The following is a 60,948-nucleotide window of genomic DNA, read 5'->3' as shown; positions in this document are numbered from 1 at the left end:
CCAAGGTCCCTTCCAGCTCTAGGAAACATGTTTTTAAAGCGACAGTCCTTGAACAAAGGCTAATTTCTTCCACCCTTGCTGCCGCGAAGAGAAAACCCTGCTCCCGGTAGTCTTTTTAAATGGCCCTGGTTTCTAGAGGACAGCTCCTGTCATGTGATCAGCATCACATGAGCTCAAGCACATCACTCATCCCAGACTTTACCGCGCACAGTCTTGGAACACCTTCCATGAGACCTCAGGACAAAAGGAATCTCTCCCAGGTGGGCAGGACCAAGCGTCAAGCTACAAACTGTTTTAGATTTCAGTCACTAAAGTAACACCTAGCCAATGCCCTGCCTCACCATTAACCACATCATTAAATATCCCCTGCAGATATTACGATCTACCGGCAACCGACCAAGACTCTTCCCCACCTCGGCATTGGAAGCAAATCTTAAAGGCTCTTTCCGAAAGCTGTGATTGAGTTTCTGAAACTTACACAGCTGGAGTTTCCTGATGGGACTGATGGGGGAACTCCAGGAAAGTTGTGTCAAAGAGACGAAGGAGACTTATCCCTTAGACCATCAGGGTTCATGAACATTGGATAGCGAAGATGACCTCTGCCGGCTGTTTGTGCAGAGGAGGGAAACAGACAGAGGATCGCTTCGTCGGCTCATTTTGGTCGTGTTACAGCTGCCATGGCAGGCAAGGTCTAATGCAAGACCTAAGGTTGCATTGTGCTGAGAGCCATCACCTCCCCTGGAGTCAATCGGAGCAGGACCGGCCCAGGAGAGCTAAATTCAGAGGTGAGGCTAAGGGCTACCTGACTCGACTGACATCTTCTTCAGGCACCCTTCACAAAGATGTGACCCTGACGGGCCCCTCCGAGCTCACTAGCACTTAGCCACAGGGAACATGGCCCCTCCATGATACAACATATTGGAATCTGGCCTGCCAAGTGCACAGGACTCTGAGCTGGGGTGTTGTGCAGGCTGAGGGAGCAAGGGAGAGAAAAGAAGCCAGAAAACAGCTAATTATTAATGCAGCCCCGCCCCACGATTCCCTACAGTAATGTGCATGTCTTTCCAGCTGCGTAATGTGTCAGTTACACCAACTGACTCCCTTGCACTCAGGAAGGAATCAGGGGGCAAGTTACACAGCACCTCGAGCTCTGGCCTTGAGTGAAGCTTTGGCCACTCACTGGAGTCCTGGAAAACTGGTCTGCATGTCTGGAACGGAACATCACAGAATCACAGGTCTGGAAGGGACCTCAGGAGGTCATCTAGTCCAGCCCTCTGCTTCAAGCAGGATCAACCCCCCACTAAGTCATCCCAGTCAGGACCTTATCCAGCTGGGACTTGAAAACCTCAAGGGATGGAGAATCCACCACCTCTCTAGGCAGCACATTCCAGTGCTTCACCACCCTCCTGGGAAAGTAGTTTTTTCTAATACCTAACCTACCCCGCTCCCTCTTCTACTTCTGACCATTGCTCCTTGTTCTACCATCTGACACCACTGAGAACAGTTTCTCACCCTCCCCTTTAGAGCTCCCCTTCAGGAAGTTGAAGGCTGCTATTAAATCACCCCTCAGTCTTCTCTTCTGTAAACTAAACAAGCCCAAATCCCTCAGCCTCTCCTCATAGATCTTGTGCTCCAGCCCCTTAACCATTTTCGTTGCCCTCCGCTGAACCTGCTCCACCACATCCCCATCCTTTTTATACTGGGGGGCCCAAAACTGGACACAATATTCCAGATGCGGCCTCACCAGTGCCGAGTAAAGGGGAACACCCACTTCTCTAGATCCGCTCGAAATGCTCCTCCTAAGGCACCCTAATACACCGTTAGCCTTCTTGGCTACAAGGGCCCACTGTTGGCTAATATCCAGCCTTTCATCCACATAACCCCCGGCTAAGAGCCTCCACGAGTATTGTACTGTTTATTTGCAGCCATGCAATGCAAACAGCAGCCACCAAGGCCGGGAATCAGCCAGGCATCTTGTACAGAGCCACCAGTGCTTGCAATGGCACCTCTGGAGAACAATGCGTTAGCCCCACGCCTCACGCCCTGCAGAACAAAAGAGAAGCACCACAGACCCGAAAGCCGCAGCGGCAGCGCAAGCTGGAGGGCTGATGTACAATAATTGGCCTAATAGCTCTGCTGGCTCCCCTGTGGCGCAGAGACGTGACTGCGCAGCAAAAAGGGACAGGAGAGCAAACGGACGCAAGCTTCCCTAGAAATCAAAGATGACCTGGCTCTGAGCAATAGAAAACTAACAGCAGCCCAAAACTGGTGAAGGAGCAGCGCGGAGGCAGCAGCCCAAGGGAGATCTGGCAGATATATATGCAGGAATGGTCGACTCCTGAGCCAAGCCTGCAGCTTACACCTCTCATGGTGCAGAAGGGCTCCTAAGTTAATATCCCTCCAGGACCTCTTCCTTGGCCTCGCTCGGCTGAGCAGCTGCTAGGCCTCATTTCTTCAAATTCCACTCCTCCCTCCTGCAACAGCTGCCCAGAGCAGCAACCTCCAGCCTGCTGTGAGAGAGGTAGACACAGCAGAGGGGCAGGAGGTGGACACCAGACCCAGCAAAGCAAAGGGGCTTCTCTCTCACACGGACACTCTGCCTTGAGAGGACCCCCGAGCATCCCTCACCAGGGCATGTCAGCAATGACCGAGCTTCCGTTTACAAACATTATGAGGGGTTAGAAAACAGCAGGCACAAGGCAGCGTGTTTCACAGCTCATCCCACAGCACCAGGGCACTGCAAGCTTCATCATGGACACAAAAAGACTGGTTATAAACCTCATGAGGCAAGCAACTAAGGACCTGCTCGTGAAAGACAATTAATCTTCTGCCCCTCCAGCAATAAGAACGTAAGAATGGCCATACTGGGTCAGACCAAAGGTCCATCCAGCCCAGTATCCCATCTGCCGACAGTGGCCAATGCCAGGTGCCCCAGAGAAGGAGAACAGAAGACAATGATCAAGTGATTTATCTCCTGCCATCCATCTCCTGCCCTTGTACCGAAGGCTAGGGCACCATACTTTACCCCTGGCTAATAGCCATTTATGGACCTAACCTGCAAAAATTTATCAAGCTCTTTTTTAAACCCTAATAGAGTCCTGGCCTTCACAGCCTCCTCCAGCAAGGAGTTCCACAGGTTGACTGTGCGCTGTGTGAAGAAAAATTTCCTTTTATTAGTTTTGAACCTACTACCCATCAATTTCATTTGGTGTCCCCTAGTTCTTGTGTTATGGGAAAAGGTAAATAATTTTTCTATATTCACTTTCTCCACACCATTCATGATTTTATATACCTCTATCATATCGCCCCTCAATTGCCTCTTTTCCAGACTGAAAAGTCCCAGTCTCTCTAGCCTCTCCCCATATGGGACCTGTTCCAAACCCCTAATCATCTTAGTCGCCCTTTTCTGAACCTTTTCTAATGCCAATATATCTTTTTTGAGGTGAGGAGACCACATCTGCACGCAGTACTCAAGATGTGGGCGTACCATAGTTTTATATAGGGGAAGTATGATATCTTTTGTCTTATTATCTATCCCTTTTTTAATAATTCCTAACATCCTATTTGCCTTACTAACTGCCGCTGCACACTGCGTGGATGTCTTCAGAGAACTATCCACTATAACTCCAAGATCCCTTTCCTGATCTGTCGTATCTAGATTTGACCCCATCATGTTGTACGTGTAATTTGGGTTATTTTTTCCCTAATGGCTGGCTAAGTTATTTAATAACATGAACTGAACTGTGCACTCATGGAAGTTACTACCTTGAAAAACTTTGAGATCAGAAGCCCTGTGACACCTTATAGACAAACAGGTATATTGGAGCATAAGCGTTCATGGGCAAAGGCTGGCTCAGATGTGCCCACGAAAGCTGATGCTCCAATATACCTGGTCGTCTGTAAGGTGCCACAGGACTTTGCGTTGTTTTTGCAGATACAGACTAACACGGCTACCTCTCTGATACTTGAAGGAGGTTTCCATACTCACCACCAGGAGAGCAGGGCATACCATCTTTATGCCACCCTGCCAATGGGTTTCCACCGTCCTTTGGAAGAGACAACTCCTAAGGGGCGTGATGGCTCCAGGCCCCATTAGTCTGGGGCTGCTCAGGTTGTTCTTAGCTACATTGCCTATTTTGGTCCAACTCCTCTGTCTGTCAGATCTTCGTACAGCTGCCTTCTAGCGCTTTCATATGTCACATGCAAGAACGAGGGGCCATCAAGTGAAATGAATAGGTCGGAGGTTTGAAATAAACGAAAGGAAGTGCTACTTCACACAATGCACAACCTGTGGAACTCCTTGCCAGAGGATGTTGTGAAGTCCAAGACTATAATGGGATTCCAAAGACAGTTCACAGAGGCTAAGTCCATCAATGGCTAGTAGTCAAAGACAGGTGGAGATGGTGCCCCTAGCCTCTGCCAGAAGCTGGAGATGGGCGGCAGAGGATGCAGCACTCTGCTTTTTATGGTCTTGACTTGGAACTGTGGTCAAGCCTACATGAGGGTTAGATAACGTGAGCTAAGCCTGACCTAAATGTGACCTTTTCCCTAGCATGAAGGCAGGTCGAAAAAAACCTAGGCTACAATTCACCCAGCTGAAAGTTAAATTACAATTTTGAAATCTCCGCCTTAACAGCCAGCTGTCCAGAAAGAATTGTGCACAATATACTAGGTGGAGGTCTGGTGAGACAAAAACAATCCCTTGGTACATTCTGTCAAGGGGTCTCCTAAATTCTGCCCCCCGCCCACCTTCCCCTTCCTGTAGGGCTCACAGGTGCAGACTTTCACTGAAGTCAGAGGGTGAGTTGCAAGTGGTCCCTTTGCAAAGTGCTTTGGGATTATTCGGTGCTATACCACCCCCCATCACCACCACCACCTCTAGCCATTTAAAACAGGCAGAGTTTACACATTTTCTAATTGCACAGACTGGTCCACCCCTTGATCTATACCAGGTTTTCAAACTATGGTGGCCTGAGAGCTCCATTCAGATGGCCCACAGATAGTTCCCCCAAGGTATACACCTCAGTGGCCACACACACAGGCCAAGGAAGGGCTGCCCACCTAGTCAGGAGAGTTGTGCAGGAACGGCTCCATTAATTGGGTGCCTGGACCCTGGAGAAGACACACATGAGGTGAGGGGGTGGCCTTGAGGGTTGTAAGGGGGAGGAAGCAGTTGGGTGAGTAGGGGGAGTAGGAGATGGGTGGGGTGGCAGTGGGCTAGGGGTAGGGTTGGGGGTGTTTGGGATGTGCCAGGCTGTGGTGGCCAGAGCAAGAGGTGACTTTCCCCAGCACAAGGGCTGCAGAACCTTCAACCTTCTTGTATCTGTGGTGAAGCTTGTAGTGCCCAGCTCCAGGGCTGCAGCTGCTGGGGAGAGACAGCCAGTCTCAGCTTGGGGGCCTCTGTGGCAGGGGAGACCCCGCTTCTTTCCCAGTCCCAGCTTTCTGGCTGCTGGGACAGGGAAGAGAGGGAAAGACCCTCCTCCTTCCTGCCACATTCAGTGGCTGCTGCAAAGGGGGAGCGACTTTTGAAAGATCACGAAGTGGGTGGCTGAGGCCCTCAGAACTATTCAAGTGTTGGTGAAAACAAAGTTTGAGAGCCCCTGCCCTAAACAACCACTTTAAAGTTGGTATGAGTTCAAGAATTCTGGCCTCGTGTCTGGCTAGTGGCAGATGCCAAGGATGGCTTCCGTCTTTGCTTATAGCTTTCAAAAACTCACAGATCTTGGACACATCTACCTGTACATGAACACTGATGCTCTCCAGGGTCGATGTTCCAGGGCATGCCTGTCGACTCCAGGACTCCTCAGGAGGAGGAACAGAAGTTGATAGGAGAGTTTCTCCTGTCAACTTCCCGCAGTGGGGCCACACTGGAAATTCGACGTAAGGTACATCAACTCCCGCTGTGCAATTCTAGTAGCTAATTGCCTATCTTAAGTTGAATTTCTTTGGTAGTGTTGACCTGGCCCTGGTTTCAAGAGGGTTTCTTCTTTCCTGTGGCTTTCCCATAGCCATATCCATAAATGGGGGCTTCCATTGTTTGGATTCTAGCATGCTTCACTTACAACAGAGCAAGGTAAAAAGTTCCCTCTGTTCCTTCTTTTGTTCAGTCACTCTCTTTAAAACATGCTACCGCTGAGTAGTCTCAATTCCTCCGATAACATTCAGACAGGCATTTTACAATGATACTGATCGTCAGTGTGTTACGGGCATTCACAGAACACCCTATGAGTGCATCAATATTATTTTCAATTGGTGGAATCAATTGTTTATTATTCATGGCTCAGCCTCCCTTTCTGCATAGCTCAGTACACCTTTGAACTGGGTTCTTCTGCAAAATAAAAGCCAGCCCAAGCATCTCGCTCCTGCTACATATATTGAGGAAGACAAATGGTCCCCAGTATTGGTTAGGGCCTGGGGGTAATAACACCACTATTAGTATTGACCATGTCCCAGTAAAGGACCCTTTGATGAAACCTGCCTTTCCGGAGCCGACGGTTGCACTGGGGATCTGACTCTCTTCCATGACAACAGTGCTGCTTGTGTACAGACGGCAGCAAGGAATGGGTTAAAACACAGGCCTCCCACTGTTCTGGAGCCCTCCTTTATTGTTCTCTCCATTCTGTGCCCAGTTCCACTTTGACTCCCTACCTCCCATCAATCACCAGCGCATTGTTTTGGGCACTCACACAATGACTCTTCCCTTGCTGAGTTACTTAGGCATTGATAGGTACTAGTTCTGATAAGGAGGGTGCTGGTTGAACAACAACATTGTTTCCAAACTATTAAGCACTGGGTACTTCAAATGTTGTGAACTGCATGGAAACCTCGTAAGTAAAATGTTATGGGCAAATAACGAAGGATAACCTGAATTTCTCATCTCACCTGCTTTCCTCCCTCTTAACCCTGCCCCCCACGCCTACCCTGCATGCTGTGCTGCAGGGTAGGCGTGGGGGGCAGGGTTAAGAGGGAGGAAAGCAGGTGAGATGAGAAGTTCAGGTTAAGACTCAAGCAAAGTGCATGGGGATGCTTTTACAGGACCTGATTGGAGGAAGAGGTTGTCCAGAACTTGCAGCAGGGCAGTGAGGATCATTGAAAGGCAGATTAACTCATCACTGTTCGACCAAACACCCAATGGCTCAGTCTCCATGCTTCGCACTTCAGCTGTCGCTATGGGAAGGGGATGCAACCAGCTTCTCCACAAACGAGCCATGGGGGCTCAGAACTGGCCAGGAGATTTGGAAAGAAAGGAGAACAGTGTTATGCATTTCCCCACACCCGTAACATACTGGTCACTGACTGCCCATCCTGAACTCTTGTGCAGTAGGCAACAGATTCCAGTGATTCTGGGAGCAGAGAATCAACTGGAGTTTGGTGCCCAACTCCCATAGACTTTCAAAGGGAATTGGGGGCCTGATTTCCTTAGGCCCCTTTGAAAAGCCAAGCCTAAGTGCTCAGTGGTCGACACACGGACACGGCAGCTCTCCATAAAGGTTTTACACACTGGGTCTTCCCAGCAAGTTCTATTTAGTTTGGGTCTCCCTCCGGGATAGAGTCCGGGGATGTGTCACTTATTGCCACGTGGATGCAACAGCGGCACAATTCAAACAATACAGGGCAGGGACCATCTCTACCAGGCTCCCGCGGTCCCCACCACACGCCTTTCACCTCCATGAAGCTTTTAAAAAGGCAAGTTCAGAAACCAGAGAACTCAGCAGCTCAACCAGGACCTGCTCACTACGGGTTATGGCTTTTTTTGCCTTGTCTGAGGAAGTGGGTGTTGCCCACAAAAGCTCACGACTTAATACATTTGTTAGCTTCTAAGGTGCCCCAGGACTGCTTGTTATTTATGGCTTATACAGTAAGACCCAGCTCTCAGCAATACACGAGCCCAAAAAAACCCTGACACCGGCACATCTTCTCATCCTATGGAGCTTCACCAGACTCCTGTTCGTAAAACCAGCCTCTCTCAAGTGAGAAGGGCTGAATGGGTAGTCGTGTTATTCTTGTAACCACAGAAAAAAGGAACATGACACAGGCACTCTCTTCTATTGGAGCAACTAAAATAAATAAGGGTTGGATGGCTCAAAGAACTGGTGACGAGCAGAATCTGGACACGAGGTCAACAATTCAAATCCGGCCCTGGTCAGCTGAAACTGACCTTTGTTGCAACCCGATGATCACGGGGTGGTCTATGAAAGGACGGCTGGTTTTTGTCATTGTCTAGCTGCCTGATTTTTACATCAGGCTGCCAACAAAGCTGACTATCTCAGCAGTAACAGGGACAAAACGGGCAGAGACGGTCTAGGAGGTAAGGTGCCCCAGTGCCAGGCGCAATGAGAAGCATGTCTCGACTGTAACTGCTCTGTAAACGGATGATTTCAATCCAGTATTTTTTAGCATTCAGGCTGTCAGTTAATTTACACACACAGCTTAAAACCCACTAACCTTTTTCACCCTGATCTGGATCCTTTCCATTTCAAAAAGCTATCTCGGGCGTCTAGACGGAGACCCAAAATACACAGCAAATGTTCGCTATTTTAGAGTATCCAAATGTCCCGTAGCACAAGGCTCTCCGGTCACTTAGCAGTGACTGCCTCACCCAGGAAAAAGAAACGCTGACGGACTCTAAAATGAACACTCGCCAATCCATGGGGAGTAATACAGAATGTCTACAACACATGGACTTCAGTGCAGTCATGAGAAAATCCTTAGAGATCCAACAGCATCCCTCCAGGAGAAACGACCTACCTTGAACACTTCTCTGGCAAGTTAAAGGTGCAGTAAGGAGGCAGACAAATTCATACATACAGCACGTACTCTCCAGCAAGGCTGAGAAGGATTTCATGCTGAGGAGATAAGTATTTACAGAGCTCGCCTGTCTTGCCTCTCCACTCGAGCCATGGTCTCAGGGAGAGAAACTGCACCCGTCTGGAGACACTTAAGCAGAACTGAAACCACTCTGGAATATGTCATTATCATCTCAAAGCTTCCCCTGTGACCCACTTTAGAAAGGCAAAGGCAGACAGGATGGAGTGTTCTCACAAGTTTATACATCCGATAAATACAAGTGTAACATCAGCCCACCAGAACAGGGCAGGGAAGGAGGCCCGGAGGGGATCGGGAAAGCTCTGACTTGCAGATGGGAGCATATCAGCTAGTCAGTGGCTCACGCTGATGTATCGAACAGCTTCTCAATCATCTCGCCCACTTGGTCAACTCTGTATTTGATGTACTTCTCAGGGTTCTTGGTGAAGGGCACATTGCCATACCTGCCGAGGGCAAGCAAAACCCCAGTGTGACACAACAGACGCTGCACAAAGCCACAGTCCATGGGACTCCCCTTTCCCCTACTGTCGGATGCTGCTCCAGTTCTGCCCACCTCCCAGAAATGATATTCCAGAGCCCACATCTTCTATTTGACAGCATGACAGACACTTGGGGTAGAGGTCTTCACAGCAAGATTACCGTTCTAGGGGGTCCACTTTCAACAGGTAATCCTGTATTTCCCACAATATCAAGAGAATTCTCAATAGAGCCCAGCTTTGCCCTGGCTAGAACATGGCCACAAACTGTGCTGCATTTAGAAGTCATTGATGAATGCTGTGACCTGAGAACAATCATATCAACTTAGCTGGGCTTGAAGAAGAACCTCAAAGGCCTATTAAACAGAGCTGAGGATGACTTTGGAAAGCCAGGAGTGTGGTGAACTGCCTCAGCTTTGCATGTCTGTTCTGTGGCCAAGAAAACTCAGTGTCTCCCCAGGAGACCCTAGATAGAGGACACTGCTCCTGCTGAAGAGTGGTCACCTGTTTAAGAAGGCACTGTAGGTCTCTTTCACAATAGTTTTCTGGGCCTGACGGATTTTGTCCCTCTGCTCCATGTCAGGGATGGCCCAGGCCTTCTGGATTTTACACAGTTCTTCCAAGCCATCATTGAAGCCCTTTCCACCAAAACAGGAGGAAAAAAAAAAAAAAAGACACAGGTATGTCGAAGTTTCGTATGGTGCGTTGTGCCTGGCAAGCACAGTGCAGGGCTACCCTGATACAAGGTGAGTTCTCCTGCCCTTCCCCAAAAGGCTTCTTACCTTAAAACGCTCCTTTATCATCTGCCTCTCCTTATCCTTGAGCTGTGAGGAGAGAAGAAGGGAGGTTAATTCCCCTTCCCAGGAGAAATGCCAACCCTGCTGCGTCTGGTTTTGTCTTAGGGGAATGGAATCCCACTCCACTAACAGACTTGCGCCCTCCAGCAAGACTGACCAGCCCTCAAGAGAACTACCTGAAGGGTTTATTCATCACGAGCCTCTGAAAGACTCTTGGAATCCCATCACATGTGGCACCACCTTTATGGTCATTCACTGGCTCCCACTTCCCACCCCACCTCTCGCCAGGAAGTTGATCCTCCATGGTTAGCTAGGACTCAGGGAGGGGAATTGGTGGAGAGAAGAGAATACCAGCTTCAATGAAAGGCACTCAAAGATTATTTAACAGGTAAATTTTGGCAAGGACAGGTTAGACGACATGACTGTGCGTGGACGGCAGCTATTGGGCTTGAACTTCAAGGATCTCATGTGACCAAATCGTAGCATCTGCCCGTTTAAGAGAGGGACACCAAGGCATCGAGTGGTGAGGGGATCTGACCAAGGTGACACAGTAAATCTGTGACAGCAGAGACCAGCCCCCATAGGCAGTGGGTATCATAGTGGGTGTAAGGCAGTGCCTTCTCAAACCACCTTACCTGGCGCTGCCCATGCTCTGCTGGCGGTCCCCCCAGCCTGCTCTTGTGGGTGGCAGAGACTAGGGAAGGCAAGTTGGACAACCAGGCCACCCGCCAACTCCACTGAGCTCCAGGGCAGGTAGCCACACCACCTGCCGACTCACTGGTGCTCTGTGGGCTGGGAGCCAGCGGCCCCGCTGTGTGGGGGTGAGGTTGGGGCCTTTGGTGGAGGGGCGTGCCTGGGGGTGGTTCTTGCCTCCCCAAGCTGTGGGGTCCCCCACGGCCTCTGCTAGACCCTATGCCTGATTCTCAACTGTATGCAGCTTCCACAAAACAACTCTGCCTGCTTGTAGTACTACTGCTTTCCAGAGAAGCTCTTCCTGGGTTTTAAACATATCTATCTATACGCAGGGGGGCAAATGTTCTGGCCAATTTCCACTACGCAAAACTCATCTTCTTCTATCACTTCACCTTGACTCCTGGTTGAAAGACAGGCAAGTTTCTCTCCGAGATGTATTCCGTGACTTTTAACCAGCTGCAATCAACACAAGAGGGGATGCATTATAGACACGGACCGCCATTCTAGATCAGACCAATGATCCACCTTGCCCACTATTCTGAATGCTGAGCGTGGCCCATGCCAGATGCCTCAGAGGGAATGAACAAACCAGCAGCCATCGAGTGATCCATCCCATCATGGACTCCCAGCTTCTGACAAGCAGAAGCTAGGGACACACAAAGCATAGGGTTGTGCCCCTGACTATCCTGGCTAATACCTGTTGATAGATCTACCCTCTGTGAATTCATCTAGCTCTTTTTTGAGCCCAGTTAAAGCTTTGGCCTTCATAATATCCCCCAGCAATGAGATTTACAGGTTGACTGTGCATCATGTGAAGAAGTTCTGCCTCCTGATTGTTTTAAGCCTACTGCCTATTAATTTCATTGGGTGACCTGATCCTTGTGTTCCGGGAAAGAGTAAAACAACACTTCCTTATTCGCTCTCCCCACACCAGCCGAGCTTTTACAGACTTGCATCATATTCCATTTTAGTCACTACTTTTCCATGCTGCAGAGACTCAGTCTTTCTAATCGCTCCTCACAGTTAAGCACCGGAATAAACTGACACAGGAGACTGTGGAATCTTCATCACTGTCTTATCTGCTTTTAAGTCTCCCAACATCTGTCTGGGATGAGAAACTTGGTGCTTGATCATGCCATAAGTTCAGGGGACTAGACTCGAGGACCTCCCAATGTCCCTTCCAGTTCTAGTATTCTATGATTCGGTTCCATGTAGAAACTGTTCCATGCGCCTAGTAATTTCTGCTGCCTCTCTCTGCAGCTTTCCAATTTTTAGATACCTTTTTTGAGATGAGGTGACTAGATCTGCAGGCAGTATTCAAGATATGGGTTTATATGGAGGTGTTATGATATTTTCTGTCATTATTTATCCCTTATCTATAGGGAATGTGTTATCTAGCAAGCAAGCTCACAGAAATCTATTACACACTTTCCTTCGGGCTAAAAAGTGGGCAATTTTTACATCATGGGTCCAGATGTTTCTTTCCACGATGAACACATCCCATGCTATGTTAATCTCTTTTGAATCACGATTACTCCTGGGGCAACTCTGAACCACTGCTTGTGCACCCAAGCTAATATTTCCCCACAGATTTCTTTGCTTCCCTGCAGAAAAATGACGACAGGGAAGCTGCATGAGAAGTCACGCCTCACTCCCTAGCAGTGCAGGTACAATGTTTTAGGCACCCACAGCAGCCAGCAGAGAGGTAAAATCACCATGGGGTTGGGGACACTCCAGCCACTGGCTCCTGCCATAAGCCAGGATGAGCTGCTAGTGCTGGCTGGGCTGAAGGCAGGAGAGGACAGGATTTCCTCTTCCGTTGTAAGGAGGGGCTGGGGCTGTCAGACCCACCCCCGAGATCTCTCCCAGCTTCAGCATCCTCCCCTGCTTCCTGCCCCCATTACTCCGCAGCTGTGAGGGGTGGAGTCACTGTGTGGGGAGCTGCTCCTCCACCCAATCAACCCCTGTGCAACCAGACCTCCAATACCCAGAACACTGAGATCTATGCAGAGCTGAAGGTCTCTCAAGCCATAATGAAGGCTAAGGAAAGAGAAAAGAGGGTTCCTCCTGACCTGCGCTGGTAGGTTTGGATCTGCTGCTCAATGTGCTCCCTGTAAGACCTCTCTGCTGTTTTCTGAGTCACGGCCACCAGTTGGATTAGCTCAGACCTGGTCAGAGGAGAGAAGAACTCATGAAACCTCCACAAACCAGCTCTTCTCTTGCCAACCCACCACTGGGGTTTCAAACCTTCATTAGCAAAGCTCTCGGGCCCTTCTGTAATTAACAATCCCCCATTTTTGAGTGACAGGAATCAGAATGTACAAGTCAAGAAGGCAGAAATTGTTCCCAACTGTATGAGTTCCAGCACTGGATTCCTACTGCTGATAAGATGAAAGATTCTGATGCACTCAAAGGGCGGCCCACTGCTCTTATTTTCCACTTTCCTGTGCAACGTAAGGAAGGCTTCAAAGGGCAGTTTCAAAGCAGGGCCGGGGGGGCGTGGAAATACAAGAGAAGCGAAGCCAATGAGGAAATGCTTTCGACACTCTGGAGTTAAACTAAGGAAAATGCCAGCCTCATGAGCTAAAATCTGCACAGCAGTGAAATTCAGTCCATTTGGAACGCACAGGGATTTGTCTGAAGATGCACTTACTTTTCAAGGGATTTAAGGATGTAATTGTAGTTGTTATGCAGGAAGATGGCACTCAAAGCTGGGTCCTCATAGACCTTGGATTTACTGAGAAGGTTTAGTTGCAAGTTGCCCAGCACTTTGCCTTAATAAGAACACACTCGTCATTAGAAGACAAAGGATTTTTAATCAACACTGTGGAAGAGGATTGCCCCCAGTGCTTTCCTATTAGAGAAGGCAACATATCAGGCTCAACTTTCAGAACCTTCAGGTGCACAACTGAACGAACATCTCTACGTGCAAATCTGCTTAACAATTTGCATGCACAATCATGACCATGTACATAAATTAGGCAGGCATTTTGCACACCTACCTGATGTGAAGTTCCAGCATACAGTTCCTAGGACTCGTGCAACCATTTCCTTCAAGGAGCAGCTGAGATCTCCCCACAAGCTAGTGCCCTTTCTCCACCATTTCCTACACTGGCATCTCCATGTGTCGCATGCAACCACTGATTGTCTCAGCAGCAGAGGACCAAATCTAGCCCTGGCAGCAACAGTCACCGCTCCCACTGAATCAATGACTGTTCCAGCTGCTTAAGCCAGGGTTACTTTTGGCCCTAGAGCTCTTTTCTGACATCAGTCAGGTCTAACGCTAACATGCCCAAGCTGAATGGCTCCTGCGTGCTTAATTCAGCAGAAGTCTGGCTCTTTGGGACAAGCCTGAAACACCAGTCAAGCAACTTCAGCCGCACCTCCAATAGCCACCCACCTGACCAGTCCGCACACTGTGCCAGAGAACTTGCCTCACAGCGTACATATAGCGGTGTAGCGAAAGGGGAAAGCACTCAAAGAGCAGCTGTGCAATGTACTCACAGATGTAGGTGCTGAGCAGCCGTTTGCTAAATTCAGAACTGTAGCTGCTAGCTGAAGAGCTGGTCTCTGTAAGGAAAAGAACCTTAAACCAGTTACCATGCTCCCGACAGGCCTGCCTTGGTTAGTCTGCCTTGACCCAAACAAGTCATTTTGTGGTTGCTATGGCATTATAAGGCCAGACTCAAGCTGTCAGTGAAAATGCTTCCCCCCTCCTCACCCCAGCAACGCATCAGATTATTCAGAACAAGGAGGGACAGACTGCACTCAGCCTGACCCCAGTATTTCAACCAGCTGCTAGACAGCCATACCACAGGAGAGACCTAGTCCTCCTTTACTATCATTTTAAGATTCAGAGAATAGTAACTACGAGAGAGAAGACACCCCATTAATTAGAAATTGAGCAATTAAATGTAATAAAAGCTCCTCTTTTAGCACCAGAGTCTCAACCACGGGACAGAAAAGTTATTTTTGTTCACAGCAAGCACCTACTGTACAGTACTTCACCTGTAATACTAATCTCAACAAGCAGCACCACTCTGCAAAGTGTCAACCAGCACCGATAACAGCCTGCCGAGGTTCTGCATCAGAGATGCTCAAGGTCCACACCCGACTCACCCAGGGGGATCTGGCTTGTATAAATTCTTTTGCTGCACATGGTTTAAAAGCGTGAGAGCAAAGAGGCCACTGGCAGAAAATCTGGCCCAAAGCATGAGGCATGTTTGTAAGACAGACCAAGTTTGCTTGAAAGGTGGGGAAAATTTCAACTGTAACAAAATCCCAAATTGCTTTTGAACCCAGATCGGATGGTGCCGCCAGCGAAGTGAAGAGGGTGCTCGTGGCCAGGAAGTCTGGACAGTTGTCAAAAAAAAAAAAACAAACAAAAAAAACCACCTGGGTCTGTGCAGTTTAGTATGAGAGGCCACTGGGTCACGCTCCCCACCGTCGGGTGCAAAAGAGAGAACTGAGTGCAATGATATAGACTTTATCCCATGTTAACTAACATGGCATCCTCCCTGCAAATTAGCAGCTACATCCATGTATTCCCTGTAAGACAACACTGACTCTCTCTCCCTCTGAGCTGTGGAGCTTCTGGGTTATTTATTTTTCAAGACAACTGCTTTTTAAATCATTTGATATTGGTTAAAGAATCAACAGAAATATGTAACTCTAGTCAAAGGAGATATAACAGGTTGAGTGGCTGACGCACACACTCTGCTTACCTCTAGGATCTAAGGGAATATTGTATGTGTCCCCAAGAACTACAAAGTTTAAAGCAAAGCAGAGAGAAAAGGGGAGGGAGGAGAGAGAAAGAAATGCAAAGTGCAAAAAGACAGGTTAGAGACCACTATCCCCTCAAGAACAAAGCAGTTATTAACACAGAGCGGCCACAGAGCTAAAGGCAGAGCAGGTGGGATTCACTCTTTCAAAGCCACATAAATGGTGCTGGGCATTAAGGAGGAAATGTTTACTTTGTACTAATACAAAGGAGGATGTAATAGGACACTCCCAACACCCCGGGAGGAGAAAGTGTTACCAAACCCCAATAAAAGTCAATTATTTCAGTGGGATTGGTCCCTCCAGCAAACTGGATACCGCTGAATAGCAAGTGAGTGACTCTGGCTCCCTCCCTTAGTGGAAGCTGCACGCTCTTTCTAGAACACACATGGTATTTTTGGATGAGACTGAGCGAGGCTGGATGATGTTCAGAGCGCGAGAGCTGGTGTTGGCCTTCACTGCATTCGTTTACAGTTGAGAACGTGTTTTTTTGAGGAGAATGTTTCATCAGAGCAAACACCAGCCAATCGCGTCAGACAGCTGGAATTAAGAGAGGGCCACAGTAGTAGAAAATCTGTAGAGATGAACAACTCTAAAGCGTCAGGATTAGGTGCCCTCTGTTGGACCAGGCTACCTCCTGGGTTCAGTGATGGAAAAGTTTTAGAGTGGCACGAGAACACTGTGTGCAAAGGGAGACAAGTGCGTCCGACAGTTGGTGATCCTGGATATCAAATGGCAGGAGGACAGAGGATGGTTTGTAACAGTTGGGTCTCGATTCAGCTCACACGCCATCCTGATGAGGCAGCCAAGCTGAGTTATCAGACCTGGAAGCCTGCAAAGTTCTGCAATGATGGTGACCCATCATTTCACTAAAGAAACCCACTGAAGCAGCATATTCCTGCCCACTGTCACCCCTATCTTTCTATACCTGATGGACAACGAGTTATATTTTAAAAGTGAATGAGCATAAGTCTGATGGTTTCCCAGGTACTGCAGCACACAACCCACATTAAAGGCCCCTTTTTGTATTTTCTGACTACAGATGTCTTCCTTGTGACACAGATGCACTTTCCTTCCCTGTAGTGACTTGGGCAGGCCTGAAATAACAAAATTTGAATTTGCACCAGCCCCCTGGTCAACGAAAGAGTTAACTCCACAAATGTCCCTTGGCATGCATATAGTTTAGCAGGTAAAGAGGGCAAGCGTTAGAGTGGAGGAGGACATGATGGCATGCTGAGGAGAGAGATGCTGAGATGGCTTAAGCCACTGATGTGAATATTCTGACCGCCGTTAATGAGAGGTGACTGCATGAGGGGTAATAATGTGAAAATGACAGGTAAAATGTGATTCCTTATGCTCAAACCTCATTGCCAGGACCTCAGCTGCACGCATCAGCCCTGCCTTTCTTATTCTCTATAGCACAGGCTACTTGTTAGCCATCCTACTCTACCATAGCTAGACAGTAATGGTTATCCAGCTGTGCATGATGGCAGCACATCTGGAAGGCAGAAAGGGAACAAACTGTAAATCTCCTTGACAGGTCCAGGCAGTCATCTCTTTGTCACGGCACAGCACAGGAAACAGTCTCCTGGCAGAGAGGAAGCTGGCATGCTAATAAGAGATCTTGTAAAGGAGGTTTAACCTTAAGGAAAATGGCTCAGACAGCATGGGAAAAATCACCCCAGCTGTCAGAGTCCCATGCATGTACCTTGGGATGCCAGCATGGCACCAGCAGTCTCCTGGAAATCCAGCAACTGCTGCAGGAAGAGAATGGCCTGTGAAAGAGGGAGGGACAGAGGGGAAAAGTCAAACATAACTGACATTTGGTTTCTTATGCTCCATTACTAAACATAACTAAGAAGTCTGTGCCCACAAACCTGCAAGAAACAGCAGTACAAGTCATTCCAAGGGGCATGTAATACCTTGTGCCTTTCACTCTACAGGACCTCAAAGCACTTTATAAACCTGCCCGGGTACCGTCTTACCAAAGTAATCTCCAGGATGAAAGACAGCAGCTGTTCAACAGTACACAGCAACACCACAGGTCAGGACTTGAAGTACAGAGGAAGAGCATATTTAATTTTAAGCGAAGGAGAAATTTTAGCAAAAGGATGCAGCTAGAGCTAGAGTCTGGCCAAGACACAGCAGTTAGCTTCTACTTCTATTGTCATTTGATAATCTCCCTCTATATTCTAGAGTGCGTCTGTCAGTGCTACGTTTGATCGAGAACTCCTCTTAAACCGCGCGAGCGATGACCACAGAATTTGGTATGAGTTTCCTCTTATCCTAATTTAAACTAAGGTCAGGATTTGATTGTGCCTGGAAAGTGGGAAATGCCTGAAATCCCAGGGTTTCCCAGAACATGGAAAGGGAGGAGAAAGGGAGGGACACAGATGGGGTGCGATTCTGACAAGGGCCACTAGGGGCAGCTGCAACACAGAGAGGCCAGCAGAACTGGGGCTCTGCCATCTTGCCTGCCACAAAGGCTGGGTAAGTAATTCCCCTGCCCCCAGCATGGAGAGCCTACAGGCCGCAGAGTGAGCAGCCCTCAGACAACCTAAAGGCCATGGGAGGAGATGCTGGAGGCCACAGGCAGCCCTCAGAACCTCAACCAACCCAGAAAGCCTGCAGGCTGTGGTTGCTGTAGAAGAGGGGACAGTCGGAGGCGGGGGCAGCCCCTGGAGCCTCGCCCCTCCCAAGGCAGCTTGCAGGCTGAGGAGGAAGGAGAGCCCGCTGGTGGCAGCTGCAAGTGCCTCCCCCAACCACAGCCTGCAGGTCTGCCTGCAGAGCCTTGCCCTCACTTCAACAGCCTACAGGACATGTTGGAAGGGCTGCGGGGGGGGGGGCCTGCCCCCAGGGCCTGGTTCCTCCCTCCCCACAACAGCCCTTTGTCTGCCTAGGGCACTGGAGGTGGAGGGGCAGCCCCCGGAGCTTGGCCAGTCCCCGAAGCACACCACCAAACAGGCTTCAGGATGGAGGGGGCTAGTGGAGGCTGGGGGAATCCCCCAAAGTGCCACCTTCCCTCAGGTCAGTGCAGGGCTGTGGGTGGGGGGGCAGCTGGAGACCAGGATCAGCTGCCCCACCCCCAAGCAGCTGCAGGATGGGGCAGCCACTACTGCAAGTAAAGACCCCTGGAGAAGCTGCAGGCCTGGGGGCAACAGCTGCAGGCTGGGGGCTGCCCCCCCATCCCCCAAGGCTGCAAGCCGGGGTTGGGGGGGGGGAGAAGGGCCTGCAGTTGGAGGCCAGAGCCAGCAGACAGAGCCCCAGCCCCAACACCTGACAAGCATGCAGCCCTGGCTCCCTCTCTCCCAGGACCGGTCGCAGGCCAGGGAGCGCTGCCGCTGTAGCAGTGTTACCCTCACCGCCACAGGTGGCCCTGGTAATGCCTCCCGCCCGAACCTCCAAGCCCCCTGCTCTGCACCTCCACCAGCCTTGAGCCCCCACCAACGCTCTACTCGAAGGAACCCACACCCTGCCCCTCCTCACCGAGCCCTCACTCGCCTTCATTTTGGGGAAATACGTTCATTGCATGGATATTTTTTCATTTATTTCCAAATCTGCCTTCACTTGAAGACCTGAGCAACGTCGGCTACTTCCGTTAGTTACTGCATAAAAGAATCAGGGAGTTGGTCCCACTGTATTTTCAGCAGCAGCACAGGGTTCTCCAACACCACACTGGGTCCCTGGTGCTGTCCAGACTCCGAGGGAAGAGAGCTACCTTCTGCATCCCCAACACTAAATCCCACAGCTGTGTTCATCCTGGAAGTCTCCCATCCACACACTGACAGTTACCACCCTTCTTAGCAACAAAAGAGACGTTTTCTGGGCACTTGGCTCAGTATATGTTTAATCTGTGCATTGTCAAAGTACTGTATCTCATGTGCAGATCCCCAAGTTTGGAGGCATACACAGAAATCTTTAATTGCACCAAGGCGGGAATCTAGAAACCATGAAACCTAATCTCCAAGTAATTCCTGTACTGATATCAGAGGTAGCCTAATTTAAACACATGTAAGCCCCCTGTTGAAACAGAGATACTGGTCTCCGAGGGGACTGATGTTAGCTGTAAGAGAGGAGTGGATTTTACCCATGGATGTTTCCAATCATTGCCACGTACATTGCTGGTGAGTTCATGAACTGTCCCATCTTTCGGCATGTTATATTCCTTGTCTGGATCGTTCTTACAAAAGGAGGAGAGAGAGAGATACAGAAAGAATGTTTACTTAAAGTTAAAAAAAATCCAACATTGCTCTTCAGGCAAGTTTATTTATAAGGTTGTTTTTCCAAGCTCCTGCAACATTAACCTCATGCTCACAGCTCCATCTACTGGTGACCACAGGCTACAACTTCAAAGCAGTCCATAGCAAAGGGACAAAAAGACCAAGGCACAATCAGCTTGCACTGAAACATGCAAATACATTTCAAACTATCTTACAGTCATGATAAGCTTGGTTCACCAATTAACTTGTGGATTAATTTAGCCAGAACTCTCCCTTTAACTGGAGACAATTTCAAAGTTCAGTGCACATAAATTAAACTCGTTTTTTTTAAAACAGCGATTAGATCGCAGATCATTTTCTAAATGTACGTGCAGTCGAGGCTCGTGCCAAGATGTAAAATGCAGTCTTGTAAAATGGTTTGCAGTACTGTGCATTAGGGACATTAAATCCAGAACTGCATCACGTGCAGCCTTAAATTATAAAAACATTACAAAACAAGAGAGTAAAAGTCTGTTCTTCTTTACCCTAACAAGTCAGCTCTCTGCATTTCCCTTGCAACAGAGGCCGAAGATAATGCTGCTCCTACACTACTTCAGATGTTGATATGGTTGCTGCCACACAGAAGCACCAGGAAGCTGAACTCAGCTCTCTGTTCATTAATATAAGATACGCACAGGCCAGCCTGGCCATTCTCGTGGATTACGGAAGATGGGAGCAGTAAAGGGGAAGTTACCTTAATGTTGTCTGCAAAGTCCTCCAGTGCTTTCGCACCTGTGGTCTCCATGGAGGTGATCAGCCCTGGAAGCTTGTTCTTTGTGCTGGCTGCAGTGCCCTGGAATGGCCCAGTGCATGGCATAAGATGACTCAGTGAAGACAGCTGTCCCTACTTGCCTTTTCGCCCACAAGCTGATCTCCCCTACAACTCTCAGGGCATCTGTCAGTCTCAATTCCCTCAGTGGTGGGAGTTGGGACTTTGCTGGAAGATTATTTACAGTCTTGCCAACACAATCTAGAGTCTCACAGAAATGTCGCTGATTGGTTCAGATGGCAGCAGAGGCCAAGTCCCAAATGAATCCAGTGCTGAATTCCCATCTTACACATTCTTTCCCCTCTTGAAACACTTGCAGCCACAAGGTGACACATTGTGGCCATCAAATTCCAATCATGCAGGACTAGAAGGAGGTTCTTTGAAAACAGCGACTCTGCTGACCAGCAGCTATCCAAAGCGAACATCTGAACCCGTGCCATGTAGAGAAACCTCACCAAAGCTAGACACTGTGCCTGGTGCCTAGAAAACCATTTTACAACTAAATGTCCCAGTGGAGTTTTTAAACCCATTTACAGTAATTACAAGTGAGCTGAATCCACCAAACTTCGAACGTCTGTTTAACACCTTCATCTGCTAGACCCTCCCTCAAAACAATTAACCTTTCAGACAATATGGGAAGATTGTATAAAAGTACATTCTTAACTAAATTCAGTGGTAGTGGAGATTAACCACCTCAGGCATAATACAAGAACCTAGACAGTCAATCACCTGGGCTATCCAAGCACCAAATTATTATTTGACCCGTAGAGAACTGTTACTGAGTGATGCAGGATTCTCCAAGGATAGAACAAGCTGGCTCAAGGAGTAAGACACTGGGACTCCAAGCTCGGTCTTCTGCATGACAGTGAGTAGCACAACCCTATGGCTAGCTGGCTTTTCTTCTAAGGTTTTTAACATTTTTCACTATTCTAAAAGTCACTTAAGCTGCACAAGAAAGCCTCGGGACCTTCTCCGGTCACCACCTACCTGCAAGACTTGATCGAACTCTGGCTTCATCTGCTTCAGGTGCTTGAGGATGGGGAAGATAGTGAGCACAGCTGAATAGTCATGCCGAATGATGGCCTTCCGGGCTGCTGAGACAATGTTATCCCCCTCTATCATCAGGTTATCCAGTGACTCCTACAAGACAATCACCGGAAACATGGAGGCAAGTGGGTAGGGACTGGTTTGCAAACTGGACAATACAGCACAAATCAAACCAAGAGGATGAGCTAAGGGAACCTGAATGAGGGAATCAAAAGTCTTCTTCTGGTGATGCTCTGGGATGATTTCTGTAAGGAGCTGGTACTCGCTCTGGGCCAGCTTCACGAAGGCGCTAACACAGTGAATGTACGCGTCAATCTCGATGTCCAACATGTCGTCTCTCCCTGTGGGAAAAGCACACGTGTTTGAGAGCCAGGAGCCGTGTTCCCTGTAAGCTGTGCACTTGGGCAACTGCTCAGGAGAGATTCCAATGCCACCCCACTGATCAGCAGAGTGCCCCCAGCTAGGTGTGTGTTTCTCCTGGAGGCGCACTTGGCACGTGCCTTGGTGAACATAACAAAACTTATTTTGCACGCAGATGGAAAAGAATCCACATCTGAATGGAAAAAATTAAAGGAAACTTTGACCAGCACTGTACCAATCCCTCCAGGGCTGCATTTACCCCACCGGTAACATTTCTCATTCCCACACTCTGGTTTAGACACAGGTCTTTGGGCTTCCTCTGACGCAGGCCATACAGGTATGTGAATTTATATTAATAAATTAATATTTAAAGTGAAAATATGACCTGTCTGTGCCCCAGATCCAGCCGCATCAGATTTGCTGCTGAAAGTTATTTATACCCAGTAAAGAGCGTGCAGGGGGGTCTCAAGCTTAGGAAATGGAACTCGGGGTGCTTTCTCCAGCACCGCAACAGAGCTAGCACTGGAGCAGTTTGTTACCAGGACTGCAGGGCTGTGTGTTTATTAGGGGTTGGAACAAGCTGTTTTAAGACTGGGAAAGGAGGAGAGGGCTGCAGTGAATTATTCCACACCTTTTCGGGTTTTATTTTTATAGTTAGTTTAATGGTTTCCACCCATCATATGCTGATGAACTACTGCCATCCTGAATCAGCATGGCTGGGAACACAGCACTTCCCTGGAAGATGCCTGCTCCTCACGGTGAGCAGCTCAGCACTAAAGTGCAGGAGGACACTTAAATCTTATGGTCCTGGAATGTCAGAATAGCTCTGCATCAGATTTGCAATGAGGGTGGATGTGTAAACAGGACAGCCAGAAGCTCTTAAACCATCTGCTGTTTGAGAAGTCCACCCAAATCAAGAAAACTGGAGTGGGGATGGTTTCTACCATACACTGCTCCTTTTCTACCTTGTGATGGAGACAGAATCACTCCACCATGCTGATTGAAATCCCACAGCTCAGCCTCTAACAGGCATGCTCCAAGCCTGACACTAACATGCCACAAAATTCTAAAATTTGGTCTACAGACCAGAGAGCACCAAAACGGAGTGTTGCATTGCTAGGACGCATAGCTTGTTGGCTTCTTATCGGAATTAAAACAGCAGCTGCAGTCTGTTTCATTTGCTATAAGACAGGAAAGGCTCTCCAGACAGCTGATAACCTTTGTTTGGGCAAAGCTTGGGCACCTCTGCTTTCGGGGGTAGGACATGCACAAGTAGTAGGAACAAGTTATATTGACCAAATAAGAGCAAAAGCTTCACAACCAGAGACAGGCCATACTCCACGACTGCCCACGTGAAAGGAAAGTCATTGGCAATGAGACGCTGCGAAACAAGCCGAAAAGAAGGGACATTAGCCAGCTCGTTATTACGACTTGGTACTTACCAGCAGCCGGCCCATGCTTGTCGCTCAGGGTATCGGAAAGGTGCTTAACTCGTAAATCATGCTCATGACCTAGTGAGGTGTCAGCCGGCACAAACAGAAGGCTCGGTTTATCCAGGGTGGTTACAGCATGGATGCTCACGCAGGCCGGAAGCCGCTTCAAGCTTTGGTTATTCAGTCTGTCAGAGAGCTACACACACATGCTGTCCTGGAAGGCCCACCCATGCTCCCCCTTTGGGCACCCGTAGCCCTTTGAAGCCTGATGGGAAGTGTGAACCAGACACGTCATTGGCCAAGTCCAAGAAGCCCTTCAAACCTCTTGGCACAAGCTCTAGACAGGACGATGGGCATGAGGAATCCAATTGGCACTCAGGCTGCTAAGCACCAGCACTCACCTCAGGCGCTCAGTATTTGGAAAGTGTTTTTAAAGAGAATGGTAGTTAGAGGTCCTCCTTGTAGTTCTGTAGACTAAAATGTAGTTGAAAACATCTCTCCACAGATGCAGTTGCCATCATTTACTTCAAACTGATCTCTTGATCTTTACAGGAATTAAAGATACTGTAAAGCAAGCGATCTCTCTGCTGGCCCATCTTGCACAAATCTCCAAGCATACAGCAGAGCCAGGGATGGCAGCTAGGGTGCTCGCTTGTCACTGCTGTTTGTGCGAGCCCCTGGTTGGAGGGCAGCAAATTGGATCTTGATCTGGTCTGGTCCGACACGCCCTGATCAGGATTGGAAGGGCCACTACCAATCAGAAATCTTCTCAAAGTTCAGGCAAAATGAGACAAAGATAGAAACACCAAGGGAACGTCACTAAGGCAGAGCAGAGCTTCCCTTAGCCAGCCGACTGTATAATGGATTGACTTGTCTAAGATCAGCTGCCTCATAATCTTACAGAGCCAGCTGAAGAATGGTTTGCTATCCCAGCTTTAATGTTCTATTCCTTTACCTTCTACCGTGTTTCAAGCCCTAAGAGTTTTTCCACCAGAGTAGCACCTTTGTCAAGTTATGCCATAATCCCATAAAGGCTCACGCTATCCACACAGTGGGGTTCTGGACTAACGGAAGCCCTGCCTGGGGAAGTAGATCAGATGCATAGTTAGATTCAAAGGGTGAAAGAGTGTGAGATGTGATTACCTTCCATAGGAATGAGGTTAGAGGCCCCCTTTTTCCCATCTAGACCATGCTGTGAATATTGTTTCAGAAGGTTCTGAGCCTTCCGGATCGTTCCTGTCACCAGAGCCACACAGAGAAGACACAAGAAGACCTAGGAAATGAGTGAGAAAAAACACACCAGCAGCCCTCCACCAGTGCTAGTCATTGCAACCAAGTGAGATTATAATGGGCAACAGTGAGCATGCTCAGCAAACACACTGGAACCCCAAAAGAGGGTCCAGATGTGCCAATGCAAGAGCTTATGCAAATCCGTGGCTTCCTTCTGACTTGAGAAGGTAGAACTCAAGCCAAGCATTGTGGAATCAGCTGTGACATGCCTTGGAAGTACTGAGGGGGGTGAGCAGGTCAAATCCACTGAGAAGGAAACCCAGGAAACATCCCTCCAGGAACACACTGATTTAAACAAAATGTTTACGATGACCAGTCCCTGCTGTGTGAAAGCAAGGACTCCTGCTCAGACCAAGCCTTGAGATCGTCCACCAACCATGGGCTTCCAGTGACCTGTGCTACAGATCAAGAACCCCACCAGGCAATAACGCCCACTCTGGGAAATGTTTTATGAGCATGCTCAGTGTGGATCAGTGAAGATTTTTAACAGCCTCAGGCATCAGGAGCCGAAGAGTGATTAGGACACAGGATTCCTTCACCTCCCCTTTCCCAGTTCTCATGTTAAAGGTGGCAGGGTCAAGCCTATAACCAGGATGCTATTCTTTTGAAGAACCACAGATCAATTAGACCACAGAAAAAGACAACGTATATATTTAAAAAAAACAGACAACATTAAACAATAGCCAGTGCCGGACCCCCTGGCTAGGAAGCGCTGCAAGCACAAAACAGAAAGCGTTAAAGTGTCAACCGTAAACAAAATACTGCTTGCACACGGAATGGTTAGTATTCATACCATGAGCAAAACTAACAGGAAATGCCAGACGCCTACACTCGGACACAGACATCCTAAGGCAGATGCTGCTGTCACACTGCTGCAGGAATGCAAAATGGAAACCTTTGGAAAGGTTTCAGCAATGCTCTGGGGCTGGCGGATTAAGATGAAATGCAAATAAATAAACCACAAGTCAAAATATGGCCAAAATACAAAGCAAAACTTGTGCTTTTGGTTAAAAAAAATTCGTAACCAGCTTCCAGAAGCAACTCTGGCTGCCACATCACAGGTACGATTAGCTAGTCCGGAGACACAGTGTTATGAGAACTGGTTTTCACTGTCCAAAAACTGAGAAGTCGTACCTTATCTGCCAAATGATAGGAGAGCAGGACAGGGTGCGGGGTGCTACCCGTTCCACAAAGGCCAAAGATAGCTACTCTCCCCTAATTCAGGTTGTCACCCCCACATGCTTTATGCAAACTGGCTTATAAATATGCGTAACTCAAAGACGCTTTATGTAAAATGGCATGTGTAACATGTCATTTGGAAAGCTGTAGTCCACCAAATCTGGATACCCTACATTTGTGCATGTGTCATTCTCACATGTGAAGTTAGGCCTATGATGCATAAAACTGGTTTTAATTCTAACTCTTGCAATCATTTAAATCCTCCTTTTTATACTCTATAAAAACACTTGTTTCTTATCAAGCCCACACTAAATAACTTAAGCAGGGGGAAGGAGAGCAACCACGGTGCATCCTTCTCTTTCACTGAAAAAGGGGATGGACACGTTTATGATGTTTCTCTCTGCAAAACTTTTACACAGGCGAAGATGGATTTATTTCAAGATTTGGTCCCCTTTGGGGGGGCTGGTTTCCTTGGCATTGTCAAAGACCTTATATAGCTGAGCTTTCCCCTAGCTCAAATGGTTCAGCCTCTGTGTTGCTCTGCTGGGGGGTAGTAATGCCAGCTCTGTGCTTTGGCTGAGGGAGACCAGAGCTTCTGGCCTAACAGGACAGGATGGTGGGAAGCCCCACAGAGCAGGAAGGCAGGGGATTACTGCCATCACAAGTGCTCAAGGGAAGGCTCATATATGCATGGGTAAGTGGGAGAGAGGGGAAATAGGATATCTTTGGGAAGGTCAGGCTTCCATATTGCGTATGATGGGAGTGCACTGAAGTCTCAAGCTGTGTTAAGTTCACTTCCCAATTCTAAAACTTTAACCCGTGAGTCAAACGCCTCACTTGCAACATTTTCCTTTTCCGATTCATCCCACCAATTTATAAAATGGTCACAACCTCCTACGAACAAATCTTGACAAAATAAAGTCAAGTTGTGGGATTTTTTTTCTTCATTCTACACATTCCAAGGACTTGGGAAGAATCATGTCCAGTGCTTATATTTTTATTACTTATTCCACAGGCGCCTGCAACACTTGCTTTTATATAATCCTCTGCCCAGTTCCGAACTGATTCATCTTGGGCAGTTTTAAAACATGAGTTCTTTTCACACCAACACACTTCCAATTTGTTACAGGCACTTTCAGAAATCTTACTTACAACAGAACTCATTTCGTTTCCAATGGCACTAAAATGTGCATGAATGCAGGAAGAATTTCTGTTGGTCTCTGGTTTTGTAAGCATTTGCACAAAAAATTACCTACAATATAAATTGAGGTCAACTGTAAGTTGCAGCTATCACGCCTGCTGGTCCTTCATGTTGTCAGTAAGAATTCTATTGGCATACATGCAGCAGACATCAGTAGGATGTAGGCCCACAGCCTCTTGACATGCTTGTCCTAGATAAGAGCTGTGCTGTCAGTTGTGCATTTTCTCATTTGCACAAGAACAATCAGATGCATTTACATTCAGACTTAGCAAGTGCTTGTGTGATTATTTCAATGCTGCTGCATCCCTGGTACTTGGTATCACAGTTGGGGCTTTATGCTACTGGAAGCCAAGTGCCTTTGTTCCATGATTATTTCCCATGATTAGGCAGCTTTCAAATCAAATGGGATAGTGGGATAGTTACTAATGAAGGCATCAAATTCAAGAGCTGAGCACTGATCTAACTGGGGACATAGAAACAAGCTATTCATCCTGCTACTCAAAGATGACACTGTCTTCCCGTACCAATCTCCCCAACCACTAGGTAAACTGGAACAGAAAGAAATTAACTGATATGAGCATAAGCTGATGCTTATGGGAAAAGGCCAATACTCCTGGAGAACAATCAAGGTCACTGCCAGAAAATTAGTGAGTCTTTCCCTCCTTCTTCTACTTGGGTGACCTATAAATGCAAGTTTTCAAACTGCTCTGCTGTCCTTTCCAACATGGCAGTTTCCCCTTCTGTGAGCAATTTCCTAATGAAACAGAAAGTGGCTCTGTTCCCTATGTCCTTGATGTCAATAGTACAGTGGGTGAAATTTACAAGAGTTTGTGTGAAAAGTGTCAGATGAGGTGATCATAATGGTCTCTTCTAGACTTAAAAGTCTATGACTCTGCAACAGCTCTGGGAAGAGATTGTTTAGTTTGCTCCTCCTGCTGGCTCTAGAGCAGCAGTTAGCAGAGTGGGGGTTTGGTGCACCACACAAATACGGCAGCTTTTGAAAAGTTTCTTGCCAGCAGATGTTTTAAGAAGGATATTTAGTACCACAGAATCATAGAACACTAGAAATGGAAGGGACCTTGAGAGGTCATCGAGTCAGACCCCCGCCCTCAGGGCCAACCACCTCAACACCTACCCTGACAGGTGTCTGTCTACCCTGCTCTTAAATGTCTCCAGTGATGGAGATTCCACAACTTCCCTAGGCAATGTATTCCAATGTTTAACCACCCTGACAGTTACGAAGTTTTTCCTAATGTCCAACCTAAACCTCCCTTGCTGCAGTTTAAGCCTATCGCTTCTTGTTCCATCCTCAGAGGCCAAGGAGAATAAGGTTTCTCCCTCCTCCTTGTAACCCTCTTTTAGGTACTTGAAAACTGCTATCGTGTCCCCTCTAAGTCTTCTCTCTTCCAAACTAAACAAGCCCAGTTCTTCCAGTCTTCTCTCATAGCTCATGTTCTCTAGACCTGTAATCATCAAGAGGATTTTTCTCACTGCTGTAGAAATTTTATGGAAAACACCCCATTGGAGCCCCAACTACTCTTCTGCTTAGATGGGGTGCTAAAATTTAGGAGTGGAAAGCGATCAGTGCTTTAAAAAGATTGTAAAGCATTAGGCCTAAAATTTATCATGTCACAAGTTTTACTCATTGGGCAGCCAATGCCTTCATTTTGGAGGCACTCTGAAAGCTAGCCTCTCTCATGACGAAGAACACTGGAATGCATTTCAGTAAGTCACTGCACTTTCACTCAAAAGCTTTAGAAGCATTGCTCGTTTCATCCAACAGACGGCCATTAAAAAGATCTTGCTTGAAGGCCTACAAAGGCCTTACAAATACGTGATGTCAGCTCAGGAGGGTGCTGAAGAAAGAGGAGGTACAACTGCAGAAATGGTGATGGTGATACACGAATGCATTGACAATGAACAGACACTGATAATAAGGACCCTAGAACTCAACAGATTCTCTGGCTTGCAGACCTGCTTCTCGCACCTTGCCACAGTTTTCAGATGCTAGAACCCTGGGACTTTGCTTTGCATGTGAAAGGGCTGTAGCACAGCAGATTTACTTAGCAATTTAGTCCGTGTAACAGGTTAAAGTGCATATCAGGGTCTGTGCTGGGATATTCTACCATTAGGACTGGGGAGCTCTTAACCTACATGCTTGAACTACTAGACTAGATACCCTCCTCTTAATGCTATACGAAATCTGATTTGGAGGTAGGTAGTTTTGATTGCTGAATAGATGGCATAGAAATCACAGTGGATTTCTTTGCTCACACTTCAGAAATATGAAGATTAAAATAAGGAGCAACTAAACTCTAACAAAAGAATTTTGTTATGGAATAATACAGTTCTGATTTGGAGATCTGTGAGGGGGTCTCAGTCTAGGGTTGTCACCCATCAGGGTTTCACAAGGTGGTTACATGGGTGTCTTGAGCTGTCAGCTCCATTAAATTAAGTGGGGGAGGGTGTTAATTTATAAAAGGATGGGGGGAAAAAAAAACACACAAGAGCTTCCTGTGTGAAACAGAGTCACCAGTACAAAAAGTTAGAAGACCACTGCCTTCACTGCCAGAGCTGTCCCTGAAAACTGAATTGGTGGGAAATAAGACAGACCAATGGCCAGGAGATGAAATTAAAAAAAAAATCTTGTTTTTGGAAACTACGCTGTTACAACACACAGTTGGTGTACCTGGAGGAGGACAAGTCACTGAGAACTTCGGCATGGTTTAAAGACAGACCCTCTCCTTGTCTGACAATATGGAAGATGCAAATTAGCTGCTGTTATTTCTTGAGGTTTCCCATACCAGACGATCACTTCACTGGATCTCATTTGACCCGTGTAATGTCAGCTCCATTTGCTCATCTTATGAGCTGGTTTCTGTAACCCAGAAACAGAAATACAAGCACAGCCACTGCTTGGCTTATCCTACAAATGCTCTTGCTAAACACAGATCTAGGCCAAGAGTTCCAAAGTGACTATGCTTCGCATAAGCAAATGAAACACTTTGGGCCTGGTTTTCAAAAGGTCAAGGTCCAGCTCTTTCGGAAAAACAGGTCCCTTAAAGGTATCTCAAGCTGTGCACCTAAAAACTGAAGTGTGCATAAATCACTAGTCATTTTTAAATCACAGTGGGAGAATGACAATATATTCAGTGATGGAATGAGCTGCTGAAGTAGAAGGGTAAAGCCTCCATTATCACATAGGTCTGAAACATTTGCTGACGGTGTTGGTTCAGTAACATTTCATGATGAAACTCTCTAATTCAAGAATCCTTTCCTGTATAGTTTCAAGGTCAGATGGTATGGGGTGGGGGGATCCTAAATATAAATCAGCACAACTCCACTACTCCAATCAAAATAAGCCACTTTACGCCCCCCCCTGAGGCTCTGGCCTTACGAAATGCAACCCATCTAGCACAAGTGTTAAATAACCAGAAGTCTTTTAGTATCTCTTTTCCTTATTATAATTATTTCACAGAGCAGGTGCTCCCATCAGAAATGCAGAAGACAGAATCAAGTGCTATTATGCTTAAGAATTTGGATAGTGCAATGGGAAGGATTAAATATGGAAAAATCAATGACTAATGAGCAAAAATATCTATGCCCACAGTCACCATTTTTTGGACAGACATTTACATGATCAACTGAGCAATAATGCCAATTGTGAGCGTGGAAATTCAACCTTCTCCACGTGGCTCTGTGGTGACAGAGAAAAGTTCTGTCTGACACACAGGCTCACTGGAGCTGGTTACAAAAATCCTGCCAAAAGCTTATTTTCATAATTCTCTGAACCATCAGCTTTCAGGAACAGCTCTGATACTGTACTGCTTGGGGGGGGTGGGGCTCATTTTAATACCAAGTTATGTGGTCATCAGTGTCAAAAGTCTCCCCCAGCAGATTTCCCCTTTAAATACACCAGCCACACCCTCTGCTATGAGCAGGAAGAGGACTGGTTAGGAGGCAAAGAGGGACCTGGCAAGCTGCAGAGGACACACACATAAACACAGGTTACCTGGAATGAAGACTGCCATTCACATAAGGATTATAAAAATAAAGACAACACAATTAAAATGCATGCTTTCCTTCCTTCTCCCTGGCCCCTCCACTAATCCCCACCCTCCAATATTTTCTTCTGCTTATAGGAACGGCAATAATCTGGGATCTGGACTGGAAATAGCTACATTTGAACTTATTTCTTCTTCATATACTAACAAAATACATATTAAGTAACTGGGACCAGGTGTGCCAGAGCCCCATGAGCCCCATCCAGCAAGTCGATCCTAACAGACAATCTGATATTCAATTCTGTTCTAGTGCTGCTGGAAGTGTCAGACTGACAGCCCTGGAGAGCAGTCACTGCTCCACAGAACAGGAACTGCAGCGGGGGGACTGCAGCTTCCCCATGGATATGCCAGAACCATGGCCTGAACAGTTCATCTCTGGGAGCAGTGGAAAGATCAGTTTCCAGAGCTTGCCAAATTGTTAGCTTCTGTGTTTGAGTAAAGTTTTAGCACCACAGGACTTCCCAGACCAGAGGTCTATCTAGCCTAACGGCCCATCTGAGAGCAACCAGAACGAAATATTTTCAAAGAAGGTATAGAAACACTACAGAAGGCAGATCTGAGATAATCTGCCAGCCACAAAGGTCTCCTTTTGATTTCTAATAGTTAAAGATTGGTGTAGGCAAAGAACCACAAAGTTTCCAAAACCGTTGTTATAACTATCCAGAGCTGTCATTAATATCAATATACATTTCCAATCCCTTTATAGACCTTGCTATGTCTCGCTTTCAATTATTTCCTGGGGCAGTGAGTTCCACAGTTTAATTACATGTGGCATAAAAGAGTACTTCATTTTGCCTGTTTTGGATTTTCCACCTTCTACCTTCATAGAAACTCCCTTTTCTCTTGTGTTGCGAGACAGGGAAGAGAAGTGCTCCATCTACCTCCCGCTATCTGCCTTCTTTCTAAGGTAAGCAATCCCAAGCTTTGCAAACTCTGTTCATGCAAAAATTGTCCAAAAACGCCCCCTGAAATATGGACCGGTGAACCAATAAAACAAGAGATGAGGGCCACTCTTAGGAGCTTAGCCCAACAGGAAAATCCCTTACAAGCACAAAAGGTGTTTGCCATTCAACTTCTACCCACCCTGCTGGCTTCAGAACAACTTTTATGATGCTAACCCATAAAAAGGAGACAAAGGAGAACTCTGTAATCAATGTCTCTCTCACTGACCAAACGAGAGAAACAACATGCCCAGGGCTGTTCTTTGGCATCAGGGCAGGAAACTGATCCTTAAATTCTGGAACTAACCTGGTCTCTTGATGGGCTTTTTGGTCGGTGTGTCCTTCCTCTTGTTCTGAATGGCAGGGGAGTATGGAACTCCTGTGGAGGAGCTGCTCTTACGGAAGTGCTCTTTCAGACCTTTGATGGAGCGGTCGAGCTGGCTAGAGCGGATTTGGTAGTAGACATTCATGAAGTCTAAGGAAACAAGACAAAGATATGACTGGTAACCAAACTCAAGGCATTCTTTGCACGACGAGGCTGGACATTTTCTACAAGGAGACTCTGAACAAAAGAGACTGACCTGCACTGACTGGGTTTCACATTCAAGTTCTTACCTATGGGTTTGTCCTAGGGACCTTCTGCTTTGAAGAAATTTACTCCTACATTGTAAGCTCTTTGGGGCAAGGAATTACACTGCTGTAACTTGGCAGAGAACCCAGCCCACAGGGGCTCACCCTGTTGGGCCTCTCCTGAAAATGTGCATTAAATTACAAAAGTGGAGACTGGAAATGAACCCTAAAACAAGTTACACTATTAAACTCCACTGTTAAACCTACAGTAATGACGCGGTCATAGAGGTGTATGGATTTACTGGAAAGCAGCCGCACCGCATCACCCTTGTAAAACAGCTATTCTATTTAACAGATGGGAATACTGAACACAGACGGGTTTAGGGACTCCCAAAGGGTTATTATAAGCATTACAGAGAAACAGGATTTCAAAAGAACGATAGAGTGTTAAGGAACCTGATTCACACTAGTCACCTGGAAATGCCTTTGAAAGGCTGTCAGAAGCTTCACTTTGTTAGCATTCTGTTAGCTTCCAAAGGCAATGTGCTCTCCCTGAAAAATACACCTGACTGCTGTGAGGAGAGAGAGTTTACTGGCTGAGCTCTGCAGTGACATGAACAGCCCTCAGAAGACAGATTCTGCTCTCAGCACTGTGCAATAAAATGGCTGATGGAGACCACTGAGGTGATCAAGACGAGCCAGTACGTGATATGGAATATGTTTATCTCTGAGTCTAGCTCACTCTGGGTTTTGCTTTAGCTGACCTTGGTTTCTCCCATACTCCACCAGCCACAGGGAGATTCGCACAATGTCTTGCGAGACGCTCTCAGGGAGGTGTTCCAAAACCATATCTTCCTGCGCTTCGATCTCCTCATCTCCGCTGATCAGATCCAGGATGAGGATGGCAGGAACCGGCTTGGTGTGTCGCGTCATCAGACTGCGGAATTCTGACTCCAAAGATTCCTTCCCCCTCTCAAAAAGGGATTTCTGGTGGAGAGAGGAGAAACCAAGGTGTTTCTGCAACCTCTCCCAGTATCCCCTAATTCTTAGCGTTCCTAAATACGGTTTCCCAGACACCTGGTAGCAAAGCCAATTGTCCAGAGAGTTTTAAAAAGTAAGGAGTTCAGAAAAGCAAAGTCAACAAATTACTCCAGAGGGGACCAAGCTGCTCAGCTGCACTTTCTCTAGCTGTTAAAGGGAAAGGTAACAGCTGTTCAAAGGAGTTCTTAGTGTTCTCAATAATCTGGAAAGATGGGGTCACATTCTGCTCCCAGTTACATGGCTGCCGTTCCACCAAGTTCTGTGCAATTATTCCAGGTTTACTCTGGCCAATGCCCTCTATAAGAGGAGGTTTTGAAAGAGAGGAAGAAAGTGACATTTAAAAAGAGAAACTGGAGACTGCAGCAAGGACACAATTTCCACCCTTGCTTTGGAATCCTGTTTCTTTCCGATCAGTGATTGAGGATACTTGGAACCATTCGAATTGAAAATACTGTCTCACCAAAGCAGTGGCATTGGAACTGTGTTTGGGGTGGAAGTGATGAGCTGAACCCTCCTTACTCCAGTCCACACCCCTCAGTACCCTTAGAACGGGGGCTGGCAGCTGGGACCCTGCATGTGGGACTGGCAATGGAGCCCCTGGGCAAAATCCCAGGATCAAGGAAGATGCAGAGCCAGCATCTGAGCAGGACCCGGGGCCTGGCAGCTTGTACCCTTGACAGTAGGGGCACAGGGCTGGTGCTTGAGACACTGGGTATGAGGCTGAAATGCCCAAAACCTAAGGGTGTTGCAAGCACCCCTCCAACCCCTACTTGCCACGCAAATACACCGAAGTGTCCATTGCCCAGGTAGCTTAACAGAGGCAGTGCTATTATCCCTGTTGTAGAAATGGGAATTGAGGAACAGAGACAACTTGCTCAGGGTCACACAAGGAGCATGTTGCAAAGCACGGAATTGAACCTAAATCTTCCAAATCCCAGCACAGCACTAACTACTAGCCTAGCCATCCTCTCAGCATTCCCAGAGCTAGAGACTAATCTGTCACAGCTGAGATTTTCAGAAAACTAAGACATCTAGCTATCCAAATCCTACTGAAGAATCAAAACACCTGACTCCCTTGGGTCCCTTTGCAAACGCCAACCTGCACTGTTTAGTAGAGCTTTGAGTTTCTGTTTTCCAAAAGCACGAACATTTGTTTCTTACCCTGGGGATTCCTGGGCTATTGGATCTTAACACTATTACCTCACACTACCAGTATGTCATAATGATTAGGGAATAAGTGTAGTAATCCCAGATGCTAGATTAATGACATTTTCTTTTTTTGCCAGGAACGAGAAATAATGCAGGAGCATGGAAGGTACAGGCTTTCAAGCTTACAGGCCAGGAGGTAAACCGTTGTTCTTGGTAGCCGATCTAATCTTGATGCTAAGAGAAAGTTCCTCTCACTTCTGCAAACTTGCTAATATGCCGCAGATGTCAAGGAAGCAAATGCCCACAGAGTGCCTCTGGTTTTCAAGCATACTACCTACCACCCGGTTTAGTTCTGGGCTGTCAGGATTGTTGTCCTGGAAATATTCCACCGCCTTCTGGATTCTGGCCATGCAGCTCAAATACTCTTCCAGTCTCCCCGTAGGACTGCAATGAAAACAATGCACACAAGAGAAAGACACCAAAAACCTCAACAATGGTTAGAACAAAACCAGGGAAGACCTCAACTCCACTTACTTCAGCAGAGATTAAAGGGAACGTTATGACAGCCACTGCTCACTGCCACCTCCTCTCTGCCCCTTGCCCAATCTTTGGGCCACCCGGAAAGGCTGGCTTGTAAAACACCTGATTCAGACACAAATGGGAGCCCACACAGCAGCCTATGGCCAGTATTCACACATCCCCTCCCTCCAGGGTGGAGAGAGCCAAAGCAGCCCAGCAGCCTGGACTACTGCACCCTTCTGCATTTGGCTTCACCTTGGCAGCAGGAAACAGAGCACCCCAGTCCTGCAGAGAAGTGGAGTACAGTAGCCTGGGGTGAAGCAGGCTGCATGCCAGGCCCCATGTAATCCTCCCCTCAGGGGAGGGGGCAAGGGGCACAGCATGGACAGGGTGTGGGGGAAGGGATGAAGCAGAGGTGGGGCAGGGCCTGCGGCCGGGGGGGGGGGGGGGGGAGGAGGAGGGGTGCTGCCCTGAGCCCTGCATCTGGGCACTGTGGAGGGAGTTGCCCCAAGCTCCATGCCCCCTAGCGATAAGCCCTGCAGGCAACCCAATTGGAAGCACAACTATCTCCATGAAAGGGTGCCCAGCCAGTCTAACCAGCCAGGCAACTACAAGGAAGCAATGTGCCTCTGTCGAAAGTTTGGAGAGCAGGAAGAAAGGAAGGAATACAAGGGACAGGGGCTCCACAGAGGGTTCAGATGCAGCACACGTAAGTGGACCACACTGTGGTGTAGCCTCAGAGGTAATGCTGAGAGTTCAGGCTGACTTTGCTTTGGAGCTGGCACATTGGCATATAAAAAGCAGGGTCCTGCTACTTGACTCACCCCTCCTTTATAATCTTCTCGGTGTCCTTAGCCACATGGTAGTAACTAATGACATGATCCAAACAGGAGAGGGTCTTCTCCACGTTCTCCTGCAGACGCTGGAGATTCTCTGTCTGCTTATGCACAGGGATGATAGAGTTCTCCAGCTTCATCAAACGGCTCTCAAAGGAGGAGAGGATGGAAACCTAAAGCCCCCAAAAGGGTCAAACAGCATGAAGTATTTCCTTCCACAGAAAACACATCTGTACTGCGGTCAAGTAGTTTGACTAGGGTACCAGAAATCCTAATTCCTGGCTCTGCCACTGGATTGCTGGTCTCCTTGGGCAGGTCCTGCTTCACCTAAGCTTTTCAACATGTAAATGGGTAATACTAAACGTCACCATACACATATGTGGTGGGTAAATCAGCATCTGTTAAGGACTCGAATCACCACACTCAAGGTGCTATGGAAGTGCCCTCAGGCTTCAGCCTTGCATGATGGAGCTCAGGTTATGGCCCCAGAGGCGGCGGCTTAGGAAGAGTTGGGCTTCATCCCCACTCCTGGGTCACGTGTCATTTTTATTATCACAGTGCAATGAAGTTTAAGAACTCCTGCTTTACTCAATTGCACCGGGCGCATGTGAATGAAATTGACAACGAAGATATAATTTGACTGATGTTTGCAGCCCTGTTCCGGCACGGTTATTTGGTGGTCAAGAAACGCAAAGTCTGCAACTAACTTAGTTATGAGGGCAAGTGGCATCAGCAGAAAGGGGATAATATGGAGGAACACAGATCAACTTTGCAAAAGCTCTTCACCCTGAGCTCTGACATACAGAACAATAAATATTAGCTATTCCCCCCACCCCAGCTGGAGCACATTTATTTTGACTGTCATATTCTTGGGAGGCACTGAAATACTGAGATGAGCAGAGCCATATAGTAATCTAGATCAGCAAGGGGCAACCTAGGCTAGTGAATGGGACACATGACTGTCCCTCCTTCATGTCAGTGGGCTGCAAGATGTTGTAACCAAGATGGTCTCTCTGGACAGGGTAGTTTTGCTAATGGCACTTGCATGCCTAGAATTTGCTGGCTGTGCCGAAAGAACTGGAGCAGCACTTTGACTGAATGCAGAGGGAATGCGTGGCTCCAACAGTCAATGCTGTGTGCTATCAGCATGCATTTCGCTTCATGTGCCCTTGCATCACACACGTGTCACTTTAGTAATACCGGTGGAGGGAGAAAAACCCTATGCAGGCAGAAGACAGTGGAATTGGACAACCCTCTGCATGGGGAACAATAAACAAAGTGTCGTGTGGGCCACACACAGGAACCTCATAAGGCCATGGGCTGTGGATTGCCCATAATTCAACCAAACTGAAGGTTGATTTGAACCCAGGTTTCCAGACCTGAAAAGCTTGTGCTCCAACACAATTTGCTCTCTTTCCTCAAGATTCTAATCTAAATACAGTACCTACTAAATGCACAATTCCCCAAGCTGGGAAACCAGAGCTTCCAAAGAAACTCTCAGCAGAAAAAGCAACAGAATCAGAGACCAAGCTAACCATATCCTACCCTTTTAACTTAATTTACAGGACTCTGCTTACCATGTTTTTTGTGAGCTGATCACTTTTTTCAAGGCTCTCTCTTATAAAGGACAGTGTTTCTTCTTCCTGTCATTGGAATAAAGAACTCATCAGCTCTGCATGACAAGTGGATTTCAAACCTTACACAAACAAATACTTCTGCCTATTTCTCAGTCCTTTTAAAGGAGATGTCAAGAAATCAGGGACGAGTTTTAAAACGCACATCTTCAGTTAGAACAGAAACTGACATAACTTTTTAAATTTCAATACAGAGGTATCCTGGATTTGAAACACTGCTCTCTGGTGTTATGAATTTAAACATAATAAAACAATGCTAGCAGGTGAGAATCAATTGATAACCCACATACTGGAAGAGGTAGCAGTACAACAGTGGTTGAGCTGTAATTTGCTTTTCTTCCTCTCTGAGGTTAGGGAGCAAGGGTGGAGCGTGAGGAGCGGTTTACGTACACAGTGATACCCCCTGAATCCTATCAAGGATCTTGATGAAACTTCCATGGAGGATTTCTGAAATTCCCTCTAATGTTTTTAAGAATGGTAGCCTTGTTTCTTCCTTCACAGTAGGGCACCTTCCTACACCAGTCACAATGATTTCAGTGGGCAGTACACAGACTAGTGGCATGGGGATCCGGACAGCTCTGGGACACCTGAAACAGCTGCGCTCTCTGTGCTTTCACTACCCTCGGGAGCGAGACAGCAGCCAAAACCATCACTGTGAAAAGCAGCACCAGTGCTCAGTGCCATTGCCCTGCACTCATGCCCATGGAAACAGGCTGAAATGTCATTGTTTCAGGCAGCTGAACAATTTCCTCCTTGTCTTCCACTCCCCGCAAAGCTTGCTGGGCCACCATGCCCCATGGCAGGGACCACAGAGCAGCACTGAACGATGGTGAGCCAAAGCAGAACATTCCATGTGACTTCAGGGGCTGCATCCGTACCATCACCGTTCCACACCGGGAGTCACAGCTTCACAAGTACAGCCCGAGAGCGCCACGGTTGCTGTGTGTGTAGCCAAAATGGACTTGAGAATTGGTTGATTTCAGAAGTGTTTGTTGTACTTCTGTTGGATCTATTGACAACATACGCTGCAGAGTGCCTAGCACGAATGAAAGTGCCCACTATTTCTTACATTACAGGGTAATAGAACCCACAGGCTCAATGACAAAGTGTAACAATTGTAAATGTTCAAACACGACACAGTCAATAGGTGCATTAACAGATAGTGCGGTATCCACAGATGTACCTCAAACATCACTCAACTCCTGCTTGTTGGAGCCTTCCTGGCCCCCCAAAACTAGCACAGCGCATACCACCACATTACTGCTGCTGACTGTTAAAGTGCTCTTTCAAGGCTTCCTTCAGCCACATAGCCGTACGCCGAGCTCTTCTAACAGCAGCCATGTCAGGTTATTCAAACTTTGCAGACGGCCTTTCTATATCCACCCCACAGCTACATTTTCTTCTTTGCCACTCACAAGGGTCAACTACAACCTAGGGATATATTTCTCACTGAGATTCAGTCTTGTGAGCATCCCTTCAATGCATCAAAAGCAGGTTCAACTGTCCTACACCTATCAGAGAGGTAGCCGAGTTAATCTGTATCTTCGAGAACAACCAGAACTCCTGTGGCACCTTATAGACTAACAGATATTTTGGAGCATCAGCTTTCGTGGGCAAAGATCCACTGCATCAGATGTATCAAAAGAGGAAAAAACAAGCCAGATCAAACAGGGGGATGTAGCCCATACTGATAATGGGCCATTTCCACCTTGCTCAACAGACCTTGTCAGCTCTGGCCCTCTCTTTTACTGGGACCCCACTCTTTAAATACCCCTCTGGAAACTACCCCCCCATGCATCTGATGAAGCAGGTCTTTGCCCACAAAAGCTGATGCTCCAAAATATCTGTTAGTCTATAAGGTGCCACAGGACTTCTTGTTGTCCTACATCTGCTTTGCCAACAGCTGAACCTTTCCCTGGTGTTGTCAAGGTGGCTGGTGTATGGATGTGTGAGCCAGGAGAGCAGCTGCCAAACTGATGATTGATAAATTTGGGCATAATGCTTTTGTTGGGATACCCTGTGACAAGATGAGCTGGTACTAAATCAGGGATACACACGATGGCTATTGCCCACTAAAGCTCAAGAACCCAAATGCGGCAAATCCATCCACACCCTGCACGTCCCGAGTTAACAGGAGATAATAAATACCAACGCATACTTGCCTAACAGCCTCTCTCGTGAATTTTCCCAACTCCAAAATAACCTCCCTCTGACTAGTAGCAATCTGGCCTTGTGGATTGGCATCACCTAAGGTGCACTGCCAGTCAAGATGTTGGCAAGTTCTGAGATGGGTACCTTAGAAGGACAATTCCAGGGGAAAGTGAGTGGTTTAGGAAGGGAGGATCTCAGACTGCAAGATAGGGGAGGGTCTCGCTGGAGGAAGGACTGAAAAGATTTGGCCTGTGGGCTAGACCTGGACTGCCAAGACTTTCAGTCTGGCCCTCAGGGGGATCTTCAGGCAGGGAGCAGCCCCAAGCTGCTCAAACTGTCTGGGTGCACCATGTGCGTCTCAGCACTGTGTGCTAGGAGAAGGGGGCAGCGTATGACGCCTCCTCCCCACCCCCCGCATGTGACACAGAGAGGCAATTTGCCAATTTGAGCAGCTGAAGGTCCCTCTGGGCTGCTGGCTGGGTGTCACCAGGCACACACCTACTGGCCAGATCTTGCCTCTGGCACCCCAAATCCTCCTGCACACCAACTCCCCAGCCCAAGTCACCACCCCTGCCTACCCCAGATCATCCTCCCAAACTCTCGATGACCCCCCACTCCCAGCTCACAAGTCCCTCCCAGACTCTGCAGTCTCACTCACCCCTCCCAGAGCCCAGAACCCTCCACTGCATCCAGGCCTTCACCCCTGCCACCAAACTCTTGACGTCCCCCCAACCCACCACCACTTGCGCCCAGAACAAACTATTGCCTGCCCCAGGGTGGATGCAGGATCCGTTCGAAGCTGCTCAGAAGGAGGCTCTGGGGGCTCCCCAGGCTCTAAGGGGAGGGGTTGTGGGGGAGGAGGAGTCCCTAGGGTAGGTCAGTCCGGGGGGGAGGAAGTGTCCCTAGGGCAGGTCGGTGGGGGTGGGTTGGGGGGAGGGGTGCCCCTAGGGCAGGTCGGTGGGGGGCAGGTCGGTGCAGGGGAGGGGGTGCCCCTAGGGCAGGTGGGTTGCGGGGAGGGGTGCCCCTAGGGCAGGTCGGTGGGGGTGGGTTGGGGGGAGGGGGTGCCCCTAGGGCAGGTCGGTGGGGGGCAGGTCGGTACGGGGGAGGGGGTGCCCCTAGGGCAGGTGGGTGGGGGGGAGGGGGTGCCCCTAGGGCAGGTCGGTGGGGGTGGGTTGCGGGGAGGGGGTGCCTCTAGGGCAGGTCGGTGGGGGGGAGGGGTGCCCCTAGGGCAGGTCGGTGGGGGGCAGGTCGGTGGGGGTGGGTTGGGGGGAGGGGGTGCCCCTAGGGCAGGTGGGTTGGGGGGAGGGGGTGTCCCTAGGGCAGGTCGGTGGGGGGCAGGTCGGTGCAGGGGAGGGGGTGCCCCTAGGGCAGGTCGGTGGGGGTGGGTTGGGGGGAGGGGGTGCCCCTAGGGCAGGTCGGTGGGGGGCAGGTCGGTGGGGGGGAGGGGTGCCCCTAGGGCAGGTCGGTGGGGGCGGGTTGGGGGGAGGGGTGCCCCTAGGGCAGGTCGGTGGGGGGCAGGTCGGTGGGGGGGAGGGGTGCCCCTAGGGCAGGTCGGTGGGGGGCAGGTCGGTGGGGGGGAGGGGTGCCCCTAGGGCAGGTCGGTGGGGGGCAGGTCGGTGGGGGGGAGGGGTGCCCCTAGGGCAGGTCGGTGGGGGGCAGGTCGGTGGGGGGGAGGGGTGCCCCTAGGGCAGGTCGGTGCGCGGGCTGAGCTGTGCCGGGAGGGGGGCTTGGCAGGGATACAGCTCGAGGGCTGGCGCTGTCCGAGGGCGAAGAGCCGCGGGGGAAGTCGAGTCCCGGCCCCGCCCACTACCTGCTTGAGCTTCTCCTCGATCTCCCTCCTGCGGGCGGAGGCCTCCTCGGGGGGGATCATCCTGCCGCGAGAGCCGCCAAAGGCGCCCCGACCTGCCAACGCCCCCACGCCGGCCGGAACGGGCCAGGCTCCCCCCGGCTGCCAGGCCGCCGCCTCTCCGCTTCCGCCTCACGTCAGCGCCGAGCCGCCATGTTGAGCGCGGCGGACTGCTCCGCGCATGCGCCTCGCCGCCGGCGACTCAGAGTCGGTACCCACGCGCAGATGGAAATCCTGAGAGCGTGGCGCCCGAGGAGTATCACGCATGCGCAGGGCGGGTTAGGGGTCATGTTGAGAGTGGCATGCTCGGGGGGGGGGGGTCAAACGCCGCCATGTTGGGAGTGTCACTGGGTCTCACGTGGCATGGCTAGCGCTGGGATGGGGCAGGAACTTGGAGGCACATGTTTCATGCACCAGGCTTGTGGTTGCACCCCCTGACCCTGATCCCTCTCCCTCCTGCTAGCAGTGGGATTGCCTGTGGCCGGTCACTGACTTGCCCTTCTTTCCTCTGCTCCATTACACCAGTATAACTTCTCCGGTGCAGATTCCCAGCCAAGTACAGTCATTCCCACTGCCCTGCATATTAGCACAGTAATGGAATGGGGGAATCAATAGCAGAAGATCCTGCAGGGATTCCCTGAGCTGCTGCCCATTTTTAAAAGATCGTGGCCCTATCCATCACACAATTCACGTTCTCTTATGCTCAGGGAAGCAGTCGTGTGACTATCGACCTTTTCAGATCAGTCAAGCTCCCCTTTTAAAATGCCAGTTGAATTTAAGGAGGGGGGATGTTGACAAGTGCTGACGCAGGTTGAACCTCTCTAATTTGGAACTTTTCGTCCAGAAACCTCCATAATCTGGCATGATTTCAGTTAGCTGGGTGACCACTTACCACGGGTGTGGCCAAGCCACCGGTCCTGGCCCTCAGTGTTCTGTGTTGTTATCCAGCTGCAGTTTACCCCTAAATGTCTTCTAAGAGCCCAGTAAGCAGTGGAAGTGTTGATAATGCTCTACTGACCTCCCGTCATCCAGCAAAATCTCTTGTGCGGCACCGGTCGGGTCTTGAGGGTGCCAGACGAGAGAAGTTCAACCTGTATTAGGGATCTAGGAGCTAGGGCTCCTGGTCGCTTGGTATACTTCTACAACTGATCGGAGGCAGTCACTTGGGCCTTGGTAATAGACTGTTGACCTCCTGTCATCTGCTCGCATGATTTGCCGGGACAGAGATTGGAGGGGTCTAAAGAAGAGGTCGTAGCTGGAAAACCCAAATGTGTGGTGACCCTAGTAGCCACCCTCCTGCGCTCACCTTGACACACTCTTTTGAGGTGGGACTCCCAGTCTGAGAAACCCTGCACTAGGGGTTTCCTCTATCACCCTGAGGCCTAACACAGCCGGTAGTCCTTGGCAGACCCTTTCCCACAAGTTCCATGGAAGTGGTTGTACATTCTGAGGGAAATTTTTCATATTTCAATATTCATCTGGATAGAAACTGGAGGACCGAAAAGGAGGTCATGTCTGGGAAAACCCAGATGCATGGTGTAGCTGTCAAACATCATCATCCCTTGCATTAAGCGGCCATATGCCTCTTTGTACAGAGAAACCTGTTACCTACCCAGGAACAAAAATAGTGTCTACATGTCGCTTGTACCAACCAGAATTTATACACAACCTTCTACCAATTCTGTAGTGTTCTGCTGCTTGCTACCTCGCCCCTTAATTTTCTGGAATAACAAAAATGAAATGGGAGATGTTGTGTCAATGCAAAATTCTTCATCTTGGAAGCGCAGGGCCAACCTCAGGAGGATGAACATTAGGAGTCAAATAAAAAAATCATTAGGCTGGCTTAAAATAGAGTGAAGAGAAATAAATAATTCATTTAGGGGCTTTTTAATATGTCTTTGCTTTCTGAGTCCTGAAGACACTCAGGTTGTTTCCAGCCTTTTCTCTGCAAACCTGAGGACATGAAACACTTTTTACATGGAAGATGAGGGTGTGTCTACATTCCAGAGCCTAGGCTGACACAGCTGTGCCAGCAAAGCCCCCCAGCTGAGATGGAGCCAACACACACACAGAAGCAGTTTTTTTGTTGGCATAACAGCACCACATCCCCAGTAAAGCCCTTTTAGCTTCATAGCTTGAGCAGTCATGCCTAGCAGTTAGAGCAGTGGCAGTCAGAGACCAGGATTCGGAGACATGGGGTCAGGAGTCCAAGAGCCAGCCAAAAGGATTCAGACTTTAAGGCAGGGGTGGGAAATAATTTCTGCAGAGGGGCCACGCCACCAATTTTGATACTGGTTGCAGGCCCGCTGCAGGGCCCCCCCCGAGAAGGGGCAGGGCCTTGGGAAGAAGGCTGTGGCTGGAGCCTACAGAGAGAGAAAAGAGTGTGTGTAAGTGTGAAAGAGAAACACATTGTGTATGAGAGACAGACTTTATGACAGATTGAGCATGTGCAGCAGAGTATCTGTGACAGTGACTAGGTGTGTGCAGCACAGACGGGGTCTGTGTGACAGTGACACAGAGCGTGCGTGCAAGCTGCTGCTGGGTACGTTTGTCTGTCTGGAAGGGAAATCTGTCCTGCTCTGTTGTCTCCCCCGTCCCGTACGCTGCATTCCTGAATGAGTCACTGTCGGTGCTTCAGACTGGAGCAGCTCCCCTGCGTCCCTCCTGCTCCCTGATCGGCCGAGATGGGGAACCAGAGTAGAGGAACACCCAGCACTACGCTTTCCCCTCCATCCCTCCTCTTCTGCACAGCTAGCAGGAGAATCCAAGGAGCAGGTCGGCTGCAGACCGAACGAGGTGTGGGGAGGGGTCTGCTGAACACAGGCTGCTGGCTGTAAGTTTGCCCGCTCTGCTAATCAGCGGGGAAGGCTGGAGAGAAATGCTTGGTGGACTGGAAACAGACCCTGGGAGTGATTTTACCCAACCCCTACTTTAAGGGCAGAAGGGACCACCATGATAATCTGGTCTGACTTCCTGCACGTTGCAGGCCACAGAAGCTCATCCATCCACCCCTGTGATGCACCCACAGTCTCTGACGGAGTTACTGGTGTCCGCAAATCACGATTTAAATGTTATCAAGTTATTGTAAATCCAAAATTTACACAGGTTGAAACCAGCAGGTGACCTGTGTCCCATGCCGCAGAGGAAGGCAACCTGGCCCACCCAGCCCCCAAGGTCTCCGCAAAGCTGACCCATTGCAAATTCCTTCCCAGCTCCAAACTGGGGGCCAGTCAGACCACGAGCGCTTTGGCAAAACCCACCCGCCAAACACTGGAAGCAAATTGTGGTAACTCAGGGAAGACCAGGGATCAGGATCATCCCCTCGGCGCTTGGCCACTGCTGGGGAGACAGGCAATGCCACTGAGCGTGAATGGGAGCCACACGCTCTGCCCCCGGCCTGTTGAGACGGGAGGAAGTCCCTAGACAACCCCTTCCATCTGAGGAGTTCTCACCGGCACAGCCAGCTTCTCTGGGTAATTCCCCTCCCCAGGCGTCTTGCATGGGGCAGGTACAGACAGGCTCAGGCACAGTGGTGAGGACAGCTGTAAAAGAACCTGGAGAGAGGACGCATATAAGCAGGGCTGTGCCGGGGGAGGGGGTGGGGGTTAACCCGCTCCCAATGTCCCAGGTGTGGGGACCCAGCCAACCCTCCTGCATCAAAGGCCCTTCGCTGCTCCACACCCTCTCCGCTCCTAACCAGCATGGCTGGGGATTACTGGGGCAGGGCATGGGTGGCAGCGGATGGCAGCAGCAGGTCACCGCCCCCCAGCCACCATCCCGTACTCGCCACGTGGCACGAGCAGGAGACGAACCTGCTTCGCTGTTCCCGCCCAGCCTGCTGGGCCCCACTTCCCCATGCGTGGAGCGGAGGCAGCTGTGGAGAAACAGGGTTTGGTGGGCAGGGAGCAAAGCAGAGCCAGCTGCTTCTTGGGCCTTTATGGTGAGTGTGGGGAGGGTGGACGAGGGGAAGGCGGGGTGACCCCCTGCTACTGCTGCCTGCTCCCAGCCCCAGGAAAACCTCCCCCCTCTCGTCCACAGGACAGCTGGGGTGGCTACCGCAAGGCCCCCAAAAATACAAGGTCTGGGACAGCCGCCCCATCTCGTCCGACAGAGGGGACCGCTCTGCACATAAGGCCAGTGAGGCTGCGTCGTCACGACAACCCGACTGCGAAAGAAGGTATTTCAAAACGGCTATTCCGACATATCTCATTTTGAAATACCACCATCGCACGCGAAGCGCGATTCGAAATCGCATATCCAGGTCCATAGCGCCGTCTCGAAATCGTGCCACTAGGGCCTATTTTGAAACTGGCGTTATTCCTCGGGGAATGAGGTTGACCAGAATCGAAATAACGCACCCGCCATTTGGAATTTATTTCAAAACAGCGTGTGCGCTGTTCCGCCGCTGCCCAAGTTATTTTGAAATAATTGTGTTTGCTTGGAGATAACTTGGCCGTGTAGACATAGCCTTCCAGAGCATCTCCCAAGAGCCTCTCATGGCCTCTAGCCGCTGTCCAGTTCCTTCTGAGCCTTCCAAATGGAAAGCCCCACGAGAAAACACACATCAAACACAGTTGCTGGGCTAATCATAGAACGCTAGGACTGGAAGGGATCTCGAGAAGCCATCGAGTTCAGCCCCCTGCCCCAATGGCAGGACCAAGTACTGTCTAAACCATCCCTGATAGACATCTATCTAACCTGTTCTTAAATATCTCCAGCGATGGAGATTCCACAACCTCCCTTGGCAATTTATTCCACTGTTTGACCAACCTGACAGTTAGGAACTTTTTCCTAATGTCCAACCTAAACCTCCCTTGCTGCAATTTAAGCCCATTGCCTCTTGTTCTATCCTCAGAGGCCAAGAAGAACAAGTTTTCTCCCTCCTCCTTATGACACCCTCTTAGATACCTGAAAACTGCTATCATGTTGCCCCTCAATCTTCTCTTTTCCAAACTAAACACGCCCAATTCTTTCAGCCTTTCTTCATAGGTCACATTCTCGAGACCTTTAATCATTCATTCTTGTCGCTCTTTTCTGGACCCTCTCTAATTTCTCCACAAGAGCAATGGCAGGCAGACAAAAGGTCCACAACATTCAATGAATTCCCAGAACCATTACAGTTTGCGAACTACATGTAAAATGCAGCATATCCACCAGATGTCCCCAGGCACCAGTGTTCCTCCTTGTACAACTCAGTGGGGAAGAAGCTGAGTTATCCAGCAATCTCCAGGGCTTGTCTTGAACTAAAAAGACACAAGAGAGGGATTTTCCAGCTCTCAGCCACGGGGAGCGGGAATTGTTTTAGGTAACATATCCACGACCGTCCGTCTGCCAACACCCTTCACCCCTCCTATATGACGTGCCAATTTTCAGTTATTTAGGACCTTACTCTGTGGATGGACTGGAAAGTCTTACAGCCACAGTTCAAGGCAAATATGATGTCGTCAAACACTTTGCAACAAGCATGCTAATATACACGAAAGTGGGAACTATGCTACCTAGCTGGGAAGCCATTGACAGCTAGAAACAGTATAGTTTCTTCCCCACCTTGTTCCCCTATAAATAAATCAGCACATCACTGACTGCCTGGTTTCCCTGTATCCACTACTGGGGAAAGGAGCTGTGCTGTAGTGGTTAAAAGGGAGTCAGAGGTGTGGTTTGCTGTTAAATCAGAATAACAGCTCTTTGACACAGGGGCTGTAATTTACTATTTGTTATACAACACCTAGTACAAAGGGGCTATTACTTAGGAGATGCAAGGCAATACCGATTTTTAATTAAACGAAAATTTATATTTTGCCTTTATAGCATCTCACAATGTTGTAAAAAGAGTAAGTATCACAGGTGCCCGAAGGACAGGGATTATCGAAAAGAGAGCCTGAGCGAGATTAAGTGACATGCCCGAGGTCACATACCAAGTCGGTTGCAGAGGCATGGCTAGAACCCAGGAGTCCTGACTTCCATTCAACCCTTCCCAGCTCCAATCATTAAAAAGTTTCACCTTCCAAGTTGAAAGGGCACGTTGCCCCTCTGGGCATCCATTTCTGCTTCTCCACGGGGACCAGGGTGGAGGAGTTAGATGTATTTGCACAGATGATGCCACGCTGTTGGCACCAGACTTGCTGCCTTGGTACTGCTTGCAGCAACCAGGAATGCTGCCGTTGATGGGTGGTTGCCCTTTTACCAGGGCACCATCCAGTAGGTTTTGGTTGTTGGCTTTTTTAAAATATATTTGCAGCTAGTAAAAACCTTCCTAGAATCTCAAAGAAGGGAAAAGTCCCTCACCTTTCTCCTCCTTTTGACATACATTGATTTCTCCTGCCCTATTGTTTTGGATTGAGCTGAAATGAAACCCAGGGCTGTCTTTTGTTCCACAACCTCAGTGTTTTCCAGAGCCCTTATCATGCTGCTAACAGCTGTGTTTGTGCACCCGCCTCATTGCATGGGGTGCGTACAAAGGTGCATTTCGCACGTGAAAGGACCAGGCTGGGACCATGCAGACCTAGAGTGCCGGCCCAGCTCAGGTTTCTAGTTTGAAGGCTTTCACCCTCGGCGTGAAGGGAAAAGAAACTCACACCAGAGCCTCCTGCATTGGTTTGGTGCCTGCGTCGCATTTCAGATGGCTCAGGGCTGAGTCCGACTTCCCAGGAAGGAAACAGCTCACGGATATTTGAGCTATTAGTCGGAACACAGAGATGTCAGATCAGTTCCTCTCCCCCCCACCCCGGATATCTACTGTCTATAAAAGCCCATCTGCTGCTGTGGCTGCGCGTACAGGACCCTGACAAAGCTTGCAGACTCATTCAAAGCCAAGCGTACCCCAGAAGGGCCACTACCGAGAGCTGTCTTCTTTTTGCACCATGACCTTACTACATGTTTGCTCCCCTCCCCATTCCCCTGCCCCCAACTCAGGGGACTGGCTGCCAGAGGTGCTGGCTAGACTGTGACCCCCTTGGCATCACCCTTTGGTTGGAGGATCTTCTGCACAGGGCTTTCGGTCTGCCCCAAAAGGCCAGGAAAAAGGCTCTGCTCACTCCCTATGGAATTACTTGGCTCATTAAAGGAAAGAAATGGAGCTGGGGTCAGAAGGCCAGACAGGAAGCGTAGGCCATTTCTCAGGAGCTGCTCCTGCCCCAGCTGCTGGCCTGCCCTTGCTCTTTTCATTGTACAGGCTGAATTTAGGTTGAGGAGTTGGGGGCGAAGGTCTTGGAGTGTCTGAGCTGATCTTCTTCTCACTGTGCCCTTAGGAAGCACCTGCCACTCATCTGTTGGTCCCATAATGTGGCAAGTGTAGTCAATAAAAATCAGGAGATAATCACAAATCACCAGTAAGTCACCAGGCCAAACGCAACTCACAGATCTAGTGCCACATCAAAGAAAACTTCCGGTCAGATCCTTCATCAGCCCTCTCCCCTCATGTTGGTAAAATGTGGTATCAAGGAAGAGGGAACGCACAGCGAAGGCATTAATAAAAACACCAGGGCGCTGGGTGGGTCAGGGGATTTCGGCTGCAGGCCTCCAGATTCAATCTGTCCCATGCTGGTCATGACCAAAACCTGCCACTAGCTGATGGTGCTTCTGTGGCCTATGTGAAATGAGTCTCAGTTCTGTTCCCTGGTGTAGGGGTCATTCTCGCCCCCCCAAAAAACCCACCACCAAACCCTACCATCAATTGTCTGACTCAGCAGGCAAAGCAAGGACTGCCTGGCCCATGGGGACTGAGCCCCCAGAGGGTAAGAGAGAGGCATGTTGGTCTGGTTGGGTGGGGAAGCCTGAGCTTTGTGAGACATTCCTGGGAAAAGATTTCAAGGAATTAAATATAAGGGTCCCACAAAAGGGACAGTAACTTCTGGGTCCCTCTGTTGCATTGAGCAAATGCAGGAGGATTAAGCGCTGTGTCTGGATTCAGTGCTGGTGAAAGGGCCCTGCCAGCCAGACCTGGAGAAGGAATTCTCTCTCCCAGACAGGCAATGCTGGCCTAGTTAAAGGAGACAGGCTGTGATGGTGAAGCTCACCCTGCACAAGCCATGGCGGAGGGGCAGCTCTGGGGCTGCCCTGCTCTCCAAGCCAGGGCTTTCAGAGGAGGGATGGGAGGGTAACTTCCACAGCTCCCCTTTTCTTTAACTCCTGCACATTCCTGACCGTGAGGGACCCCACTTCCCGCCCAGGGCTGAGAGGGGAGCTCAGCCTCCGGGCCCCACGCGGTATTTGGCTGTTGCTGTTCTCTGAGTCCAACTGCCGGGCACGGATTCCGAAAAGGCAGAAGAGGAAAGGACCTGGTGCAGTGGCCTGTCCCTTTCTCTCTGCCTCTCCTCAGTTTTGCTCTCCAACCGCCAGCAGGGACCAACCTGCCACACCACACGAGAGCGGGAAAGGTCTTCACCACCAGCTTCAGTTTGCTTGGCCAAGGGGAGCAGGGCGGGAGGCTGGGGACCCAGGCGTGAGCGGCCGAGCTGGTTTTGGATCCATTGTCCGCAGACCGGAGATGTGCAGGGAGGTTACTGCGGGGAAATGGGAGCGGCAGGGCGCGCGAGGCCTACCCGCTGCCTGAATCTGAACCGAGGCGGAGGAAACACTCTGAAACAGCAAGGCCAAATTCTTGCGGGTTGCTGGGGCACCAAAGTGCGGTGGGTTGTAGGAATGGGAGGGCGGGGCTGGAGAGTCAGCGGAAACCAAATGCCCCTCGGAGAGTCATGGAGAAGCCACAGAGCTTCCACCAAGGTAAGGGGCCTTGTAGGATGTACCCTCGAGTGGTCCAGAGGACTTGACTCACACACCACTGTGCAGCAATGAGCATAGAGGAAAGTTTAAAGAAGAACTAGATAAATTCACGGGGGATAGGTCCATCGATGGCTATTCGCCAGGATGGGCACGGAGGGTGTCCCTAGCCTGTCTGCAAGAGGTTGGAAATGGGCGACAGGGAATTGATCACTTGAGGATTACCTATTACCTGCTCTGTTCACTCCCTCTGGGTCACCTGGCATTGGCCACTGTTGGAAGACAGGACACTGGGCTTGATGGGCCTTTGGGCTGACCCAGTATGGCTGTTCTTATGTTCTTTCACAGCCCCCAGGTCCACTCAGAGGCCCCCGGCAGTCGGTTGCCTCGTTTACTGGACGTGGTAGCTGTTTGGAGGCTGAACTTAGGGCCCTGTCTCAGCAGCCCCCTACGTGATCACACAGGTCCTACATTGCAGGCCAGCGTTTCTTAGACTTTTTGAGATCATGGAACACCAAACAGTCACATTTTTTAATGCAGGACCCATATGAAAATTCTCTGAAAAAATTGTCAGACCAAAACCAACAACAACAACCGGCAGCATCTACAGCAAAAATAAAATGAAGTAATTTAATCAAGTATCGTAACAATGAAGAAGTATCTGGTTTGAATAAGAGAAAATACACACCATCAGTGTATGCTACCACAAAAGTACCAGAGGCTCACGGCACACCTGCAAGTAGTTCCTGGAACACCAGTGTTCCAGGGAACATAGTTTAAGGAACAGTGATCGAGGCCATTAATGGATGTACCAGTGCCTGATCTGGCAGGATAGACCATCCGCTCCCCGGCTATGTCAACATGACAGAGATTTCCTGAAAGACGTTTTTCCAGATCTCTTCTGAAAAACGTCTTTCGAAAGAGCGTGTCCACACCCAAAAAAGCACAACAAAAAAATCGGTCCGTTCTTTTGACAGAGGGCGTCCACACAGCCTCTGCTCTCTCGAAACAACAGTCCGGGGATCGAAAAATACAGCCCCACGAAGACAGCTCTTTCCAAAAGAGGGCCCTCAAGGCATCGACACGCTTTTCTTCCTGAAAGCATCTTTCGGAAAACGGCGCTCTTCCTCAGCTGGGAGACAAAGAGGGCTGCTGGAAACAGTACCGTTGTCTTTCGATTTCAGATCAAACGAGCACATTTTGGATGTAGACGTGCCGTTGTCTCTTTCGGAAAGGGCCTGGTTTTTTGTTTTTTTTTTTGAAAGAACTTGCTAGTGTAGACACAGCCCCTGCCGCAAAGAGCTGTGGCATTCTTGTTTGGGACCAGAGTTAAAATCCCCTCCCATCTGAGGTGTAAGACTGATCACACACATCCTGATGATTTTTTCCACTAAGAATTTTCTCAGTAATGAGCCGGAGTAATTAAAACTACATGCGTCTCCATGAAAACTGTCCTGCAGTTTTGCAGCGGGCAGGACTCTGCCAGATATCGTCTGGTCAGGGAAAGTCAGCATGGGGGGCTTTGGTGGAATGCCAGATCATCAGCTCCAGTCTCAGTATGGGGCGCTTCCCTATTACAAGGCAGGAGAGGAAAAGAGCTGCCCTTTTTATTGCAGGAGTCAGGGTAGACAGGTCCGATGAAGCTGAATAATAATGCCATGGGGGTCTCTGTGGTTGCTTGATTGCTGCAGAGGGAGCAGAGCCTTCCAGTGTCACTTTCAAAGCAGCCAGATGGGTGACCGTGCTCACGTGCAGCTGAAGCAGCCGCAGTATTTGGAAATACAAGGAAGTAAACGCAGAAAATGTCTCTGAATGGAAATCTGTTCCTCCGTGTCATTCGGCCAGGACGGCCGTTGCACAAGAGTAACGATTTTGTTTGCAGTGCGTGTTGAACAAAGATAGATTTGATATACCAAAAACGTCACAGCACGGATGCTGTGGTCTGCCCAGGGCTCACCCCCTCTGCCCACGATTGCTGTACGGTTCAAAACAGTCACCATTGTCGGGAGACTCACAGCGCCCCGTAGCTTAGATACAACTTTTAAAGGTTGGTTACAAAAGCAAGTAGCAGCAGCAGAGGGAAGCAGGGAGATATTACAATAATATTTTGCACTACTCTACCACTTTCTGCCCAAGGATCTGAAGGCTCATTGAAGACCGCAGAACACACCTGAAAAGCAGGAAGGGGTAGCTAGCCAGTTTACAGAGGGACAAACAGAGGCACAGAGCACTGAAATGATTTGCCTACAGTTGCACAATAATCCCATGGGCGAGCTGGAAATGCAAGCCAAATCTCTGGATGCCCAGCGTTCTCCCTCACGTGATGAAGGGTATAACTTTGATCAGAATCTGGTGAAACAGACCAAGCATTTAGTAGCTCCTTCCAGAAGCAAACATTTTTCTACCCTTATATTATGGTTCAACTGCTTCCTAATGTCACAGAAAATTTTTGCTTAGCACTGACAACTTCTTCACCAGAGTTGGAAAAAAGTATCCCAAAAGTTACTTGAGTAAACATGCAGCTGCCTTTGTTTTTTGGATTCTTGAGTACAATCTAGCTGTGATGTGGGGGGCGGGGGGTGCACGTTTACTCAAGTAACTTTTGGAGTACTTTTTCCACCTCTGTTCTTTATGGCGAAATGAAATGCGTTACAAAAACTGCTGTAGGTCCCTGTAGGTCCTACACATACGGCAACATAACCATGCTGTGGCTGCAGAGGCGCAGGGATGGATGTCGAGGTATTTGTGAAATACGACAATGCCCCTTTGAGCACTCAGCCTGCAGGTTTCACAGTGTGCAACAACAAGGAAAGATTACAGCAGCGAGACATCTATAAAAGGCTTTTACATTTGCTGTGGGAGAGAAGAGGCAGCCCAGAGCAGCCGGGATTAACATAAGATTACAAAACCTTCATTATCACTGGAAGGGACATCCCACCCTGGGAGCGCTCCCCACCCCAGAGTCCTCCTCCCTTTCCCACGTGACCTCCCAATGCCCTAGAATGATAGACCGCGTGGGAACAACCTCCCCAGGGCCACCAGCCACCTTCTCCTCATACCCCTCCCCCACACGCCTGCAGACACAGAGGCTATTATCTGTTTCATTGGGCCATCCAGATTGCAGGCGCAGACAGGGTTAAAATCAGCGTGCACATACGTGTGTGTGTGGGGGGGGAAGCACGCAGGTGCCTGTACCAAAGCGAGACATATTATGTGCAGGGGAACATCTATAAATTTGTAGATGCACATGTGTGACGACCTGGGGACTGTGGGGATTTTATTCCCCTTGCTATATTGCATGCGTTTTCTACTGTCTGGTAGTAACCCCATGTGTGTGCCTCAGTTTCCCAATACCTAGGTGGTGATGGGAGTTAGGGGTGTGATAGCTTCTCCCAGGTACACAATGGCCGTGCCCTTCGTAACAGAGCCTGAAAAGGGGGTGTGGCCACCTGCCACCTTTTACCAGGAAACTGGGGGAGGAGGCCTGGCTGATTTGGTTTGGACAGAGCTGCTGGGAATGAAACTGTCTCTGGTGGCTTGGGCAGCAGGGGCAGGGCCGTGGCTGTGGCTCGGTCCCACCTCTAGCCCCCTCCCGAAGATGGCTTGGTACTGACAGCTTCTGGGTTCTGTGCGGACAAGTCTGTTCTACGCTGTGTCCCTTTCAACTACTAAACCTTCTGTTCTCCCTGCTGACAGAGTCACTTCCCACTGTGGCTGGGGGTGCAGGGCTGTGACTCCCCCACATTTGGTGACAAAATGTGAGAAGGGGAGCACGGGCTGACTAAACCCAAGGCCGTGAGCTCAATCCTTGAGGGGGGCATTTAGGGATCTGGGGCAATTAGATTTAAAAAAAGGGATGGTGCTTGGTCCTGCCAGGAGGACAAGGGTCTGGCCTCACTGACCTCCCAAGGTCCCTTGCAGCTCTGAGCGATGTGTAAGGGAACCACCAAGGAACTTTTCCCTTCCGGGATTGTTGTTTGTAACAGCATCTCACCGGAAGCTCGATGTTCTAACCAGGCACCTGCATCCCCCCTCCAAAGGTGCCAGTCCCACAAATGGGAACGGCGGGTGAGCCAGGGTTCAGACCTGTCTCACACGGGGCACACCCACCCCAAAGGTGGCCAAGCACACACCTCTCTTCCTTTCCAGCTTCAGCTGCAATCAAGAGCATCCTCTCACCTCCAGCCCCGTTGACAAGAATTAGGGGCAGAAACCTCGGGCGATGTCAAGCCCAGGGCAGGGCAGACGTCAGGGCGCAGGATTACAACAGCCCAGTGCGGAGACGGTGTCCCAAGGCAGCATCACGATGGGATGAAGAGAGAATGCCCTCCGCCTCGGAGCAGTTGCAAATTCCAGGTGCGCCGTATATAATGGCTGCTGGCTGACCTGGTAAATAGGGTCCCTCAGGCTTAGGTAGACTTGCTCGGCTGTCTCACTGGCTGCGTATCAATAAATTCAGCGCCGGCGAGAGCTGCGAGGTTGGCAGCCGTGATGCACGAAGCAGGTGCCGTGTGGAGAGCAGTGCAAGTTTCTCACTGCCCCCTCGCTCACGGGTCTCTGGACTGAGGTAGTGGATTTGGGTCACTCCTGGCCTGGGTTTGAACTGATGAGAGAAGCCCTGGCCAGTGATCCCAGCACTTGCAAGGGATTCGCTTTCCTCAGCCACAAAATGTGGCAGGGACCTTTTTAACCCCAGTGTGGTTCAGACCAGAGACCCTCAGAGCTGTCTGAGTCTGGGCTTTGGGATAGCATTTTGTCTCCCAGATGAGCAAGGGTTGCCTGGGTGGAATCAAGAGCAGGGTTTTGCATGCTGGCCACTTACTGATGAAATGATGCCTTCCCCATGGACCCACAGTGGTGGTAGAAACCTAGGCCCTCAGCTGAGATGTGTGGGTGTCCACTGTCTGTGATAAAGGAGGAGGTTCCTGGCAGCAGTAGTAGGCTGTTATCCTCTTAGTGGCTCAGCCCCTAAAAGGGAACACAACATACGTAGCCATCCGTACAATGGGGTCTGAGTGACTTGTTATAAACTGCCTCCCTCAGGATAAGCTGAAGGTCTGTCATGCCAGGGCCCTGCCCATTGAAATCAATGGCAAAACTCCAACAGCGGCAGGACGGAGCCCAGGATGGGGATTTGATCCCTGTGACAAAGTGCTGTTGGCTGGCCCCTGAGAAAGAACCCAGGCTCACATCCCATGTATTGCAGGCACAAGCGTTGGTCTCCCTCCCTGTGCTTTATTTACCCTGGGAATTATGGTCCTGTTGGGAAAGCCCGCCCTCTGCAGAGATAATTGCCTGGGTAGTAGTCACTAAACGGCTATTTGTAAATGAATGATCAGGATTAACTAGCCTACCCGGTACAGTGTTTACTTAGCATTAGGCCCCCTGCAACGCGGAATCCTATAGCTATGCTGGCCAGGGCACAGACAGATCCCATCAGCAAGCAGAGACGAAGAGATTTGGGAGGCTAGAAATAACCCCTGCCCCACTCCCCTTTCTCCTCACCACAAGGTTCTGCCAAGGATCCTGGGACCACCAAGAAGCCAACCTAGACAGGGGAAGAGTGAGATGCTAACGGTTGCCCCAGATCCCATGTGCACAAGCCAAGGACGGTCTCTAGGTCTCCGATCCTAAAAGCCCTGGAAGGGAATTCCCAACCAGACTCGGACAAGCGCGTCTGATGGTACCAGTTGCATTGGTATGAGTGGCGATGGGTGCTGGTCCTGGATGTAGAGTGGCAACCACACTCGGTACACCTGGATTTTATGGCAGGTGAGATGGTGAACCACAAGGTCCCTCACTGTGCCAAACTATGCACCATGCTGGAGTGACCCCAGGGGCAGGAAAAGCAGCCTGCAATGACCTTTCCGTCCCTGACATCTATAGATCATGTAAGACCTTGTATCGCAGTCCGGGCAATCAATTTTCAGACAGCTGTATGGATGAGTCTTTCCTTTTACCCATGTCCTGTTTTGAAACAAACTCCTCTGCAAAGTGGGCTCCAGCCTGCCAGAGCCTCTCATTCCTCAGCTTCATCATAACTTGCCTGCCACATCCCCACCCTAAAGCTGGTGAGCACATCTCATTTCACGAAGGAGGCAAGAAGGGCCAATAGAGGGGGAATAAGGAGTCCTAGATCTATTCCAGTCAATGCCACTGACTTACTGTACAGCCCTGGGCAAGTCACTTGGCCCTCCCATGCCTCAGTTTCCCCTCCCGTAAATTGGAGAGATCTCTGGAGAAAAAGTGCTCAGGCTTATTTATTTCCCATCTCCACAAGCGCCTCCTTGAGCATTACCCCCTTTTTAATCTACTTGCTTGATTTTCATTCCATTGACGTTACTAGTTCCAGCGATTGCAGCCTGACTTTGCCCCCCCCCCCACCCGCCGCCCCACATCACACTGGCTTATTCCATTCATAAATGGCACCCAAACAAATCTATGTCAATACCTACAGAGTCAAGAGGGCCCATCAAATAGGGTGGCACCAATTCAACTAACTACATTTAGCAACGGATCAAATGTTGTGCCTAGAGCAGGCTCAGGAGTCAGAAAAGGAGAGAGGCAGCCAGGATCCAGCCCTATGGGGCTTCACAAGTTGAAATCAATGCCTTATGTGTCTAGGGCATGATCCAGTTCAAACACAGCATCACTGCATCTGAGCACTGGTCTATTGCTCACCTGTTTTTAAATGCTACCATGGCTGTGCAGAGAGGCAAGGAAAAGCACAGGCCCCGTAAAGGGGGTGCATTTTGGAAGCAATATGCAAGGATGTAACAGCACAATTCTCACTGATACCATGTGGGCGGGAGGGGAGGACAATTTGCAGCAAGTTAGCAGGAGCAGCAGAATACAGGTTGGAAATCTGGATTAGTTTCATCCCGTCTGTTCTGCTGGCAGGCTTGCTGGGCTGTGCCTCTGTCACACAGAAGCTCCTGGGTTTTGAGCACATAAAGCTCTGGGTGAAATTCTGGCCGGAGTGAAGTTTGGCCATGGACTCCCTGGGGGGACAGAATCTCTCCCTCTTTTTCTCCCCGTGCCCCTCACCACAGCATCGGAGTGCTGAGCCCGGCTCCTTTAACATGGCGGAAGTCACTGCAAATCACTTTCCCGCTAGTGGAACTCAGTGACCTTTGGATGTTCGTACATTCCTCCCTGTTAATTTGTCTCATACCAAAGGCTGCTGAAGCAAACCACTACCTCCTGCAAACACAGCACACATGGCTGGCGGGGGGGTCACTGCGCAGATTCCTCCTGCCAATTCGTCAGTGTCCCTCTCTCGTGTCCTCCCCCATGCCACCCTTCCAGCCTACAAAAGAGCGCATGCATGCAAACACATGCAGATCACTTTGTTCCCATACACAAGCAGCTGTGTGCACATCCAGATAAATTGCTTTTACACGAGCAAACAGCAGTAATTCCCTGGTGTTAAGTCCAGTGTAAGGGCTGGTGGGGCGAAGACATAGGCTTTTGTAATCACCACGTTGACTTTGCCTCCTTACCGCTCCAACCCCTGACTATGGCCCTCCCTAGGCCAAAATAGGTTCAGCCACAACTCAGGAAGCTGTCACGGACCGGGAATATTTGGAAAACCACCACGGTTACCCAGGGGCCCAGGCACATTCTGCTGTTCAAGAACTGAACGATTGTAGCAGCTCTATCCACAAGGAGCAGGCTTCCTGCTGTGCTCAGCTGTCTCTCGCTATAGAGGTAGGGTCTCACACAGTGTTCCCTGTAAGCTATGTGCTTGTGCAGCCATACAGGTGAGCTTCAAATGCCACCCAGCAGAGCACCCACAGCTGAGGTTTGGGGTTCTCCTGGTGGTGCACATTGGCCTTGGGGCACGTAAAAATTTATTCTGCACAAGGCTGGAAAAAGATTCGAGGGAACGATGGTCTCATGTATTTACTGCCACGCTGACCTCGGGCCAGCTGCTAGCGTGGGGCACTCAAGCAGAGACCGGGACCTCAATGGCACAAATCCAGACTACCAGCAGGTCAGGCACCAGACTTACAATCAGGAACTCTGGGATCTGTTCGTGGCTTGGCTGTGGGCTTTTGGGCATGACAGCCAGCATCCATCTCTATACGGTTTCCACTTTCCTTGCCTCTAAAACACTAAGGAGACTACAGCGCTTGCCTTTCTAGCACAAGAATATAGGACCAATGGCACGGAAAACAGTAGATAAATGCTAAGCATGATCATCACTGAATTGTGACATCATGTTCCAGGGTGTCACTGACATCATGAGGATGGTGAAACTCTTCTTCCGGTGAGCTAGGTTGAAAAAAGCAGAGTCACTAGCGGTCCCTCCTGTTAGACCATTACAATTCCGCAGTGTGTTCTGTCCCACGGTTTCAAACTCATTCCTCGTCCAATAGCGAGGACACGCCAGAGCCCCGAGAGCACCATTTTACTCTCAAAGGTGACCATATATCATGGGGAGGTCTCAGTTCATTGCGTATCAATGGCTTGCAGGGGGAGTGAGGTCTGCTTATTAGCAGAACAAAGTTTTCGTCTAACTCCGAGCCCTGCAAATTCCCCGGGGGGCACGAAAGCCAAGACCAGTAATATTCTCCAGCTGAAGGATGAGCTCCTCTTTTGATGACGCATGAGCCAAAGTAGAATCCAGCACTTTGGCTGCCCCAGCAGCAGGTGTAAAAATTAACAGAAACCTCTTTTGGCAAGGAAGGAGCAGGCACGGGACTGGGGTTTAGAAGTGGGTCGAAAGTTTCCCAGTGTTCATGGGGGCTGGCTCCAGCGGGGTCGGTCTGGCCGCCCGCGACGTTCAGGTTTGCAACAAATCTATACCCAAAGCGCAAAGGGGGTTTGAATGAGATCAGGGCTGAAGACAAAACGGCTTGACCCAGGGACAGAGGGAATGGGGAGCAGCTCCGGACCCTCCTGGAAGGGATGGACCAGGGCCTAGCCTCCGTCCACCAACCCTTTTGTACTGCCCAGACCGCAGGTCCAGGGGGCTGCAGCAGCGATTTAAAAGGGCCTGGGGGTCTGGCCGCTGCCAAGGCTGCAGTAGCATGGTGGCATCCAGGAGCCCTTTTAAATAGCCATGCCCTGGGGCAGCTGCGCCCATTATCCCTCTAACCCGGCTGTTGGCAGCCCTGAATACGATTCTCCTTTGAATACACCCCGCACCTGATTCTCCACTGCTTCGTCCCTTGTGTGGCCACGCACACGCAGGCATCGAGTTAGCACCGTTGCACATGGCTACGCAAGGTGCACAGCAGCGAAGAAGCAGGACCACAAGAAGCAGCTCCTGCTGCATTGCCAACTCTCGTGGTAGCAGATGGTTTTCTCAAAGGCCCAGCTCCCGGCGACGAGTGATTCCATGAGCCTCTCTGCTTCCACTTTTTAAAAGTTCCGTTCCTAGCCCACCCGGCTGCAGAGAAAAGCTTGCAAGTGCAATCCTCTACAGGCTCAAAACCCGCAAGTAAAATAAAAAGAGCCCAACATTTATTACTAAAAAAGGCTGGTGATTTTGGTGGGGGCCGGACGCCTCCTGTTTGAACGTTAGAGGTTGTCAGCACCGGGTCAGTTTCATAAGGGGGTGCTTGGGGCGTTTTTCTGAACAGCACTTGCAAGGGATTTCCCCTTCGCCATCTCCTGAATGGACACTTCAGCCACACTGACTTATTCAGGACACAAAGGCACCGCATCGGCAATGAGGGGTTAAATCTCCTTTCTAGGTACCCGAAAGCCCTAAGTCTTGCTGGGTTTTGGAGACACTGGTGGCATTTTCTGCCCTGTGAGACCTCCCCACACACCAAAAAAACCCACAAAAATCAAGCCTCTGAGACAGAAGCTCCCCACCCGCCTGCATTTGTGGTTTGCAGGAAAAATGCAACAACCTGGGCCAGGGGAAAGGGGCTGGAATGCGCAGCAATTTTTCCCTGACAGCCTTTACACATTGTCCCAGGCAGAGCTGAAAGGGACCCGTTGCACCTGTTGGTTCAGGTCAATGCTGGCCAAAGCCTCCAAGCTCCTTTCTCTTTTCACGGGCATGTCCCGACCTGCCGGCTCATTGTCCCGCATTCCCCGCTGCAGCTGAGAGGAACGTCAGCCTGTAACGGCCGGGTGCCTTCGGCCCGGTGCCATGGATGTTGTTTATATTTGTTTACCTCTCTGGCCTCTCCGGGGAAGGAGAGAAGGGAAAGGTAATAACAAGAGCCAGGGAGCAGATGGGTTCCCTGGGGCTCTGTGTGTGGCAGGAGACACACTCCTACTGCAGCTGGCATAGGTGCTGCTGGCATCGTGGCACACGGATGGGGAAAGGTCTCACCGTTTGCCCACCTTGAACAGCCGCCACAGCGATGGCTGGAAAGAGCCAGAGCCCCCAAAGTGCAGGGCATGAG

General features: G+C 49.5%; 1 protein-coding gene across 6 annotated transcripts; it reads right to left on the bottom strand.

Annotated features, from left to right (window-relative positions):
* Nucleotides 1–9,030: 9,030 nt before the first annotated feature.
* Nucleotides 9,031–42,024, bottom strand: EXOC7 (exocyst complex component 7). 6 transcript variants are annotated; one of them, XM_075014180.1, is made up of 21 exons: nucleotides 41,825–41,980; nucleotides 37,807–37,872; nucleotides 36,218–36,402; nucleotides 35,213–35,318; nucleotides 33,449–33,671; nucleotides 32,422–32,589; nucleotides 31,122–31,133; nucleotides 24,583–24,675; nucleotides 23,449–23,517; nucleotides 21,842–21,987; nucleotides 21,587–21,739; nucleotides 20,525–20,623; nucleotides 19,689–19,751; nucleotides 17,280–17,346; nucleotides 14,297–14,362; nucleotides 13,446–13,566; nucleotides 12,865–12,960; nucleotides 11,185–11,248; nucleotides 10,085–10,126; nucleotides 9,807–9,940; nucleotides 9,031–9,269 (listed from the first exon to the last, which is right to left on the bottom strand). In XM_075014180.1, the coding sequence occupies exons 1-21, from the start codon at nucleotides 41,882–41,884 to the stop codon at nucleotides 9,167–9,169; spliced, it is 2,136 nt and encodes a 711-aa protein (XP_074870281.1). In that variant the 5' UTR covers nucleotides 41,885–41,980; the 3' UTR covers nucleotides 9,031–9,166. The 6 variants fall into 6 exon arrangements, with proteins under 6 accessions (XP_074870281.1, XP_074870280.1, XP_074870276.1 ...); XM_075014179.1 differs by lacking the exon at nucleotides 31,122–31,133 and having other exon boundaries at nucleotides 41,825–42,024; XM_075014175.1 differs by lacking the exon at nucleotides 23,449–23,517 and having other exon boundaries at nucleotides 41,825–42,023.
* Nucleotides 42,025–60,948: the final 18,924 nt, after the last annotated feature.

This window comes from Carettochelys insculpta, chromosome 20 (assembly GCF_033958435.1).
Source record: "Carettochelys insculpta isolate YL-2023 chromosome 20, ASM3395843v1, whole genome shotgun sequence".
NCBI lineage: Eukaryota > Metazoa > Chordata > Testudines > Carettochelyidae > Carettochelys > Carettochelys insculpta.
The sequence above is the reverse complement of the archived record's forward strand: the minus strand, read 5'-3'. Positions and strand labels throughout refer to the sequence as shown.

Bases quoted from the DNA above. Each gene is read 5' to 3' on its own strand.
- EXOC7 (XM_075014180.1), bottom strand. From the start codon at position 41,884: ATGATCCCCCCCGAGGAGGCCTCCGCCCGCAGGAGGGAGATCGAGGAG. The intron at 32,590-33,448 runs GTCAGCTAAAGC...TTGTTTCCTTAG, and splicing joins GGAGTATGGGAGAAACCAAG to ACTTCATGAATGTCTACTAC. The intron at 17,347-19,688 runs GTACGTGGCAAT...CCTCTTTCACAG, and splicing joins TTCATGAACTCACCAGCAAT to GCCATTCTCTTCCTGCAGCA.